At 40.4% G+C, this 72,089-nt stretch overlaps 3 protein-coding genes across 3 annotated transcripts; 2 read left to right on the top strand and 1 right to left on the bottom strand.

Annotated features, from left to right (window-relative positions):
- Positions 1 to 34,587: 34,587 nt before the first annotated feature.
- On the bottom strand, positions 34,588 to 51,371 carry cherp (calcium homeostasis endoplasmic reticulum protein). Its single transcript, XM_018701875.2, is given in 21 exon segments — positions 34,588 to 35,517; positions 35,697 to 35,882; positions 36,055 to 36,149; positions 36,241 to 36,354; positions 37,047 to 37,199; positions 37,349 to 37,435; positions 37,868 to 38,001; positions 38,329 to 38,570; positions 38,670 to 38,865; positions 39,049 to 39,102; positions 39,104 to 39,304; positions 41,120 to 41,283; positions 41,537 to 41,747; positions 42,786 to 42,875; positions 43,187 to 43,298; positions 44,021 to 44,172; positions 44,276 to 44,413; positions 44,866 to 45,035; positions 46,331 to 46,369; positions 50,430 to 50,603; positions 51,194 to 51,371. Coding segments are annotated over 21 exon segments (2,775 nt in total). The 5' UTR covers positions 51,219 to 51,371; the 3' UTR covers positions 34,588 to 35,479.
- A 3,387-nt stretch (positions 51,372 to 54,758) lies between these two features.
- dohh (deoxyhypusine hydroxylase/monooxygenase) lies at positions 54,759 to 61,735 on the top strand. The gene is given in 6 exon segments (XM_018701876.1): positions 54,759 to 54,782; positions 54,784 to 54,865; positions 55,329 to 55,496; positions 56,607 to 56,683; positions 59,613 to 59,868; positions 60,551 to 61,735. Coding segments are annotated over 6 exon segments (918 nt in total). The 3' UTR covers positions 60,862 to 61,735.
- Positions 61,736 to 63,326: 1,591 nt separating this feature from the next.
- Positions 63,327 to 70,398, top strand: rsph4a (radial spoke head component 4A). The gene is made up of 7 exons (XM_018701870.2): positions 63,327 to 63,658; positions 64,609 to 64,831; positions 66,241 to 66,531; positions 67,545 to 67,994; positions 68,078 to 68,222; positions 68,769 to 68,886; positions 68,977 to 70,398. Exons 1-7 carry the CDS (start codon positions 63,552 to 63,554, stop codon positions 69,203 to 69,205), a joined length of 1,563 nt encoding a protein of 520 aa, XP_018557386.1. The 5' UTR covers positions 63,327 to 63,551; the 3' UTR covers positions 69,206 to 70,398.
- Positions 70,399 to 72,089: the final 1,691 nt, after the last annotated feature.

Raw genomic sequence — 72,089 nt, 5'->3', positions numbered from 1 at the left:
AGCTTCCTGAAGTAGCCTAGTTGGGATGAGGTCTAAGAGACAGGTTGAAGGTTTAGATGCTGAAATAGCTCAAGTGAACTGGTGGAGGTTGATGGGAGAAAAACAGTCTAAGTTAGGTTTCGCAGTTGATTCTGTGGATCCTGTGTTTTGACATAAATCAGTGCTGATTGAAGGCAGGATGTGATGAATTTTGTCTCTAATAGTAGAAATTTTATCATTAAAGAAGTTTATAAAATCACCACTGAGAGATAAAGGGATGTGTGGATCTATAGGGCTCGCCTCATTTGCTTTATTGTTTTCATTTTTAGAGGGGCAATGGAGTCTGAAGATGTACATAGTGAGTCTGCAACACTGTCTACAAGATGATCAAGTTGGGAGGGAGTAGCTTCCATTAAATTGAGATAAGGCATTGGATTTAGGTTAGAGGGAATCTTTTCCTTGAATTTAGCTACTGAGCAGAAAGATTTCTAGCTAGCTGATGATACATAATCCAACAATATGAATTCAAAAGTGATTAAAAGGTGGTCTGATAGAAATGGATTCTGTGGAAAGACTGTTACATGTTCAATATTGATACCATAGGCCAAAACAAGATCAAGGGTGTGACTAAAACAGTGAGTTTATTAACATAGTGAGAGAAGCCAATGCAGTCTAATAATGAGGAAAATGCAGAGCGAAGGCTGTCATTATTGACATCAACTTGAATATCAAAGTCACCTACTATGGCTTTATCTGTTCTATGTACTAAACTCAACAGGAACTCTGAAAATTCAGATAAGAAGGAGGACGGTACACTACAACAGATAAAATTGGCTTTAGTGTTTTCCACCTTGGGTGTGACAGACTAAGAATGAGGCTTTCAAATGAGTTAAAACTGAGTTTAGGTTTAGGGTTAATTAGTATTTAATTAATTTAAACTGGAATCGAAGATGGCTGCAACTCCACGTCCATGGCCAGTGTCTCGGGGACAGAATAGATCAAGATGATAATCTGAAATCAAATCAATAACTAGTACAGCTTTGGATGAGAGAGATCTGATATTAAGCAATCCACATTTAATAATTTTATTTTGCTGTAAATTTGAATTGGCCGTGTTGATTTTTATTAGATTATTGTGGCTAACTCCTCTTCTGCTGACCTTTGATTTATTTGGATGCCATCTCTCCTAATCAGACCAGGTCTCCCCCAGAAGCTCTTCCAGTGATCTACAAAGCCCACATCGTTTTCTGGACACCACCTCGACAGCCAGCAGTTGAGTGAAGACATGTGGCTATACATGTCATCACTGGTCAGTTTGGGCAGGGGACCAGAGAAAACTACGGTGACTTTGCAAATTTACACACCGATTCCATATTAACTTTTGTGACCTCGAACTGGCGTAGTCAGGTGTCATTAGTGCAGACATGATGGAGTCACCAACCACCAGAGTTGGCTCTGTGTGTCGCTAAGCAGGGAGTATCTGTTAGAAACGTGAACTGGGTGGTGGTTGGCAGTGGGCTTTTGCTTATGACTACGCCTGTCCTTACGAACAGTCACCCAGCCAGCCTGCTTTCCCAGCTGCTCGGGAACTGCTGGGAACAGGAGTTACACTAGGCTGCTCCGCACTGGCTACTGGGGGATGTTTAGAAATTATCTAATCTGAAACAGACTGGTAAGAAACGATAATCTCAGGACACAGGTAACCGGAAGTGGCAAAACACGCTGCACATCAGCACGTCAGAATCCTATGCAGTCTATTATTCAAGTAATAATCTAGGTGATCATCTATGTGTAATGAGCTGTTTGGTTATGTGTTCTTCCCATAGACATTTCCATTTTTGCATATTTTTGCCTTATAAAGTTGTAATTTGTAACAGTATTATCAAGTTTTACTTATCCCAGAATCAACTGAACCTCAGCTAATCATGTATGTCACTCAATAAGGACCTCTGTACACCACAATAGAGGATATCGGGCCATTAAAAAAGCAAATAACAGATATTGAATTTTAGATTATTTTCTTCAAAAAAGAACTGCAAACTATGATACTGAAACAAAATCTCAACACAGAAACTTGCACTCACCTCTTAAGCATCCTTTAAATCCAATTTAAATTAAAGCTGCAAGCAGCATTGAACGGGCCCTCGTACACTGGCAGCCATGGGGTCATTGCAAGTTGTATGACATGGCTCTGAAATTACATGACCATTAGACATAGAGCAAATGAGTTAAAAATCACTTAGTGTGTCCAACAGTTGCATGTTTGTGCCATTCATGAAGGCAGGTACGTGCACAGAGAGACCCCAAGAGGAGTTTAATCCTCTGTCCCTTTGCCCTCAGACTTAACAAGTATAGTTTAGGGCAGATCAGACAATATACACTGGTGGAAAAAAGTTTTTAGACACCCTTAAAATTGTATACAATCTCAAAAATTATGAGATATTTGGGGAAACATCTTTTTTGTGTTTCAAAAGGTGTGGCTGCATTAGACAGACACCAACAAATACAAATGATATTCTTTTGTTTATTGTTGTTGTTGTTGTTTGAATAAAAAATAAATAAACCATCACATCATCAAATGAATATTTAGTAGTCCTGCCATTAGCACACAGTAGAGCTCTAATCCTGGCTGGCATGTTCCCCACGAGCCTTTCACACTGTTGAGGGGTAATCTTGTCCCATTCTTCTTGAATTACTGCTTTTAATTCTTCTACATTCTTTGGTTACGCTTTGAAACAGACCTTTTGATAATCCACCACAGATTTTCAATGGGGCTCATGTCCGGGGATTGAGCTGGCCACTCTAAGACCTGGATACAGTGCTCCTGCAGCCAAGTTCTCCTGGCCCTGGATGTGTGGTGAGGGGCTTTATCTTGTTGAAACATCCAGTTTTGACCTCAACGGAACAGTGCACGTGCAGAAGGGAGCATGTGGGTTTCGAGAATGACACAATACTTGGCAGAGTTCAATGTGCCATCACAGACAGTGAGATGACCAACACCAGCAGCACTCATGCATCCACAAACCATGATACTGCCTCCACCATGCTTGACATTAGGTACTGTACATGCTGCAGATAAAGCTTCACCTGGCCTTCTGCATACCCTCACATTATCAGGAGGAGGATAAAGCTGGAAGCTGGACTCATATGACCACAGAATCTTCTTCCAGTTCCACTGCTGCTGAAGCTCCTGTGGAGGTTAATCTGCGGTTTTCCCTGCAGTTCAGGATGTGGTCATTTCTTGCTGAAGAAACCCTTGGACACCCAGATCTTGGTTTGTCTTCCAAGCTGTTGGTTCGTCTGTATTTCTGCAGAGTGTATCCAACTGCTGAAGGACTGCATCTGCACTTCCTGGCTGTCTGGCAGCAGCTGTACCCTTCCTCACTGAGAATCTGTATCTTCAGGTGTGTTTCCTGCATTAGGTTCCTTGTTTTAGCCACTTTTGTCTCTGAAGAACTTTCAGATGTGCTGGCTTTATATAGACACGAAGCACGGCAACAGAAATTGTGTCTTTTAATAAAAAGCACGGCCTTCATTAGTGGATCACTGGTATTTTTATGGAACCAATCAATTTTAAGTTTTTAATGGCTTTTTTAGGATTTGTTTAGTAGCTGTGGTTTCATTGTGAATTTCTTCTTGTGAGACAAATAAAGGCTTAAAACAACAAAAAGTAGTGGTCTAGTCTGTCCACTCCCACATAGAGTCCTGTCCTCTTGAACATTGCAAGAGCATTGTTGTTGAGTATTTTTCTGATATAATTTGAACACATCACCATATAGTTTAAACATATCTGTTTACCTGAAGTGACCTGAACTGTCAGCTTTACCCAATGTAGCTATATAGCTAGAGCTATCTGCATGCTACAATACATTCCCCATCATTTCACAACCCTGCTGGAACAAAACACAATTATCTTAATCTCCTAAAAAATGTCCCATCTCTTTATTATGTACTTGAAGTGAATGGCATGTTTGTCAGACTGTGCAACACTGGAGATCTACAGCTTAATTGTCTTTTTTTTCCAGGCTCTCTTTGACTTTGCTGTGAGGACATGCCAAGACTCCTCCTCTCATGTGCAACCTGCAGCCATACATCATACAGCCTGCAGAGGTGACACTTAAATTGGTTAAATGATAAAATGTGCCTTTAACTCACCAGAAAAAAGCAGACAAGTCTTTCCTGTGGTTCTATTACTCAGGTACCTGATACACATTACCCAGCAACACACACACACACACACACACACACAGAGAGAGAGAGAGAGAGGGACAGACAGAGAGAGAGAGAGAGAGAGAGAGGAAGGGAAACCCTTTACTTATGAACAAAAGCTTTGATGTATTTCCATGTATACATAAGCGTGCGCACACACACACACACACATACACACCTGTACTTTGTGAGGACATTCATTGACATAACTATCACAACAAAATGCCCAATCCCAACCTGTACACCAGACATACAAGTGCACACATACACCACACACACACACACACACACACACACACACGTTAGCACGCAAGTAAAGAGACAGTGAATATCAGCAGTGTGAGTCATCAGACAGCTCCAAATTCCAGAAGATGTCCTCCTACACACACTTCTCTGCAAACACACAACACGTATAGACATGTTCACACACTCAAACAAGGCACACACACACACACACACACACACAGCTGACTGTAGTTGATACTGGAGTTGTTTTTATGTTTCTGCAGTGATACCTTGTTCTGACTTAGTTTTGTGAAGCTGACAAGTACGTTATGTGCCATTATACTGCAGCCTGTCACACTTCACACTGGTGGCCCAACTGGTAGAGTGGATACAACATGTTGGAATTTAGCCTGGGCCCACAATGAAGCAATGCTAAAAATAAATACATAAATTGATAAATAAATCCTACTTTACCCTTGAGCAACAAAATGAAAAAACAACTCTCTTGCAGTTCACCACAACAAGCATGTTATTCAAGTACTGAAGCGACTGAACACAATTTGCTTCCAGGACACCTGTCCTCAGATGACCTGTCCCAGTGTTAATGCAGACTTCACACTGTTAGGTGATAAAATCTGTTCTCTATATTTACAAATGCAGTACAGTAACTGGACAGTAAATTAGAATTCATATGAATGTACAGTGTGTTCTTGGCAGAGCAGAGAATGGGGAGCTGGGGAGATGGTGGAGGTTGGTCCAGGGATCTCAGGAGACAAACTGGTGAGTGGCCACAGTGGTAGAGGCAAGGACGTAATCTACATGTTTGCTCTGTATGAATGGATAAATGTATGTTTCCAGTGGAATGGATCATTTTAATTTCAACACATTTTTCCCTGGCTCCTCCCCTGTGTGTGTGTGTCATCATATGTGTCTGTGTTTCACTGACTGAGGCAGGGCGCACTTAGTGGAGCCTGGCACACACTCTTCATTCACCTCATCAGCCGCTGTGTAAGAACCCAGCTCTCCATTCTACACCAGATAGTTCCACTTACTCATGTGCTAACTGCTGTGGCCTACTTATTTCTATCTTCTAATGATAAATCCCAGTTCTCTGTACTTACCTTAGTTTTCCTGCCTCTTATTCTCACCTGCTCCGCAGCTGCTGCTCTGCCTCTGCCTCTCTGGACCAAGGCTATGGTCGAATAGTCCTTTTTACTTGGGAAGGAAATGCGGTTGGGAAAGGATTTTTTTTTTTTTTTTTTTTTGACTATTCGACTGCAGCTCAAGCCTCACCTGAGAGGATTCCAGCCAAGCCATCTTGCCCCTCTGGTTTCCCCCTCACCCAGATTCTACCATCATCCCAACTCCTATGCTCATCTATTAAAATCTCATTAAAGACTGTTCTGTACTGTTCAGCTGAGTGTGTGCACTCATCTTTGTGTCTGCTCTGGGGCTCAGGGTAAACAAACCTTGACAGTTTCTGCAATAAGCTAACATTGGCCAGTGGAAATGGAGAGAGAGACAGAATTAATTCTCCTGCAATCAGTTCAGTTTTCAAGCTGTGGTTACTGGCAAACAGTGCTAGTTCTTCCACAATGTCATGCCATGCTGTCTTGTTGAATGTGTGTGAAAGTTTTTGTTACATCACGAACCACTTATTGACTTCTGTGTCATTTCTTTGTGCTAGCATTGTTCCAGACCTGTGACCTTACAATTCATGTGGTATTTATATGGCATAGTATGAATTATGAATTCACCTGGAAGTGTTAATTCATAATTCACACATCTATAAAGTACTGCTATTCTGGGGACCATTAGTTAGTCTTTGGACTTTGTTTTATCAAATTCAAACAACGAATAACTAAAATACCATGTGGGACACTAAAGCATATTAGTGTGGATGACATCACCTGGATTTTTCAAGGCCAACATTGTTCCTATATCTACCTTGGTTAACTATAGAAACCATCAACAACATACAGAAATGCAGTATAACATAACTCTGCACCACAGACAGACATGTCATGAGGCCAGAATAAACACCATTACTGAAGCAATGCTATAAAAACCCAATTAACACAGTTCAATAGGTCTCCAAACACTGCAGCTACAGCTGCTCCACACACATCATCTCCAACAGAAGCATCAACATTAACTCATAAAATGACAAAAACATAAACAAGAAAATATCTGAAAATGCATTTTACTCACTGAAACTGCCCTGAATGGTTGGGGAGCGTACCACATGGGCCTTAGTGCCCTGAGCAGCTTTTACTGCAGGTCATTCCCCTGCTCTCTCTCTGTTTCCTGTCTCTCTCCACTGTCCTGTCAAAATAAAGGAAAAAAATAAAAAATAAAAAAAACTTAGGCAAGAAATACAACTGGGCAGACATGACTTTCAGCATTGAGAAAACAGCTGTTAAATCTATACTAACATGTTTTAGCTTGTAGCTATAGATGAGGTTTGCTAGCTCTGACCAGTCCGCTCTCTGACCATCCAATCAAATGACATGAAAATGCTGACATCATGGTAGGCCTGCTAGATGGGCCCTGGTCTCACCAGCTAGCCCTGACAGCCCACCGCTGCCAAAATTATCTGCATGTCCTGCTAAAGTGTCAAATTATGTTGGGTACCTGCTTTATGTATTTCGAGCTATACAGTAATGTCTGTAGGTTAATGTGTGACAGGTTCATCTGTGGGGTCTGAGACACCAGAGCCTGATGTAATGTGGTCAGAATAGGGAAAGCTTAAATGTCAGTTTTAAACACTGCCATTTAACCAAACAACTATAATCAGCCCGTTTGTGCTGACAATGAGTACAGACACTAACACACACACACACACACCTTAAAACTACCTATAACTCCAAAACACAATCCAAGAATATTTTTCTTAACCTGTTATGCAGGATTGCATGAAACTGAACAAATGAACAGCAGTGGAAAGTAAAAAAGTACATCTACTTAAGTAATAATTCTGAGGTACTTGTAGAAGCAAACAATAACATGTTCACCAAAGTGTCTATTGTGCTCTATACTATACTTGCTTACTTTGTGATTATTATCAAAATTTCAGATGTGCTCACAAATACCCAACATAGATATATGAAGGAAAGTATACAGTACAAAGTATACAAACTACAAACACACATGGATTGTATGTCAATAATCACAGTCTGTCTCTTTATTCCATCTTATCTTTGGAATCATCACTCTCCCTCTCTCTCCTCCTCCTACTCTTTATCTCTCCCTATACAGGAGCTGTCTGTTGATCTTCATCTCTCTCTCTCTTGTCAGGAGAGAATTAGAAGCATGTGTACTTGGGTTTCAGGATGGTGGTGGTGGTGTGTGTGGGGGGAATCTACCACCTCAGAGAGAAAGAGTCAATTTATTTACAATGAGTTGTTTTGATTAGGCACAAGCCAGCATGCAATTTACAGATGATTCCCCTTTTTTAAATAAGAGGGTAAGCCTGGTGCTGGAGACAAGCCTGGAGAGAGGGGCAGAAAAAAGCCTTTGGTGGAAAAGAGAAAGTAAAAATAGAACACATACACACACACACACCACATAATGACATCTACAAAATGGCAAAAATAGACTCATACACACAGAGTCTTAGAGAGAGGATAGGTGGGGGAGGGGGACCCCACATGTGGCACAGACAGAAAGAATCTTTTAGTCATTTCCTCAAGACTAGTCATTATGGTGTGTGTGTGTTTTTGAAACTTGAAATAGCAAATACAATCCACCACAAAAGCCCTGCTGGAATATGTAAAATGTCACAAATCTGAGATGATTACATTATCCATATGTGCATAGTCAATTTTGCTTGATAATAGCAGCTTCAGCCTGGTTATCATGCAAACCTGACTATAATAAAAGTCTGTGCAAAGCACAAACACACCTCTGTGACTGATGGACATAAATTACAGACACTGACGCTGCTCATATGCTCAATATATTCATATAAACAGAACCTGAAGCAGCCAGATGCTGTATCACTGTCAGAGGCTGAGGGAAGATGAGAAAATAGCAGTTCAAATCTTTTCACTTTTACCAGTGTTATTTTGTACAGTGCACAGTACAATCATTCACAGAAGTGTAAAGGATTATTTCAGGACACTTAGCTACCTTCATCAGTCACATCATAATGTGTGTCTCAGCTTTAATAGTCACAACCCAATTAGTCTTTATCCACAGTAACCATTTGTAATTATGGCTCACAAAAGGTTCCTTCTAATATTTCTCTAATATTTCTTTCTGTAGTCTTTCAGCCTCTATACAGGCAGTTTTCACTGCACACATTCCATGATGGTAAAACGTTAATCGGTTTAGTTTTGCTCAGTGTTGAGCCTTTTTTAAAGGATCCTCTTAATTTAGAAATTCTCACTCTATCTCCAACTTTATCCTTAAAATAGTCTTTAGTTTTATACAGACTAGGCATGGGCCAGTTACTGGTTTCAAGGTACACCGTGGTTTGAAAAAGTCAAGGTTCCAAAACTACTAATATTCCCAGTCAGATCATTCCTATGCTATAAACTGAAATGACAAAGTCACAAAGTGCAGCAGTCTTTCAGGTTGTGTGCAGCACAGATTAACATAACCGCTCCCCCTACACTTTGTGCGAGGATACAGGTAGCTGTTCAGGCTACCTGTATCCACGATAGCAGAAGGAGGTGACCCCTCCTCAGAACTTTCAAAAGAAAAATAAAACAAAACAAATTTGGCTGTGTGGGAATATTTTGGGTACAGAAAGACAGTCGTGGCTTACCACATTGCAAGACCTGCTTGCAAAGAGTGGCTGCAAGAGGAAGCAATATTTTAAACTAGAGCTGGGACTTTAATGTGTTAATTTTGATTAATTGATTACAGAAAAAAAAACACATTAAAAAAATGAACACATTTGATCATACTTTATTTTTACACTCCAGACAACACGGAAATGTTTCTGAGAAACCTGAGAGGTTCCTTTCAGTTCCTGGCATACCAGAGGGTAACGCTGTCTTGAAATGAACATGACATGTGCAACATTTATGAGACTTAACATTTCTAGCATCTGTGAAATACGTACCATAGGCTTGTTACTACAGCAGATAACAATTAACTAGCTAACATCAGCCAGTTGCTGGATGGAGAAAACAAAGAAATATATTCACAACACTGCCACAAAAAGGCACTGTAAAGTACTTGTTCTAACAGACTGAATAAATGAATATCGTCTACACAGAGCAAAAATACAAAACAGCAAACAAGGAATTATCATCAATTTTCTTCCTACCTCATGGATGAAAACCCGACAATTAAAAAATATGTGGATTTTTAATACATAAATCATACACCAAGGAACTATGGTTACACTGCGTATTCCAACAAAACATAGTATTATTTGTAGCTTTCTCACCATCAATAGCAGTGAGTATTCCCAGTAAAATGCAAAAGCAAAATTGGGAAGGACCCTGGCACCCAGCCAGACATAAAGTATCCCTTGCACTTGCAAGAATACCACAACCAGGAAAGGAGCTTAACTGAACTTCTTGCCCTGAGAAACATACATCTGACTGCTGGCTTATCTTCGGAGGAGTCTCTGAATTTGGTGTAAGGATTGGCTTGACATTTACACACACACACACACACACACACACACAGACAATTCTGTTTGCACATGCAGTCTTCTATTAAGATTCAAGATTTCTTATTGTCAAATTTTCTTTATGTGCAGGACATACAGAAAAATTCAAGAAGACATTTCTCTCTCTCTCTTAACAAACAACAATACAAAATATAATTAACAATAACAAAATAAAATTAATAAAGATGAAGAGTAATCGGTAATGAATAGTGATCTGTAATAATGTGATCTGTATCTTCTGAGTAGAATGTTGACAGCAGGGATTGGAAAGTGAATGATGGACAAAGTAAGCTCTTTGGAGGGATTCTATAGATCATGAGAAGAACATGGTTTAGTAGAGGGGCAGAGAATGAGTTGACCAATTAATTAATTTCCACTAATTTCCAGTGCTTCTACTGTTTTTTGTTTGTTTTTTAAGAAAATTGTGTAAGATTTAAAAAAAAATCCATATAACAACTATCACTTCAAATTAACTGAATTCAGAACTCCAGTTTTATTAAGAAATTATGAGGTCCACTTTTACACATGCACACCCACATTTCTGTTTTTAACATCTTCACTGGGAACAAAGTTACTGTTTGGACACACTGATGGTTTTGTTTGCTCGTCCTTTATTTTTGCCTTGCCAAATCAGTGAGCCCTTCCAGTCCCATTTTATGTTGATGTTATTCTCTCTTTCTCTCTCTCTATTTGAAAGAAAACATGCCATAAAATAAACTCTTTACAAGAAAATCTCTCTTCAATGAAAATGTATTTATCAGCAAATGGATAGTCAAACATTTCAAATTTCAGGTGTAAAAACCTGGTGTCCTGACCTTAACACATCCACAGCCCCGCAACAAAACAATTTAGTATTATTATTATTACTATTTTGCTTTTTTATTATCGAAAGCAAACTTAACAGGACAATGAAATTTCCAACATTAAATTGAAAACTGAACAAAACATTTGTGTGTGTGTGTACGTATCCACCTGCAGTGTGTGCAGGTGGATGAGAAAGAGAGAGTTCACAAGTTTTCTTCTCATGACAGAGATTCAGTTTTAGATGTTGTACTTCACTGCTCTCCAGTCTCTACTTCCCAGGGCGTGTACTTAAGCACCTCCCACAGTCCTCCATCCCTGAAACTTGGCTCCACATTAGACATTCAAATGTCACTGCTGCACATTCCTCTGGTATCCATTTGCTTTTGGCACTTTGTTTACCTTAATAGAAAAAAGAACATTTTGACAAAGCAATGCAGAGGTGCAGTGAATCATATTCAAATTGTCCCTTTTAACCCTGTGGCAGCTCAGCAACTGACAGGTGTTGCCCCAGTGATGTAAAATAACTTGCAGTTAGATCCAGACTGGAAGGCCTCATCAGAGCAAGACTAGAAACATGAATGTTTCAGGTCAACTGGCCCTGTCCTGTCAGATCAAGCCAAAAGCACCCAGTGAGTTATCCTAACCGAAAAGTTGTCAGCTCATGTAAAAAAGTTTCAGAGACAGCGTGCAACTTAAGACTAGCGTGGTCATCTATACAGAGCTAACTTGATTTTACATCACTGGGGCAAAACCTGTATACTGAGATTCATTCAAAAGGACCCCAAGAGGGCAAGACTAGAAATGCATGAGTGTGTGATGTTAACAAGCCCCAAATCCAATTCCCACTGAGTAATTCTAACTGAAAAGTTCATGTGAAAGTCAGGTCAGCTCACGAAAACAGTTTCTGAAAAAGCTTATAACTTAAAAATAAGTGAGTAGCATAGTTGTATTTAGAGGAATCAACAAGGCTCACAACACCATACAAGGTGTGTTCATTCAAAAATACCCCTTTTAAACATGCAACAGCTTGGTAAGTATAGAATAGTTTAGATAGTGACAGCTGCTCCCCCAATGATGTAAAATCACTTACAGTAAAAACCAGATGGGAGGGCCCCTATAAGAGCAAAACTAGAAACTTATTTGTGTGTGACATTAACTTTCTCCATGAGAGCAAAACTAGAAACATGAGTGTTTGAGGTGAACTGATTAGAATGAGTGTGTGATGTTAACAAGCCCCAAAAACATCACCCAATGAGTTATCCTAACTGAAAAGCTGTATCAAATCTTGTAAGTAGAACTGCTGTATCTAGTGTACAGAGCAACATAAACAGATTGTAACAAATATGTCTGTGTTTCTCCATTATCTGTGCATTGGCATCATCTCTCTCTGAATCATCATCAGAAGGAGGGAACTCCTTGGATGGTACTGCCACAGCAGGAGCCTTTATGAAGCTTAGCGAAAGTTCAATCAGGGAGACTGTCTATCAGTACTTGCCTACTGAATCACAACTGTTTCCTGCTATCTCTAAGCCCCACCCACTAATTCTGTTTTCATCCAATTACAACCTGACACACCCATTTAGAGCCAATCAGCTGTAAGCTGTATCAGTTTAAAATGTTTTCTCTCTCTGCTGTCATTCAGGTGTCATTTCAGCATCGCAACGTTGTACGACCCACCTCCTCCCCTTCACCACCTCAACTGTGGATGCCTGGCCATGTTCTATCTGCCCCTGATCAGAAGTTCCCTCACAGGAAGCTGTCCCAACCTCAGGCCCCATTCTCTCTTCCATGTCTTTCTCTCTGTGTCTTTCTTAACCCAACCGGTCGAGGCAGATGGCCGCCCACTCTGAGTCTGGTTCTGCTCGGGGTTTCTGCCTCTTAAAGGAAGTTCTTCCTTGCCACTGTTGCCTAGTGCTGCTCATGTTGGGAATTGTTGGGTCTCTCACACAATAACATAAGAGACAGTCTATGTGCTCTATACGAAAAGTGCCATGAGATAACCTTGATCATGCCATAAATACTTGGTCTCACTCACCATCACTGCCACCAGGTCTACGCTCCAGGGGGGTAGTTTCCTATATATCGGAAGCACCACTTAAAATCTGAATGCTTCCCATGGTGATCTACTTCCTGCTGGGATCTAAGCGCCAAAACTCTCCTCCTGTGCACAATAAAATTCTATTCTAATCCAGATTTATGCATGTTTTTCTTCTAAGTCTCTCCTGATTGAAATAAGTTCTGTTTCTTTATTTGAATTCCAGGTGACAGTCAGCACATTTTTACACACTTAAAATTCTAAAATCAGTATGCTTAATCTAACCAACTCGTCTTTTTACACCATGGCCATTTTTAATCACCGTAGTTGTAACTGATTGTGAATGTGGCCTGTTGTTGACTGTGATTTTTTTTTTTTTTTTTTTTTTTTTTTCAGAATGCAGTTTGGAGGTTTGTGGTTTCATTCACTAATCCATCCTTTTTTGATGCAATACAAAAAAAACCCACTTAAATTTTGTATTAATTAAATTTAAAATTTTATTAAGTGCATACATCTTAATAATATCACATTGATATCCGATATCATTTTTATCCTCCCGATAACAATTCTGATAGGTGAATTTCATGTATTCATCAATACCAAGTACCAATTCAATACCAGTGCATTAAAAAAAAACAACTTATATAATGTATTTTAACAGCTGTATACTACTAACGCTGCATGGAAGTGATGACTAAAATCAGTATGCTGACCAACTCATTATTGTTTGGCCTGACTCAAATGAAGTTTTCCATGATGATGCAACACTGAGCAGTATTACTGCAAGTCAGAATAGCTTCAAATTAAATTACCTTAGAATAATTGTAGATATGATTATTTGATGTCCATGTACTGGACAGGTAAGTGAGATGGTAATATCACTGCAGCTAAGTCTAGCAGGTTACACTGTGGAGACACTAGCTCTACTGCAATTACTAGCAGAGGATCTTTACACAGATAGGAGTGGCCAATATATTGTTTGTAGACATCAGCATTAAGTTGTCTTTGGTATTTTGCTCTCTCCCTATACTCACTCCTCACCCATCCAGAAAACAGAATGTTAGACGTAGGTGAGGAGGTGTGGTTCTGGAGCAGAGGAAACTGGAGAGAGGGAGAAAGGTTTATCTGTGTTTAGAAATGGTTACTGAAGATGGAGGCAGGCGAACTGGTTCAGAGAGAAAAGGCATCAGAACACAGTGTCTATCTCAAGTGTGTGCAGGAGCTGCACAACTATGTCACGAGTGAAAATCATTAGTAGCCTACTGATATTAACGATCATGTGAAATTTTAGTGGCAGTGGTCATAATCTAGCAGTGGTGGTGCACCACTACTGAATGAATGTAGGGGACACACTACTGGACATGACTTCTTCACCACTCAAAAAACAGTACATGGCGGTGGAAGTAAATACAACTGCTGTTTTGGAGCAGAAGAAAAAAGTAAACATCAATGGAGCTCCTATACTAGGATTCACCATGAAATCAGGTGAATAAATAGCAGGGTCTCTATTTTAATCCAGTGTAGCCTGACAGACAGGTGTGGTGATGCACATTTATTGCTAAAAAATAATAATAATAGTAATAGCAGCTGCAGCAATTAAAGAACCTAAGTTTACAACTAGTCTGACCCAGTAACACTGAATGATTTTGGTGACTTGCACTTGAAAAAGTGTTTAGATTAAAACTCTGTGTGAATTGTCTGATGTCTGCTGTGCATTTAAAAATCTTACTCAGTGGCAATTAATGACTTTATTTCAAATTTAAATACAGTAATTTAAATGCAGTTAAAACAGTTTAGGTTTTGAAATGTTTACGTTTTTTCACCTGCACTACTGTCATCCTCACTCAGAAATATCATATCATCTACAATATAACATGTTAACTAAAACAGGAACATCCCATCAGTGTGAACAGTTACAACATGAGAAATTCTTTATAGATCAGACATTTTTTTTAGGCAAATTAGGTAAATAACATAAATTACTTACTGAATAACTTACTCTTCTTTTTATGTCTTCTTCTTTATCTGTTGTATGTGTTCATGCCAAAGGAGTTTTAAGCTATCAGAACTGAGTCTTTAATTAACTGTCCCTTAGCCATATTCACTTTATGTCGTCTTGATTTTGGTCTTTACAGTGGTCATTTACATTAAAAAGGGTCGTAAATTTAGTTCAAGTTAACTGTAGCACAACAATCTCGCACAACAACTTTAATGAAATAAAACTAACTTCCCAACTACAAACATTTGGCTAATGAAAATGCTGAATGGCTAGTAACTTTGGAAAACCACTAGCCACAGCCAGGGGCTGTAGCACTAGCACTCTAGCACTGTATAGTTAACAAAAGTATTTAGCAAACTGTGTGAGCATTAGCACCTATCGGCTAGCACTGTGAAGCTAATGCTGCACTGCTCCATAGACAACATCAGCAGCTAGCGCTGTGCAGCCAGAATTGGCAGTGAGTATTATATATCAAATAATACAATTTTTTTACACTATAGCTGCAAGACATCAGGCACTGAGAGAGAAGTAATATCAAACTGACATGCAAACTCAAATCTAAGAAACCGGCCTGTTGCTCACATGAAGTCTTTGTCAATTCCTTTTAGATGTTGGTATCTGAAGTTCTACTATTGGCTCCCATCATGTGTTAGGGTCTAAGTTATTCAAGGACTGTTTCTCATTTGTTGAAATGCTACACACTTTGACAGTATCATGGACCCAGATACAGGTCCATGATACCAAAAGTGGCCCACAATTTTGGGCTCCACAAAGCTTCTGCACCACTCGCTGTTGGTGTTCTCCCTGTCACATGGCCTCAAAAAGTAACAAATGCAAGTCCACACACACATGTGCACACACACACAGTCTTGTCTCAATGACTTCAGGGGACATTACATTTACTTACTCTAAACTTAACCATAACTACAACTTGTCTAACCCTAATCCCTACCCAAACCTTAAACCTAAACCTAACCTTACACTAACATCAAAACATCTTCATCCTAAAATGTAATGATTGTATATAGCACAGTCTGTTAAAACAGGCATACCAGTGAGGAGATCAGTGTGGAGTGTTCATGGAAACAGTTCCAAAGCCACACTCAGCCGGGTAAAGAACACAAGCTGTGATTTCTGTAATGATAACAATAACACACACAGTCACACTAACACACACGTTTTTTGTTATGGAAACAAGTTCTATGTGCTCAAGGTTAGGCAGGGGAGTGGTGTAACTCGTTGCTCTGTAAGCCCAGCGTATCTGGATTTCATTTGCCTTAAATCAGATCTGCTTTAAGAGCAATTAGAGCCAGAGCCCATGGCAGCCCATGTTTCTGTGCGTTGCTAGTGGCAACCAGGGGCACTCTGGAAACAACAACACAGCTTTATAGTAAAATATGCTGGCATATCTCTAATTCAGCTAACATGCAAAAGTGAGTTTACAGAAATTTCCTGCCAAATTCTGTTAACTGTGCTGTTTCATGCCAGATGCCACAACTTATTGCTGCACACACACACACACACACACACACACACACACACACACACACATACATGCAGGCACGCACACCTACATTACTGTGCTTATGAATACTGACTGACTGCAGTATGTTCAGTCACTAACCTCTACTCTAACATTTACCATAACTAACTTAATGCTGATTCTTAATGTAATTTTAAACCCAAATTCTGACCATGTGGAGGCCAACTAACATGCAAAGGTGTATAGCTGGAGTAGTGCCTCCCCAAACCATTCCTTTTCACCCTGTAGATGAAAGTTAAATTGTGACACACTGCTTCATAAAACATATTTTATTGTTCATTTGTAATGAGTTGAAATCTTCCTGCTGTTTCAGGCTCTGTTCTGTTTCGTATCTTTGTCCTGATGTGGCGTTCCTCCAGCTGAAGAACAAGCCAAGGGAACTGACTTACCTGTATACCAGGGGTGTCAAACTCATTTTGGTTCAGGGGCCACATACAGCCTAATAAGATGTCAAGTTGGCTGGACCAGTACAATCATAACATAATTACCTATAAATAAAATTTAAATTTAATGAAATATCCTTTTACAGAACATATCGTGAACAACCTCAGATTTCTTCACTCTGACTCTGTCCAGCTCTCCAACTGCAGAGCTGAAAATGTCCTCAGCTGTTGTGGTGTCCATCAGGCACCAACTCAAGGAACTCCTCAGTGACAGTCAATGTCTCATCAACTCCACGAATAAATATGGCCAGTTGAGCAACGTCTGTAATGTCAGTGCTCACATCAATTGCAACAGAAAATACAAGAAATGACTTGACTTTGTGTAATCAGGTGATGACATCAAAATCATTGGTCCCACTACTAAAAGCACTGGACCAGGAACATTACTTTTGCTTTGACAAATAACAGCAAAAAAATTAAATGATCTCATACAACAGTGATTTCACTAACAAAGATCACACCAATAAAGATATGGGTTAACATGATATGGATGGAGGTGAGCCGCAATAATGTTTGGCATAGAGGTGTCATGGAGCTGGCATGGAGTCTCACTTTCTTTCACTTTTATTGTCATACTCCCTGTCACTGTCAACTCGTCCAGTGGCTTTCTTTTCTTTATGTGTGTTTTTGCCAGGCTTTTGTCTGGGAACCAGAGGTTTTAGCATTTTATCAAATATGACAGAAAAGAAGAGGAATTGCCAGCACAATCTGATGACACAGCAGAGTGCAGTTAACATGCTGAAGCTTGCGTTTGCGACAGGCCGTGGCTGCCTTTCAACTATAATGCACAGGTGCTTTTGAAATCTTGATGTTGCGGTGGTAAATAACGGCGATGGTTACACAAAAGTCACTGGCAAAACAACAATGTCACAAGAAATTTGTGTGAAATTCAGCTCTAGTTTGTTTTCATGTCAGTAGTTTAAGTAGCCTGAGCGGGCCAGTGGAACGTGCAATCAACTGGGCCAAAGTCCTTAAATAGTGCATCTTGGCCAGTGGACCAGTTATAATGTTGAGCCCTGTTAATGTATAGTGTTTCTTCATGTGTTCATTGTCTGGCCAGAGAGGTATATATGCTCCCCTTTTGTGTCTTTCTGAGTCATTCTGCAGTTTAGTGATTTTGGTGTGGCTAGAAAGACCTGCGTTATTTTGCCCAGCTAAATGTGTTCACATCTCTGACATAGAAATTTGTGTGAATAAAACCCTTACATTGCTCTGTGCCTCTTGTGCAAGACTTTCTACAAGTTAAGGCCTACACAGATAAATGCCCAGATACTCAGGCACTCATGCATGCACACAAACACACAAAAATAAATTCATCACGATATTATCTCTTTTTTAAATGATGGATCTACAATAGAATCAATGCTATGAGAGGATGAATCTATTAAAATGTGCAGTAGTACTAATGACAGTACAACACAGATTAATAAGCACACAAATTAAGCACCTAAAGACATGATCACACATTAGAGTAGTATAACCATGTGCAATCATATATCATCATAATCACACACAGAAACTGAGAACTGAGAACCAAGGGAAAAAAGTGTCTTACAATTTCTGTTTTTGTGTGATTTCCTATCTATTTGGGCCAAAAAAAAAAACACCTTACAATTTTATTTTTTTTAAATATATTTTTTATTTTAATTTCACAGCATGTCCATTGTAGAGGACAACAGGACGATATCTGTGTGAAAATAGAACTAAATTTAGAAAACGAGAAAAAAGGAGCAGATTATATCTTTAGAGTGATATTCACCCAAGAACCCATTCAATTTGAACAAAAACAATAAAATTCTGTTATGATGGATGATAAAAAACACAAAAAAATTCAAGTTAATAAAAGGAGTAACAGTTAATTTTTTTCACATCAATTTGGATTGCAGTAATTTCAGTGTCATGGATGTGATATGACTTCCTATTGACCAACTTTATAAGCATATTTTTAGGTAACTTGCATATATTTAACAGCATTTAGTACAAATACTACAATAATCTAACATGATCATAAAATGTAATACATTAGCCTGAAACTAAATAAGACATACAAGTTAGTCCTGGCCCACAGAGCTCGACGACTTTGCTGCTCCCTCTCTGCCTCTGACTCTGTCTCATCAGATTCTCCTGCATCTTCTTCCTCTCCTTCTTCATCACTATCTTCACCTATCACAGGCTGATACTCATCCTCCTCATTCTTTTCCTCATCTGAAAGCTCCAAATCTGAATCTCCCTCTACTATCCCGTATAGAATCCTTTCTGCTTCACTTCTTTCTCCTACAACAATGTGCAGTCATTAAATACATTAAAATGGTCCTGGTGTCCACTACAGTTGACATTCATTAAATGCCTCTTATTTCAAAACAGAAATAATGAAACTGTTTTCAGATGTAAAAATATTGTTCTTAACATGTTTATGAACAAGATTATATATAATTATCATGGTAAAAATAGCAATAGATAAAGAATATTTGACTTAACTCTCCTCTTTCCATAAAATGTGGTTGTTGGTATGGCAGCCATCTTGAAAGAGGAAAAAAGTAAAGTTCCCAGCATGCAAACCTGTCACATGACACATCACTGGAAAGCCCAGGATGTCCCCTACAGAATACTATAGGGCTTGGAAGGGTAACTCCAAATACTTAAGAAAGATAAAGGTGAACAAAATGTCCATTATAAAGGGCATAAATGAATGGGCCAGGTCTCAGGAGGATATACATCATTTACCATCTGCCATCAGCAGCAATATGGCCAATTATGTAGTCTGACCACATCAGAGTCAGAGAGCTCCATATTACAATGCTGTTCAATCAGCCAGAGCACATCTGTAGTGGAGCAGTCAAAGGTTAGGACACACCTCCTCATTCAATGGTTTTTCTCTGTTTTTATTAGGTTCTACATTGTGGATTAAACTAAAGACATCAAAACTATGAAGGAATGCATATGGAATTATGCTCTGTTGAAAAACAAATGATGGTCACACCAAGCTCAAACCAGATGGGAGGCGTGTCGCTGCAGAATGCTGTGGTAGCCATGCTGGTTAAGTGTGCCTTAAATTTAGAATAAATCACCCACAGTGACCAGCAAAGCCCCCCTACACCATCACACCTCCTCCATGCTTCACAGTGAGAACCACACATGTAGAGTCCATCCACTCACCTTTTCTGTCTCTCACAAAGACATGGCAGGTGGAACCAGAAATCTCAAATTTGGTCTCATCAGTCTCATTTTCCTTTGCTTAGTTGACTGGTTGTTGCCATAATAATAAGGCAAGAAATTCCACAGATTAACTTTGATAGACACACCTGTTAACTGAAAACCATTCCAGGTGACTACCTCATGAATCTGACTGAGAGAATGCCAAGAGTGTGTAAAGCTGTCATTAAAGCAAAAGGAGGCTAGAATCTAAAATATAAAACACACTGGTTTGTTCACTACATACTATGATGCCATATGTGTTCCTTCATAGTTCTGATGTCTTCAGTTTTAATCTACAATGTAGAAAATAACAAAAACAGAGAAAAACCATTGAATTATAAGGTGTGTCCAAACTTTTGACTGGTACTGTACCTGCTGTGTAGCACAGTATAGCCAACTGGTATAGCTGCTGCCTGTAGTCTGTTAGTGTATTTGTAATTGTAGCATAGCAGTGTGCCAGGCAATAAATGGAGTGCAGCTCGCCCCCTCTCCCCCAAGCGTGGCTTTGACTGCCTATCCTGTAACCATCAAACACTGCCACTAGTTTCCTGCAAGACTTTGCAGTGAGGGAACATGAAAGGGAGGAGAGGAAGACAGCTGAGGTCCCCACTTACTTCTCTGGATGTGGTAATAGATGGGTAGGGCTAGAGGCTGCTGGTAATTGGTAGCTTGGTGTTTAAAGAGGGGTACTTCAACTGAAAAACCTCATGGGAGGTCTTTAATTTAAGTAACTAAATATGCCCCTCTCCCCCTCGCTCCAAGTGAGGACGTTTCTATTTTTTTTGCGTGTGTTCTGCACATACACTGTGTAAACATACACACACACACACAGTGTAGTACATGGATGTGGTTCCACATTCAGCATTTTTATGCCTGCTGCTGACTCAGTCTTCTAGGTTTAGTATTGTCTCAAAACATCACACACAACTGCGCTTGGTTCTGTGCACACAGACACAAAGCTGTCATAGGCGGTGCACAAAAAGGTCTTGACAGTTGAGGGGTGAAACCAAAGGTTTATTAGAGTGATCAAGTTACACCACACATATACGCACACACACAAACTCATACATACATCATTTACCATCTGCCATCAGCAGAAATATGGCCAATTATGTAGTCTGACCACATCAAAGTCAGAGAGCTCCATATTACAATGCTGTTCAATCAGCCAGAGCACATCTGTAGTGTCTGTCTTAAAGGAGCAGTACAGGCAGACAGGGAGAGCTTACCTCTTCAGTCTGTCTGACTACATATAAATTTAGCACAAAAAGTAAGGAAATTTGTGTTTGGTAGATTATTTCTTTGTTGTAACAATGCTTCTTGGCAATAAATCTTATACCAGTGGAAAGCCTGTTTATTACCCTTTTAAATGGTGCCACATTTGTAAGGAACATGCATTTGTGGGATGAGCAGCAGAGCTGAGTATGTGGGTTGCACTGCATTTGGCATTTGCCAAATCTTCTATGTCTTGCACCCTCTGGTGCCCAGCCCATATGGACTTACAAGACACATACAAATTGAAGCAGCCCCGGTTCACCTGTATGGAGTTTGCATGTTCTCTTTGTGCCTGTGTTCATATAGCACTTTACTTATAGATAAAGTTATTTTTTGCTTGTGCTTGTGAGCCATAATTATTCCATAAGTACTTTTCAGTTGTAAAAGATATAAGTCAACACAAATATCAAATTAAGTTCTGCTCAATATTTCCTCATCATTCTTAGATTCTTCACCCTACCATCAGGAACACCGGGCTGACTCTGTTAGTCTCTTTACCAACCTTGTGTTGAAGTCTGTTCCCCCTTCAGTGCTGGCCAGTCCAACTTTGTACAGCGCACATCAAAATCCACAGTGCCTGGAGAGCACATTGGACAGTACCAAAATATCTCTGGGGAAATTATTTGGAGCAAAGTCTGCGCAGTAGCAATGAAAACAAAAGATGGCAACAATGGGTTTTGCATCTAAAGAATTTTTTTTTTTTTTTAATGATGGCTCTTTGCTCAATAGATATCATTAGAAATATCATTTTGGTGTGTTTTTCATCAAACATCTTGCTTAAGCAGAGTGATCCAAGACAAAAATTGGAGGCAATCAAGGGGACGTGATGGTCAAGGAGATGGACGAGATAATATTTTCAGCAGCAGTCCTGCAGACAGAAAGACCTTGCTGATGGGAGAGGTCAAAGGGTTACATTAACTGCCTACCAGCAGAGTCTGGTTCTGCTCGAGGTTTCTGCCTCTTAAAAGAAGTTTTTCCTTGTCACTGTCGCCTAGTGCTGCTCATGGTGGGATTTGTTGGGTCTCTCTCTGTAATTACCTATTTTAAAGAGTACGGTCTAGACCTGTTCTGTATGAAAAGTGCCTTGACATGACTTTTGTTATGATATGGCGCTATATAAATAAAATTCAATTGGACTGAATTGAATTGAGGCAGCAGATGGTAGGGCCAGAATTTGGCATCAACAGCATGAATTCTTGGACCTGACCCACATTGGGTCAACAACCTAGGCTGGTGGTGGTGGTGATGTAATAGAGTGGGCAATGTTGTCTTGGCACACTTTGGCCCTGTTAATACCAATCAATAATCATTTGAATGTCACAGTCTATCTGACTATTGTTGCTGACCATGTTCATGGCCCTTTATTGCCACAGTTCACCATTCATTTCAAACTGGGTTCAATGAACTTAAGTGGCCTCCCCAGTCACCAGATGTGAATCAAGTTCTTTGGAATGTGGTAGGAGATTGGCAGCATGAATGTGTAGCTGACAAATCTGTAGAGAATATGTCATAAAATCATGTGAATATGGAGCAGAATCTGAATGTTTCCGTTGTGGAATACATGTCATGAAGAATTGAGGCTGTTTAGAGAGGAAAGGGAGTATGTAGCTCCTAATAAAGTGCTTTATGAGTACAGCAATAGGAGACACAGACAGAAATAGTCTGAACTTCTCTGATCTTTTGATCTCAGAAGAAGCTAAAACTCTGGGGTCCAGATTTACTAAGGTTTTGTGCCTGTTTTGGCCCAGACATGTGGTGTATTCAGAAACAGACAAACCAGGTGGTAGTCACAATCCACATGTGAGTGTGTGCAATGTCTGTCTCAGCTGTGTCTTCATTGCATATGCATTATGGGGAGGATCTCACTAATAACAAGATTAAGCAAGTTAACAGAATATGATTATGTATATGACTGAATTCACTCAGGTCGTGCAATGTGCAACTGTCAGTTTTGTGGGAAGAATTCTCCACCTCTGAAGACCAGGCATAAATACAGCACAGCTGGGATTGACAAGAGCCACAAAGAGGAGAAATATTCAATTTTCTATTAAAGGTAATGTTTAGCAATCATAGACCACTACATAACCCCACCACTGAACTGTGCCTATGAGCTCTCCTTCACTCGTGGTGTGTTATATCATCTAAATTTATATTATAGTGCATCTTTATTAGTCTGTCTAAAAAGGTACACAATGGGTTAATCTACATGAACGTATTCTGATATCATCAACTTTACAACAAATGTAATTGTTCTAGTCATGACTTTTAACATTTTTCTGAGATATTCATTAATTCTTCAGAAAAGTGAGAGAACATACTTAAACTGTCATCAGCTAAAGAAACTGTTGAACATAACATAGAGAAGTTAGAATAAAGAGGTATTATATCAAAACAAATCTACAAAGTTTGGAAAAGTTTGGAAATTAATATTATAATGAATGATATATGGAATACATTACCACTGCAATTACTTACTGTTTTTCTGTAAACTCACTGGTCTACCTGTAATTCAATTTTAAGGACTTATTATTATTATTCTTCAGTTCAATTTCCACTTGAAGAGCTGCTTATCCTTAAATTAGGTCAGTGTGAAATTTGAGCTGAAAAAGTGAAATCAAACATACCAATACCAAAAAATAAAGGTCAATTTGGGAACCAATACAATTACAAAAAAAAAAATGTTTACATTTTGGAAAATTGGCACTATTAAAGTATGCTGAGTCAGCTATAGAAGTTCCTGTTTGCAGTATACCAATGGATCAGCTATCACTGTTACACCAAAAGAAAACTTCAACACATGATGATTTTCAGACAAGCTCTGAAGTGTCTTTTTTCTCTGATTTCCAATTTATGGATGTTTATTTTCAAAGGACATCTGAGATAATTATATCTGGGGCAAGTGCCCATAGAATATGGGACTGTAATCGCTCCTTCAGCATTGACACTGATTCAGGGCTAATTGACGAGTCCAACACTTTCTGTTTTTGGCTTTCTACCTGCGGAAATATTTTGGAAAAGATTACAGCAAAGCATATACAGAAAACAGATTATATCATTAGTTCTGTAATGTACTGTAGTAATGGTAGCCACTCTTCTCAGGGATCCTCAGGTAGCGTACCTGTGCAGAGGCAGTGGCACAGAACAGGGTCAGGGCCAACCGTTCAACCACAGCTCAATCTGCCTCATGTTTCTGTTCACTACATTAAACTGGAGACATATGAACCTCTATAGACTCAGCTGAAGTTGTCAGTGGTCCATCTTAGCAAGTTGTAATTCCTTAAAGATGGCTCAGGAATGCTTGTGTTTTATGAAGTGATTGTGTGTTTTGATAGAAAAGTTACACCACTCTGTGCAGGTGTTGGACAGATGTGGTGAAGCAGAGAGTAGGATTTGAAATGTGGTAAATTTTCAGCTACCTTGAAAATGTTATCAAATACAGTACTTTAGTGACAGTGCTCAGTTGGATGACTTTCCCATGATGTGTTTTTCTGGATTACACATTAAAAGGAATAACTGTCTACAACTGATAAAACAGTCATGGATGAATTCAGTGTTAAACAGCAAATGAAGTCAGTCTGTTTGCGATCAAAAGACAAACTGATGAGTTAGCAGGATCAGAAACAGACTGAATATTTTCTGCCTGTTGTTCTATGTTCAAATTCAGAATTCACAGTGCACACATGCTTTGACCTCCAGCAAGGAGCGTTCCTAAATTGCGCTGTCCGTCCATCAGCTGCTAGGTCTATTGTTTTTCTATTCACTAATGCAAAATGGAGAAATGTAGAGAGTTTTGGATTTGACACCACAGATGGAAAAATGGTGGATGAGGATAAAGCTACTTGCTTGTGACAGTTTAACTGTATCATTATTATTATTATATTTCTATGGCACCAGCCAGATATTGTCTTAACAAAAGTTATGAAGTTATTTAAGTCAGATAATCATCAATCAATAAGCACAGTGGATGCATGCATTACACTGCTCATATACTCCAAAATATCCACACAAGATCTGTTTTAGAATAGGAAACACTGAGTACGTCAGTGAAGTAATAAACACAGAACACCTCAGTTCCTTCAATTCAAACCTCAGTTTAGAAAAATATACAACTTTCTTACAGTAACATAAGCTCAAGTGAGGGAGCAGAGGTAATGTGAGTAAATGGAACAACTTTAATTCTACATTGTTTTTCAGGGTACCGGTAAAGATGACTCTTACATTTCTCTTACTGGCCTCTCCTTATAGACAGAAGATTAGAAAATGGAAGGGGTTTTATTGTTTGACTTATTGTCTATAAGACTATATGTTTGTAAGTTTGACTAACTGGGAGACCGTCTGACTGTCTGGCTACTGTCTGACTTCTTTATAGCAATGTCACCTTTTCTTGGCTCTTAGAAATTATCATGGTGAATAGAATGTTAGTATTACTGAGAGGAATTATGTATAAAAATATGAAAATAAAATCCTAGTATTGTCCAACACTTATTATTATTTATCATTGCTTGGGGCTCTGTTCAAATTTAAATGGGTATCCTGTGAAGCCAGCAGGACCCAACAGAAACTGTAGTGTTTTCCCTCAGTGTAAGTCAGGCTGGTGGGAAGAATTACTGAAGAAACCTGCAAAAATGAATAAATCTTTAAATGGAAGTGGCAATATTTCAGTGATTTTGGGCAACATCATGGAGCATACTCAAAAGTATTGCACTGTGTATTTAGGGGACACAACAACTATTGATTGCACAATGATGCATAACTGATTTCTGTTCACCAAACTGCACCAAACCACCCACTAAAACTGTTGGAGTAAATAGCCCTGAGCTTGTTGGTGATTATTGAAACCTCAGTTTGATTCCAGGCTTCTGTGCCAAACGCAAATGTCATGAAAACATCAACAAGAAGAACATGAATGACGTGGTGACAGAGAGGAAAAGAATGATAATGAGGGAGCAACACAGAGCCAAATGCAAAGCAGGGATCAAGAAATAGGCCTTAGGGATAGAGAGATAGGGGATAGAGGGATAGAGTTTACACACAATGGAATCATCAGTTACACCAAAGACTCTAAAGTTTACTCAGATAGATGCTCATGTCCATACAACAGACTGAGACTGAAAAAAAGGAAAAATCAGTCTCAGTAATCTTTGCCAAAGATTAAAAGCTGTAACCAGTTTGTCAGGAAGTCACAGAGAGATGTGACACTGAATAAATGTCCACCCACCACACAACTTACATCACATAAATATAGCTGATATTTTTATCTATTCCATAAGGAGGCTGATGATTTTCAGCACTGGGAAATATGGTTACTTATCAGCAGTGGAACATCCATCTAATCAGTCAATGTAAAAAGAACCTCACAGGCCAAGACAAAATCTGTTACAGAGTGGATGAATTAAGATTTCAAAAAACTGTACTTTTCAAAAAACTTTGTACTGGCCTCTCCTGGATTTCATTCTTACTGGTGGAATCAACTTTTACCATGCAACATACAAACTGCATGCACTGACAAAAGCCAAAGTTTTCTTTGTTACAACTGCTCAACACGCACTGAGGAACAAGGAAGTATATAAGTATAAAAGTAAAAACTACTGTAAAATAACAATAATAAAAATAAATATGAGGGGTGATTGATACGTTTTTGGCCTGAGGTAGGAGATAAGTTGAACTTTTGTGGTATTTCTATTTTGGGTCATTGAAAATTGACAGTCAGCACTGTCTGAGAAAGCCTATTAATCACCCCTTGGCAAATTAACCAGAATGTATCTCAATATTTTTACATAAACAAAGGATCACATCACTTTGTGAATTGTTAACAACTCTACAGTTTTCTCTGTAGAGCATTTTAACTCATTGTGCTGGTTGTATTGGTCCTACCTGTCATGCTCTCAGTCCCTTTCCCCTTTAAAAACGTGACATTGCCACCCACAGCTTTACTGTTGGGTTCAGTGTCAGCACCCTGATCAGCCTTGTTTCCAGCAGTAGCAGCTGGTTTTAGTGAAAAGACTCTGAAACTGAGGAATTACCATGATCAACAAAAGCTATGTTGGCACAGACACAGTAACACCTGCAGAAAGTTCAAACTCAATCAAAAAAATCAAAAGAAAGATGTTACTTTACTGACCACAAAATAGTTCCAGCGCTTAACTCCTCCTAAAACCACATTTTTAGATTTCTGTTGCTGTATGAATTCAGCAAATGAGATATGTGTTAACCAGTCAACTTTAGAGGTGTTAGGCTGTTTCCCTCACTTCCAGTCTTTATATTATTTATATTTTTATTATTATTTATATATTTATATCTAGAGTAAGCAGAGTAAGCAGGTAAAGACCATGAGGTGAATGAATTATTATTGTGTGTATATGAGTGATAATCTTTTTGACATGTGCACTACTGTATACTGTAAGACAGAAACACACACAGTAAATATGGAACACACAAACATTTGTTCACCACAGCACCATCAACATTCAACCCAACCCTCCCACCACCCCACTGCCAGACCCCACCTCTCTCCAGTCTGACACACACACAGTTGAAGACCCCTGCTTACACTTTAACAATGTGCACCACCCTTTAATAACAGCTGCCTTCAGAAGTGCTCCCCTCATTCATCAGCTACCATGTCTCTGTGGCATCTTCTGCGTGTGTGTGTGTGTGTGTGTGTGTGTGTGTGTGTGTGTGTGTGTGTGTGTGTGTGTGTGTGTGTGTGTGCGCGCGCATGTGTTGTGAGACTTTGGAACTAGGAGGGACCTTGGGGGTCTTGCCTCAGGCCACATAATAGCTCCTCATCATAAGTGATCTCTCAGTAATAGCAGGCCTTATAGCAGCTAATAGCAGCATCTCTCTAATGATGTCTCCAATGATCCAAGTCCACGCAGCTATTTTGAGAAAACTGTGGCTTCCCCGCTTCCCGCCTCTGCTCTTGTCTCTGTCTTTACAAGGTGCCATTAGTTGAGGCTGAGCCTGTGAGGTGAGTGTGGCTGGGTTAGAAGTGGATCTGGGTTCAGAGCTAATTGAAGGCAGTGTCTTTGCCTTGGGGTTCACAATGAGAGCTGATGAAGGTCTGTGGTTCAGCTCTAAACAACTGACTCTCTAAAGTTTATTATAACACTCTTACAACACCAGCAGCAAGACAATGGCTGCCTCATTATCCAGAACAAAACCTACTGACCAAATTATGTCAGCATTCTAACAGCAGGGCAGCACATCAACAGCACATCTACAGAGTTTCAGTTGAGTTTATTACAACCTCTTCTATTAATAGCTTTGTCCAATATTTCAGTTATGACAAAATAGTTGTGAGTAATAATTAACTTGTACTTAAATAGTGCTTTTCTAGTCATATTGACCATTCAACGCGCTTTTACACTACGCATCACATTCACCCATTCACACACACATTCATACAGCGCTTGTTGCAGTATCTTGCTCAAGGATACTTCGGCAAGTTTGACTAATCTGGGGGTTTATTTCCAACCTCTGGCAGCTCACTCATCCATCCATCCATTATCTATACTGCTTATCATTTAAGGGTTGGGGGGGGGCATTGGGTGAGAAGTGGGGTACACCCTGGAGAGATCACCAGTCTCTGACAGCTCATGTTTCTAAAAAATTAATGGACCTGTTTAAAGAGCAAGTCATATGAACATGAATTTTTCTAGTGGCATTATGGTGAATGGACTGCACTTATACAAGCGCTTCACACAACAGGTCACATTCACCCATTAACACACACATTCATACAGCACTTGTTCTACATTAAAAATGGCCAAGACATGTCATTTGGGTCATGAAAGATGCCTTCATCAAAATTAATTTGGCATTTCAATATCTTACTGAGATGAATTATAATACAAATAAATATAAATGTAATGTAATACTAGACTTACTAACAGGTATAATTGGTTAGAGTAAGATGTCTGGCAACCCAAGCTGGTAAGCTGAGAGTATCATCAAATGGGGCTTTACCAGGTGAAGTGAACACACCGTGCAGATATAAATCTTTTGGTACATGTGTGTGTTAAACACAGCCTGGGTATATAAAACTGCTAAATGCTTTAAAACCACTGAAGCTGCTGTCTGGCCAGCAGCGTATGCATGCTTTATAAGGGGCTACCACCAGTTACAAAAGTTAGTGACTTGTTTCTCCCACCAGTATAGAAAGCAACATTTGAACAATAACTGCCTACATTACAAATGAATCACATCTTTAATACAGATGATTGTCTTTAAATGTCTTTGGAGTAAATAAAATGATCTCAATTTCATGAAACTGAAAGGAACAGATACTTCTCCCCTCCTACTCCAACAATACTACTCCAGTAATAACATCATAACACTTTAAAAGAATAAACCTCCTGAGAATTGTGCACTATATAGACCAATACACTTAAAGGACCAGTGTGTAGGATTTAGTGGTGAGGTTCCAGATTGCTACCAGTTGGATACCCCTGCCCTTCATCTCTCCCTTTCCTAGCCTGTAGGAGAACCTACAACCTTCTTTTAACACAATGAATGAAAAAAGAAGTCAGTGGATTTTTATCTTGTGTAGTTGGGATGGGTATTTATTCTTAGTAGATATTCTCATATTATAGCAGCTTAATATTGTGCAGAATTCCCAGAACACCAGAGGTAAAATTCTTGCCCATTCTTGCCAAATGCAGAAGATAGGGAAGAATGGAATACCTGCTCCATAAGTTGCAGCAAATTACCTCTAAAATTCTTTGGATAATGGTATGTAAATCCTCCATGGTTATTTCCACTCCATACAGGGTGCCCTTTGGCAGTAAAAATTCAGTTTTTCTGGAGCTGATCTTATGAACCTTCTTAAGCTAAGTTAAGCTAAGTTAAGTGTTCGCTAAATGTCTTTCTCCTGCCCACTCATAGAAGGCTAAGAGCATCTTAAGAAGCACCAGAACCTGCAGGATGAAAGAAACAATTTATTTGACTTGACTTGATCACGTCCTCCAACCCATAACCCCCACAACCATATAAGATGTTTGCTCCCTACCCTCTGATTCTACCCATAAGAGTGTCCCCTGAATTAGCACCCTGACAGTAGCAGGCATACCAGACCTTCATCATTACAATACAATAATAATCACAATTACACTTGAGGAATGTCATGGTTTGGTTAGGTTTAGACACAAAAACTTTAGAAAGATTGTTATGGTTAAGACAAACAACAATGACTGTATGTCTAAATCCCATCACTTTAACAGGTAACTGAAGTCATCAATGTTGTATATTCCATGTCTGAAAAAGCTCCAAGAGACGGAGGGAAAATTCCCAGTCTTTATTCTGAGTGCTAAAATGCACTCGGACATTAATAGTCTTTGTCAGAGTTCTGCAGGTTAATACCCCTCCACTGTCCCAGGAGGCACAGAGAGGAATTTTCACACTAAAAAGACAGTAACTTTGGATATTGCCCACATGATTTAAAAACCTGGACTCTGTAGAGCCCCTGAACATGACAACAGGGACTTTTTAAAAACCGATTTGCTCTCAATTGCATCATCACATTACAACCACGTAACTTGACAGTAAGAATAATACAAAACATATGCTGAAAGGCAACATTAAAAGAGTCTATACAAATGGTCTTTGCAATTTATACATTAAGAGCTAAAACATTTACCCGGCTAATAAAGAACAGTTTCATTGGTCTGTCAGATCAGAGTCTGCGATTCAGAATCAGAATCAGACTTTATTTCCAAGTAAGTTTGCACATACAAGCAATATGTCTGATAGTAAACAAAGACAGATAGAAAAGTAGAAGTAAGAGTAAGAGAAAAAAGCAAATACTATATTTATAAGGAACATAAATATACTCATAATGTAAATGTAAAGTGTAGAGTGCAAATGACGGTGGCAGTGATTGTCTGGAGAGATGAGCGTTAAACTGCATGAATGTGTGTTTAACATTAATGTAATGGGTGGTGAAGGGGGGGGCAGGATTATAGTCTGTGACCGTCTGTGTGTGTGTGTTGGGGGGGGGGCCTAGATCTTGTTGAGGAGCCCAGTTGCAGACAGGGAAGAAACTGTTCTTGTGGCATGAGGTCTTGGTTTTGGGGAACCGCAACCTCCTGCCAGAAGGGAGTGTCCTGAAGAGTTTGTGACCAGGGTGAGAGGGATCGGCCATGATCTTTCCTGCCCGCCTCAGGGTCCTGGAGGTGTACAGGTCCTGGAGAGAAGGCAGGTTACAGTCGATCACCTTCTCAGCAGACCGGATGACACACTGCAGTCTGCCTCTGTCCTTGGCAGTGGCAGCAGTGTACCAGGTGGTGATGGAGGAGGTGAGGATGGACTCAATGATGGAGGTGTAGAAGTGCACCATCATTGTCCTTGGCAGGTTGAACTTCTTCAACTGCCGCAGGAAGTACATCCTCTGCTGGGCCTTCTTGATCAGGGAGCTGATGTTTAGCTCCCACTTGAGGTCCTGGGTGATGATGGTCCCCAGGAAACGGAAGGACTCCACAGTTCTGACTGGGGAGTCACACAGGATGATGGGGGAGGGTGAAGCTGTGTTCTTCCTGAAGTCTACAACTATCTCCACTGTCTTCACAGCGTTGAGCTCCAGGTTGTTCTCACTGCACCATGTGACCAGCTGATCAATCTCCCTCCTGTAGGCAGACTCATCCCCACCAGAGATGAGCCCAGTGAGGGTGGTGTCATCTGCAAACTTCAGGAGTTTGACAGACTGGTGACTGGAGGTGCAGCAGTTGGTGTACAGGGAGTTTGTGTGTCCACATGGAATTCATATTATGCTATGTTGCTATTCTGAACGTGTCAATTAGTGGACACAGGTTCTGGTTGCTGGGGCTATAAAATATTATAACCCGAACATTGCAGAGCTCTACTCCATTCCAAACTCTCAGTGCAGCTCTCTCCTGAGGTTTAAGGGTTCCAGCACTCCTGTGCCCCGATGAAGCTCAAATATGTGTAGCCCCTGAGCATGACTGCTTTAAGTCTTCTCAACTCCTTGGCCACCCACAAGTGCTTTTGAAGCACTTCAATCAAGAAGTGAATACATCTGTAGCTGTACTAAAACATCACGTATATCTACAACTTTCAGGAAATAAAATAGTCTTAATGTCATCCAGTGGACTTTGTGTCATAAACTTCAGGTTTTGAAGTATCAGAGGGCCAGACAATTCAGACAATTCAGACTGTTCACTTTAAAAAACAAAACAAAAACACTGTTACATCAAGTAATGTTTCCATGTTTTGATTCAACAAATCTCTGTTGGTTGTCACTTTGTAGAAATACTAAATTACAAGCTACATATGATAGAAGAGGGACCTGCATGTATCAGGTGCCGATCACTTTCTAAATGTTGTCTTAATCTTTCCTCTCACCTCCCCTCTGAATGTTTCTACACGATTACTGAACCTGATTTTTTTTAAACCATCTTTTTGGGTCTGTCTGTCGTCAGATGGAACAGATATGCCTCTGTCTTAATCAGTACAGCTGACTACACAACAGCTCAGGGTTCACTCATGTTATATGTCCACAAATGAAACCTGAGGTGTATTTTTAGGCGTCAAGGCCTCAACAACCTTTTTCTTCTACAGGGATTGTGTGTTAACCCCTGAGTACTGTCCAGTCATTGGCAACCTACACTAAAACTGGATCTAAATATCTTATGCTTGCCGTGTTAAATGTGCCTCTTATGGTGTGTGTTCTATGGATGTAATTGTGGTATTTGAATCTAAGCATCAGTCTTTAATTAGGCTATTACTGTTTTTTCTGAGGCCTTAATTCTACCAGCGGAACACTGGCTGTTTCTATCACCTGCACTCTATCTCTTTCTCTCTTCCTTTTACAATGGTGCCCAACAGTGGCTGCATCTGTCACTGCACATGAATTTGAACAAATAGCAGAGTGACACCTGCAGCATTAAAGAGGAACTATGAGACTTCTGAACATTTGGATTCAACCTCTTACATGAACTACTGACATAATGAAAATCCCCTTTAATAGAATTGCATCTTACTTGGATGTCAGAGGCAGTGAAGTAGGGGATCTCAAACCTGACACTGACAGGAGGCTTGCCTTCTTTGTCTTCTGCTTCCACACTGGCAGGCCAAAGTGGGCCTCATGAGATACAGTGTTCGCAACCACCCTGACATTCTTCAGACCACAGTGGAGTGGTTTAAACAATGCATTTGCTGAGTTTATATTGCTCTTAACATTCAGTACAGACAGCAAAAATAAACGGATGATACACCATCTTTCAATAGCTGGATTACCATACTTCTATCATGGTGCAGATTTATATTGATTGAAAATGAAAAGTAAAATGTGTTGTTGACATACAGGAGAGGATTTGATGGACCAAACCATCTCACTGTTCTCTGGATCCACACACTGCCCATAGTGGTCTTAAATCTACAGTATCAGGCAAAAGTTTGAAGATGCCTTCTCTCAATGGTTTTTCTTTGTTTTTATTACTTTCTACATTGTAGATTAAAACTTAAGACATCATATGTTTCATGTTTTATATGAAGTAGCCTCCTTTTGCTTTAATGACAGCTTTACACACTCTTGGCATTCTCTCAGTCAGATTCATGAGGTAGTCACCTGGAATGGTTTTCAGTTAACAGGTGTGTCTATCAAAGTTAATCTGTGGAATTTCTTGCCTTCTTAATGTGAGACCATCAGTTGTGTTGTGCAGAGGTAGTGTTGGTAAACAGCTCTATACAGTGAATAGCCCTATTCAGCTACTGTTCCAATCCATATTATGGCAACAACCAGTCAACTAAGCAAAGAGAAACGACTGTCCATCATTACTTTAAGACATGAAGGTCAGTCAGTGCAGAAAATTTCAGGAACTTTGAATGTATCCTCAAGTACAGTCGCCATCAAACACTGTGATGAAGCTGGCTCATATGAGGACCGGCCCAGGAGAGACCAAGAGTTAGCTCTGCTACAGAGGATCAGTTCATTAGAGTTACCTTTGCTGGTGATTTATTAGCTCAGCACCTCTGGGAACGCCTTGAAAGAATGCCAAGAGTGTGCAAAGCTGTCGTCAAAGCAAAAGGAGGCTACTTTAAAGAATCTAAAATATCAAACATATGCTGGTTTGTTTAACACTTTTTTGTTCACTACATAATTCCATATGTGTTCCTTCATAGCTTTGATGTTTTCAGTATCAATCCACAATGTAGAAAATAATAGAAATAAAAAAAAAAAACACTGAATGAGAAGGTTTTGACTGGTACTGTATATGTAATGAAAGAAAAAGCACATTTGTGAGTCGGAGTTCTGTTTATTTAGGTTATGTCTCTAAGGTGTATTTGTGGAGAAAAATACAATTGATTGGATTTAATACTACAACTTAACGACAGACTTGCATATCTCTATAGAAGAAGTCATTATATGAAAAAGTATTACAATAATCTGCAGTTAAAAACCAACAACAGCAGCCACCATACCTTCTTATTCAATTCTTTGTCCTAAAAAGGTTGGTTCGCACAAATGACAAAAAAATGTTTCCACATACTCCTAGTGATATCTAGACTATATACATCTTCAGTTTTGTTTGCAGAAGTTAAGAGATATCCACCAATAAGATCTCTGACACCACCCACAGTGAGCAGTTTTCATCAGGACTTCACACAGATTGGTCAGCTAATCTAGATCTGGGAGCAGGAGTCATTTCTGGTTGAAAAACACTGCTGTTAAGTTTTTTTTCCCCCAGAAAATAAAATTATTTTCAAAATGGTCTGCAAATAAAACTGAGTGCATTTTACAGACAACATGAAGGGCAAATGAGAATTTCTGTCTTGGGGGAACTAATCATTTAACTAAGCAACTTGAGAAGAATGAAAACTGTAAAACCCAAATTAAAATAATTTAGCATACAGGATCCACTCACTTTTTTCTAAAAAAAAAAAAAACAACAACAAAAAACTGTCAGATTGAGTCAGATTGAGCAGAGCAAAAAGGCTTTTCGTTTCTTCAGCAGCATATGCTAAGTGTGATGATATTGGATTGTACTGTCACTCTGGTTTGTGCAGAAAAAGCAGGGTTTGGGGCTGCTGACTAGAATCCTGGATGGAAAACTGATCTGAATTTCAGGTGCTTGGTGGAGGTGGCGACAGAGAATACGAGGAGGTTGTCTGATGTTATCTGATGACATCAGTCAGTAGAAGGGGCCTCCGGAGGTTCCCGATTCACTGAATCAAGACAGAAGAGAACAGTTAGATTTTGTTTATAATTATAATAATGTAAGTAGCATGGCAATCTAATTGTGTTTCCTAAAAATCAAATAAAGTCCAGGTATAAAGATAAGGTGCAATCCAATACATTTTTGTGCGTCTGTTGTCAAACCCAACATAAAAGTCTATGTATGTACCTTCCTCTCGTGCTTTCATGCGGGCGACAAAATTGTAGCTCTTGTTCCTTCGATAGTTCTCGTAAGGGTCATCCAGTGACACACCCACACCTTTGTACTGGTCCCATTTATCCCTCACATCTCCTCCTTTGATGGGGTCCTGGATGCCCTGTTCTTTTGCCCCCAAACCACCTGAACCACTCCAGCCTACAGCAGAAAGGAAAACACAAGAAGAAATAAGGAAAGAATAAGGAAAGCAAGAAGTATGAAGTCAGTTTCCCAGTCGGTCAAACCATCACATTAAAAACATGAAATATTCTTACTGGAAAATGTATGTTATTTAAATTATGAAATAAAGAGGAAAAAAAAAAACGCGTACCCATCTTCATCAGCAGCTGATGGCCCTTGTTCTCCTCCCCTAGCCTGGTATCTGCAGATAGTTTGGAGGGAGGACCACCCAACACTGATGTGGAACTGTAAAGAGCAAGAGAGGTGGTTATCTATACTGCAGTTAAGAGTAAAACAAGTTTATCAAAAACCCCTAGGATCAGTGAGGGGGACTTACAGAGGGGAGGTGCTACGAGACTTGGCGCCACGGCGTCTCTTGGTGGGTGAACGTGATCGGGATCTGGATCTGGAGTGAGAGCGACTCCGAGATGACCTGGATCTACTCCTGGACCTAAAGAGAGGCAGGTTAAAGCATGTGTCTGTGGTTTGAAACACCTGTAATGATGATAGGCTGCAGCACACTGACACAGCAGCATGAAGGATAACTAAAATAACCGTCTTGCAGTTGCACACCGTGGCCAACCACTCAAGTTACAGGAAATACGGTCACAGTCTACCCCCATGTTCCTGAGTTATGGTGTTGAATAACTTCCAGAAAAGTACTTTTGCATACAATTATGATTTGATTATGATTATGACCTTTTTGGACGAAAAAATTGTCATCACTTCATTTAATGTATCCTATTAGACATTTGTGTGAAATTTTGTGACAATTAGTGTTGGTCCCTCCTTGTGTACAAGAGGAGCTCATTAATGTACTGACAACATGTTCCTGAATATGATTCCACAAGATTTAACAAACCACATTCCAATATATTTACAAAACTGTGAAAACGTTTTCTGTTGTCTGTCTTGGATTACATAAAGGGACAGAGAACACTGAGACAATGTAAGTCCACAGCACCAAGTGTTTTAAAGGCTTTTTTTTATTTAATTTTTTTTTTTTAATCATTCTGTGTGAAGTTAACAGATTAGAAAACTATTCATGTGATTAGTTTTAAAAGCATCCTCACCTGACTTTTAGTGCCTAATACTTTTGTACAGTATGTGGATATCAGATGTCTGTGTCATAAGTGTGCAGACCTGGATCGTGAGTAGGAGCGGGAGCGGCTGCGGGAGCGGGAACGAGATGAGCGGGACCGTGACCTGGAGGACTTCGAAGAGCGAGAGCTGGAGCGAGACGAAGACCTCCCTCTGCTGCGAGAGTGACTCCTGGAACGGCTGCCTCCACGACCACTGGAAAGAGTCAATCATACAGAGAGGGGGGAGGTTGAAAGGTACAGTAGCGGGGGTAATGACATGGTATGTTTCTCCGTCCCTGTACATAGCAGCAACATGCTTCCCCACAAAGAATAAGGAAGCTCTCTGGACAGGAGGGGGCTCACCTGTTGCGTTTCTCCTGCCCCTTTTTCCTCCTGGCTCTCATCTTGGCCCTGAAGAACTCATACAAGCCATTCTGCTCCCAGCCTTCACTGTTGGAGGGACAAAACACAGAACTAATGAGGACAACCTCATGGTGCTTCTCCACTAGCCACTGATAACTTTTCAAACTATTTTATAATTAAATCCTTACATACAAACAAGTAGTGTTCATTCTGTAGTACTAAAACTGCCAAAGTGGAGAACTTGACATGCTGTAGGATTGGGACCCGATAGTCAGTTTCATTTTGGATCCAATTCAAAGTTGATAAAATCCCTCACTAACAAACTTCGTGTGAAATCTTTTTCTCTTGGCAATATCTAAAACATTCTGGTAAAGTTAGTTGGCATCTCATTTTTGATCTACCAATGAGTTTAAATGACAAATGTTGCCTGCTGCAGATAATATCTGCTGTGGAGAACATTAATTTGCTAAAGAACTTGCAAAATATAAGTTACACTCGCCAGTTTAGGTGTGTGTGTACCTGTTCCTCGGCCGATCGTGAGATGGAGGGCTGTAGAAAGCCTCCACCGCAGCAAGCAGTCGATCACTAGGTGGCATGGGAGGGGGCAGTCGGATGTCTTTAGGGTCCAGAGGTTTATAATCACAGTCCTCAAGCTGTGCAATAGATAGTACAAGAAGAATCACGAGACATGGAGGTGTGACTGCTGTGGGTCAATGAATCTATGAGCCCATTTGAAAACTGTTCTGATTGTGATAATTCTGTTCTATTTTAAAACTACAGTACTGCGCAGATTTGATTATATACCTACATTTCTAGTTTCAGCAATATTAATTAAACATGTATTCAAATGTGTTTTTCAATTCTCTACATAACTTATACAGTCTTGGATCTTACCCATGCTGTAAGCTGTTTTACTGGATAAAGGACCTTCTAAATAATTTTGCATGCTCTTGTCCTCAAATCAGAAGGAGATGACTTACTTTGACCAGTGGAGCCATAAGTCCAGCTGGCAAGTCAAAGTAGGGTACGTTTGGCACCAGACTCGGGTCATCTTGGACCGGATGCTGCCGATGACGCATGTGGGGTGAATGGCCATTGAAGCCATGTGGGTGCGGGCCAAAGTCCGGGTGCTGACCTCCACCCCATGGAGGATGATCAGCCCCCATACCTGGGGGAGGGAGCCTCTGATTGGGATGGTGGTGGGGAGGAGGACCTGGCATGTCTGGCAAACAGAGGCGTGTATTGTTAAAATACACGAGAAAAGTAAATAAATTAAATTCTAAGTGCAAAAGCAGGTAGCTTTAAACAGCTTTAAACTCACCTCCGGGAAATTCTCCTTGAGCATAGTCAAAGCGGTGTGGGGTGTACGGCGGCCTGTCATAGTGGTGTCTGGGGGGAAAGTCATCCTGCATAAACCGTGGCGGGAAGCGTCCAAAACTGTGCGGTGGTGGAGGGGGCTGGTTGAAAGGAGGTGGCTGCTGGTGGGGAGGGAAGGGCCCTCTGAAATGGGGAGGTCTCTGTAAAAATTCAAGGTAAACAGTAGTTATTTATGTAAAAGAGGAAAACGTTCAAAATAAAATTTAAACCAGGATGTACTATAATTACTGATGATTAATGAAGAGTACACAGTGCAGTACAATAAAACTGCTGAAAGAAAACAAGACAAAGGAAGGAAACCATAATAGTCATCTTCCACATGCCTGCATACGTGGAGGAAATGGTGGCTCTCTCTGGCCCCAGGGAGGTTGGTCAGGCTTGGTTGCCCCATGGTGGCTGCTGGTCATAAGAATTCCAAGATGGAGGGCCTGGTTCAGACCCACCTGGACCGCTCCAGGGGCCTCCTTCTCTGGGTGGGCCCCCGCTCCAGTTCCCTGGGTCCCGTTGGTCATTCCACATCCCCTCATGACTGTTCCACGGAGGGCAAGGAGGGGGAGGCTGGTTTGGGTCAAAAGGAGGCTAGGGAAGGACAAAGGTCAGAAAGGGCATGAGCACTGTCTGGGTCAGGAGTCCCAGCAGGACTGAGTCTAGCTAAGGGGGTGGAGAATGCTCGACACTAAGCAAATATTTTACACTTTCAAAATCCTTCTCTTACAAAAGCAAGAGCAAGCACTGGTCTTAACCATTGCTCTATTCAGCACCTGCTTTGTATTCCTACCACACTTGTACCACTCCTCATCACATGTTACAATAAAGGTTTGTCATTCTTTGCTTTCAGCACAACAAGCCTCCTCATGTTTCTTTCTACTGGGGTGCAATAATGATCGAAGTTTCTCTTTTCAATATACACCACTTCATGGCTTCTAGTATCGTTACCATGCCACCATGCTAACCAGCTTTATCTGTCCTTCCCACCAGATAATCCTACTGTCTCGGTGTGGATCACAGCCTGCCTCAGTTACATCTCAAAATGGATGATGGAACACTCCCATTGACTCAGTCTCTCCAAGACTTCTTCCTTCTACTGATCTCAGTCAGGCCTTCTGTGCCCTTCATGTCCAGCTCAGCTGAGCCTCACTCTCTCCAGCAAAGTCTAGCAAGAAATCTGGGCATCATGACTGATGTACAACTAACTTTCACTAAGTATGTTGTATCTGTCACTTGGCTGTGTCACTTTACATTAAATTTAAAAGATCAGGTTTTATATTTGATTGAGTATGACACTCAACTGCTTGTACGGGCACGAACACATCTGCAAATGGTCCAAAACGCAGCAGCACATCTGGTCTTCAACTAGGCAAAAGAAAAAAGCTCATGCAGGGTTTTCCTTACCATTATAAGGCTTGGATGCAGCATCCACGCCATTTGGGGAACCATCAAAACTGAATTCATGCAAAATCATTGTGGAGAGCATCAAACTGGCCTAAATCGCTTTCACCATATCTAATGGTTGTAGTTGGTCCCTAGTGGAAGTCTTAAGCAAATTTTGTCTTTCAGCTTTTTGAGTTTTATTCTTCTCAGAAATTTAGCTCAGGTTCCTCCCATTTCTCTGGATCATCTTTGACTTGATTGGAGTCCACCTGGCACATACCTGTCTACAGAAGGTCTCACACCTGTCTATATAAGGTCTCACAGCTGACGATGCATATCAGAGCAAAAACCAAGCCATGAGTTTGAAGGAACTGTCTGCAGAGCTCAGAGACAGGATTGTCGAGGCACAGATCTGGGGAAGGCTGCAAAAATTTTGGTGCTGCATTGAAGGTTTGCAAGAGCACAAAATTCTTACATGGAAGAACAAAGACTCTTCTTAGAGCTGGCTACCTGGCCAAACTGAGAAATCAGGAGAGATGAGCCTTGATATCAGAGGTGACCAAGAACCTGATGGTCACACCTACTTCTTCCCAGAGTACATACCCCACCTAATATTACCTAGTGTTTTCTTTCTTTCTTTCTCTTTCTCTCTCTCATTCTCCCTCTCTCAGTATTCTTGGTCTCAAGCACTTTTCTACCTTAACAGACAAGGAGCTTTACAAATTTGCCTCTCACTCACCCATTCACACTCACACACCCATGGCATCTAAGCAGCAGCAACTTGGGTTCAGTGTCTTGCTCATATCGAACCACCAACCTTGTGGTTAGTGGATGAGCCGCTCTACCTCCTAAGCCACAGTCCCCTGTACCTGATTTGTACTTACACTTATGACAAAAGATCATGCAGTGAAGAAGAAGTGAAGAAATGTTATGTTTCTGACACAACTACTACTTACTTACTTCAAAGTGTCTGCAAACAAGGACTATGCATGCACACACACACACAGAAACACAGGTCTTTACCGGCTGGTTGGGATTCCAGGGGCCCATGTGCTGGGGGTCATACCACGCTGGCTTGTTGGAGGGGATATCTGAGGGTCCACTGGGGTTGCTAGGGTCTTGTGGTCTGGAGGGGGTGCCATCAAAATCCCCTGGAGGAGGACCTGACATGGCAGGCTTGGCATCCCCTGTACACCACAAACACCAACACATCAGAGCACAAATATACATGTACTCACCCAAAGTAGGACAGGTTATTAACCGATACAGAAAAACTTCACATGGCAAAATGAAATTTCCCCAAAACTGTTTACTGCAACTTAAATTTCAAGAGTATGACAGTACTGAAGTAAAGTACAGCACCATATCATTTTGTTTTTGTTGTCATGTAAATAAGTCTGGTTCCATGTATGTGTCTGTTTTAAGTCTGTGTCTGCTCACCAGGTTGGCTAGGTGGGGCCTTTTCAGGTTCAGTGGGAGTAGCCAGCTGTGCTACAGGGGCAGGCTGCGGTTGCGGTTGCTGTTGCTGCTGCTGCTGCTGCTTCAGGCTGGCAACAAACTCTTCGTGCTGGGTTTTCAAAGCCTGGATCTGCTGCTGGAAGGCCAGCTGAATCGGTTGCACTACTGCAGCATACTCTGTTATCAGAGACGCCTGAGAGAGAGGACAAAGGTGTATAAAAACAGACAATCAGTGTCTTCAATTTCTTAAAATGTGTGTTCCTGTCTTCTCTGCTCTGTTAAACAGGAGAGAAATGTGATAGACTCACACTGAGCTGAAATGACACAAGTGCACATAAATTAGCTAAATAATAATAAAAAGAAAAAATTAAGTTCTCTCATTTTTTTCCTTTGGTTTCTTGGGAGGGTGGAAGGTCTTGTTCAAGTCTTCTTCACTTGACTAGTTGATGTGCTATTCTGTCATCTGACGGCCATCACAGACTCTCCAAAATGCTTAGAAAGGGAGGGGTGAGGGGATGGGTACTCGGTTGGTTGCAATCTGCGTTCTCACAGCTAGATGCCACTAAATCCTACACAACAGTGCTTTAAAATGTTTTCACTAGCATATGTTAGGAGCATATAGGAGGATAATTTTGTGGTATTAGTCGTTAGATGGATATACTTCCATTCACAGAAGAATATGACTGCAAAAGCTTAAAACTAAAAACACTTTGTGATAATTCTCTTAACATGACAGTGAAAATATCTTAATATTATTTTACTGTTTAACTTGGAATCTGTGAGTGACAGATTTCCAGTCTGATGTTCAGATAAATACAGACCATTAATTATCATTAGATCCTGACTGACCTGTTTTGGCATCAGAGGATTTTAATAATTAATGATGTTGCTGCTGCTGTAATATCTGTGTGATGACCACAGGTATCCCATCACCTGGATGGTAAAGGTCCAACACTCTACAGGTTTCCACAGCTTCCACATTTATGTGGAACTCCAAATCACTGGATTACACTCATTGATATTATTGGTAGGAATCTTCTTCAGTTACATTAAAAACTGTACTTTTGATGCACATATCAATCTTGACACAATCAGAATGTCCCCCATTGTCTGGTGGTGTTTCTCTGGAAATCACCACAACCCAGATGCCTGAGGATAACTGTATAAAAAAAACAATGCACCATTCCAGTGACCAGCAGGAAAACAGAGCCACAAGTTTAATTCTACTCACCTGGTACTGGCCAAGCCCCAGTGCTGGATTCTGGAGCTGTTGAATGGTCTCATCATCAAAGTACCCATTCTTCTCCCAAAGCTGCAACAACTAGGAAGGAGGAAGTTGATGGGGATAATCAGAGATAAATAACATTACTGATAAACAAAATGTGGTTGACAGTGTCCTAAGGAAGAAGATACACCTCAGTGTAACAGCATGAAAATATTTATTATATTATATACCATTACCCCTTCAATTGACAATAATGTTTATGTTACTGCCAAGATTAAAATACTTGTATAATCTGTTAAGGATGTTGAAAATGGATAACATATTCTGTTGGCAGCTTCAATCTACATCCACACTGGTTTGATCCTCCTACAGTAAGTGTGCACTTTAAGAAATGAGCAAATGTTTACCCTAGTGATCTTCTGCTGCTTTTCTTCCTCTACAGCCAGGAAGCTGGTGCAGTAGATGGGAACCACAACTTTCTGCAGTGCTGCCAACAAATCCTTCTGCTGCTTCCGTTGGCTGGGAGAACACAACAGGTTTTTTCTCATTAAATCTTCTCACATGATCCTTTGTTAATGCCCAAACAACCATTGGTACACAACATTTGTTTCATAATCAGATCAAGGCTACAACAAATGGTTATTTTGACTATTGGTCAATGTTAGATTTTCAATTAATCAGTTGATCATGTAGTCTATAAAATGTGAATGAAGCTGACATCTTCAACTGTCAGTCTAAAACCCAAAGATATTCAGTTTACAGTGAAATTTACAAAAAAACTGTGAGAAAAGCAGTAAATAAGCTGCAACAATACAATGTTTGTCCATGACGTCTGATTTTAAAAATTCATCAATTATCAAAATTGGTGTTGTCTCATTTTTTTCATTATAGACTGCTCCATTACACACTGAAATATTTAGAAGAGTTATTCTGTCAATGCTTACATCTTAAACTCCACAAGTTTCATTGTACCTCATACACAGTTAATATATACGTTTCATTTGGTGGAATAAAATTTTAAAAAACACCTAATAATACATAATACCAAAAACCTATGCTTGTTCAAGGTTTAACACTACTGTTGAGTGGTTTTTATACCTGTAAATGTATGTGTTCTTGCATTTAGAAATCATGTAATAAGGGCACTAACACTCCCTAGCAGGCTAGTTACACTATTATTATGATGAATAAAGTGTACCCGTGATCCACATGTTTTTGTATATGAATTTAGGTTTGTGTACCAGTGATGGAGAACGTCATTGGTCAAATAGATGAGATGCAGGCGCAGCTCAAAATGTGCTCCATCAGCAGTGATGCGGTTGCGAAGATGTGATGTCATCAGTTCACAGTGCTGTGGAGTCTTGGCATTGTTGAACATCCAGTTCTTACCAGCCTGAGAAAAGCACAAGTATGACTGAGATATAAGGGTTTTTCATCAATTACTTAAGGAATCTACATGCATGAGCATCCCTAACAAAAAATTATGGTGGGCTTACAGAGATAGCGTCTTTTGTGCAGGTGTCTATGATTGGCTGCAGCAGGTTGTCAAACTCTGTGATGTCCAACTGAGTTTCCAGCAGCAGTTTCTGGGTCTGCTGCTCCATAGCCAGAGCTATGGCTGCAGTCACCTGCTCCTATATTGTGAAAGGCAGAGCAAAATATCATCAGAAAATGCTGTCAACCATTGTTGTTGTTCTTGTTTTCATGATATTCCCACTAAGTGTGGGTGTTAGGAGACAAAACAAGAGGAGATGCCAAAGCAACGCTGGTTTTCATCAGGGATCAGAAAATTAACGCTATCACACAAGCCACTTGTTTACAGGAAAAATTACAAACCTTTTAAAGCTGACGATTGTCACGGAGAACACAAACTACATTTCACATGGTTGTTCCTCTCTATTACTGTGGAATTTTAATCATTTAACTGCATACCTACAGGTATTTATATCCTCTGCATGTACAAAACTTCTTATCCATGCTTTATTTGATGAAATATGGCTGCTCCTCTAGAGATTTAAATTCATCAGGATTTGGACTGACTTATCTATTAATACATAGATGTATTCATTTCTTCCTTGCTCTGTACCTGTCGGAGCGTGTGCAGATGCTGCTCTTGTTGCTGCAGATTCCACTGGCTCTGTTGGATGAGCTCATCAATAGAGGGTGCAGCAGGTGGAGGAATGGGAGGTGGAGCAATCATCGGCATTGATGGAGGCGGGATATCAACCACCTCTTTGGCACCCGGGTTATACATATCTGCGAAGACAGCAGCAGGAAAACAACAGGCAACATGAAAATCTAAAAGTCTGAAGTAAAGCTCTGATATCAGAGCTGAGGTTAGGAGGACTGATGCTGTGTGTGACTCCCAAAGAGAAAGATGTATTTGATAAATTAAATACAAGGCAGATGTTGTGTTGTTTGTTTACACTAAACTATTTTAACCAAAATGACCTTTAAAGGTCAAATTGGATGTAATAGTTTTCATACAGCAAGCAGATGAAACGCTCCAGAAACAAAGCAAAAGAGTGAACAAAATTTAAAAGACATGCAAACAGCATTAACATAACCACTTTTATTATTCCTAACCCTGTGACTACTGCAGAAACAACTGCTGCTAAAAGGAAAAATGTTGGCATCTCCGAAAAAGGAAGAATCAGAAGCACAAAGGTTTGCAAACAGAACTCCTGGCCTACAAACCAAGCTGTAAGTCAAAAAATACTTGTCAATTTTCAATCATGTGTTAAATGTGATCCGTTAAGTTCAGGGTATGTGAGCTGTGAACAACAGCCCATTGCCCTCAGTTCAACACTGTATGGATATTTCAGGCCTTTAGTTTGACAGCCATGTGGCATAGCAGTAACTAGAGTGAAAAGGTGGAGTTGATTACAAATAATGAGCTATCATACATACTGTATGATAATGATCTGTGACTTCCAGGGTTATAACAACAAGACCGAAACCACAATAGAAATGTCCACAATCTTGTGTATACCGGAAGACAGAACCGATTGCATGTGTCAAGTGACTATTTGGATCCAATCATGACTGAGTGGTCATTCCTGCGGTTAAAGTTAGTTATGGTTAAGTTTAAAGGTGGATAATAACCCTGACACTCAGCAGTGTAGGAACCCCCACTGGTGTCATGAGCCCAGCACCTGGTGAAACTGTTAAGCCCTTACAACACAGCTGCCCTGAATCATAAGCTGAAGCTTCTGAGAGACAAACAGATCAAACAACAAGACCTTGCTCAAAGTCAACAAGCTCCTCCTTCTGTTTGTCTGATCAAACCTGACAGCTTCAGATGGAGGTTTAAGCACATTTTGATCGGCACCATCATGAAGATATGCTTGAGATATCTTCAGTCAAACTTCAAAACAACAGCACAGCACAAACTCAAAAAGAATAACATACCAACATGGAAAATGCAACTCAAAACAAACCAAAAAGCTATCAAGCACAGGAGTGATAATGTCCAGCAAAAATATGCAAAAACAAAATATGACTTTCCAACTGGAATTTTAAATTAATCTGACAAATCTGGTTCCAAATACCTTCAGATTTATACTCCTCCCCATCGTGGGTAGAGGGATCTAAGTGGAGAAAAGCAAACTTTAATGCATTTTAGTGGTATTACATAACTGACAGAACTCCATACAGAGCTGCACAATACTGTGCTTTTATTACCAAGCTGTTGATCACTGACCATCATTCATTTACCAAAACCTAACTGTGGTTGCTGTAAGAAGCTCTGACAACCTCTACATAAACAACAAGTGGCACTGATGGTCTGCTGAGTCTATGAGCGAATACAGTTAAATCACTTCACTGAATTGTAAGGGGAAAAAAGAAAGAAAGAAAGCATTATATCAGTTCCTTTCCTTAAAATGACAATGTAGTCATTTACCCCCCACCCACCTTCACCTCTATATACTAATATGTGTAGTAGTTTATCTGCATCTCTTTTTGCCCAGGAAGCATTCTTATATTTCTCACATAGCTGTTTTTAGATGATATTAGATGATAATCAAACAGCAGCAGACTGTAGAGATGCTATGTTAAACCTTTTACTTTATTTTTAATCTTTCATTTATTTTAGCATAAAGCTACAAGATAACAAAATGTTGAAAAAGTGAAGGAATCTGAATGTAACACTGTGCTGCTCAGGTTTAGAGCTCATCCAGTGTCTTCAGTCTCCATAAAATTCACCGTAACATCATCATGACCCGCCCTAAGCCTGACCAAGGCCAAATCTAATGGCCTGTGACAACCTAGTCATGCAGTCTTCATCACCCGTAAATTCAAAACTTTCCAGGTTCATCACCACAAGCTGCCCTCAAACACCCAACAAATTGGCAAACAACAGCAGTAAACTATGCTCTGCAGTGCACTAAGGCAAGCCGAATGATATGAAGCTTGTCTTCAATGCATAATGAACAAGTGGCAACCACTGTGCCAGACTGTCTATATAACTTTAATGAATCTATTACACCCAGTGATTAACAACATGTCTAGGCTGCTAATGAGATTTACAGGTCAGGCTTTAATTATTTACACCTTTCAGTAGCTTTTCATTGGCTCAGGTCATGTGATATATCAGTTCTTTCTCCATGCTATTTAAATCATTTAACGAACTATAATATTTATTTACATGATATTTGATATGATTGATACGAAAGAGCTGCTGGATAGACATTAATATTTTACGTCTCTGGGCACCCTCTCTTTCTTTCAGCTGGAAAAATGTGATCATGAAAAAAGTAAGGTGTGTGTGTTTATATAAATATTCATCATTTATGTGTACATTAAGTTTAAACCAGTGTATTCTTCTAACATTGGTTTAAGATAGCTATTCTTATAAATAAAAGTTGTTGTAAAAGATTTGAATTAGAATTGACCCTTGCATTTTGCATATGGCTTCTAGCGTACACACTATTCCTCTGGCATTATTCAGTGGCTGAACACGTGGTTGAGCTCATTAATACAGCATTACATCCGATGTGGATGTTGCACAGACTTTACGTTTTTAATTCATTTCCTGCTTTTGCACTTCCAGCAAACACTATTTAGTTCACAGATGTTTGCTTCTGACATGCACACAAGAATACATTCAGCACTGGTCTGTTTTTATCTATTGTGAAAGGTGCATGCAGACACATCTCATTCAGTGCAGCAGAAAGAGGATACAACTAAGAGGTTTTCAGATATCAATTTGGGAAACAGTGGTCCTCTGTGTCAGCAAGATGGGCAATCCCACTGAAATTAAGTGCAGGAGGCATAAAGGTGGCACGTGAGGAACTTCTATTAGCTGGTAATCAAGTAGGTGAAGGAGATGCTGAAGTAAAACTAAAATTTTACATTATCTTTTCATAACTTTAAGTGTTGACAGATAGTCAACCTTTTCCATTTGGATCTAGTCACAATATGCAATATGAAATGCTCATTATCTAGTCTGTTTTGTTCACAATGTTGTTAATACATGTGTTAGTACATTATTGTTTATGTGCCTCACAGTGCTGATGATTTGAGTTTGGAGTAAACCCACTGCCCACAATGGTCTAATACACTGAGAGACAAGGACACTGAGATATCAAATAGTATGGTACGTATTAAGGAAAATCACTGAGAGCTGACAAATTTATGTCCTGCTGCGGTGTATACAGTAACACTGCCCATCACTAATAACAAAGCCTAAATACAATTAACTATGAAACTGACAACATTCTGATTTGAATAATGATAAGAAATACCAGCTGGTATTGGATGCCAACTATAGCTACTTGATTATTTAGTGCTATGGACACAATTTAATGATTTGTCAGTCTTGTTTCAAACACTGTGAATTCCAAGTTCAAACCAGTTTAGCACTTTTCAGCTCTATAATGTGGCTTTCGTTTGAAAGCATGGCCAAGAAGATGGAGGCAGCTTGTGGTTCTACTGTTACTCTACTAAAAACATAGCTGACATTGCCAACAGACTAACAAGAACCCCCTGCTGTAAGTAAGCACAATGAGATAGGTAAGTGTGAGCTGGTACAGCATTTGATGCTACTAAGGCAGGCTCTGGATGCATATAAACAAAAAACTCCACTCCAAAACAGAATACACATTATTAATATGATATGTGAGAGTTCAAGCAAGTTTCTCCCAAAACAGTAAATAATTCAGATGCATTCTACTTTTGCATTAGTCTCGAATGATGACTGCATTAACTAACTTGGTTGTGACTGAACCAGTGAGTCCTGAAATATACTGTGCACTCTCCTATGTACCCAGAATATCTGGCACACAGAGAGGGCTTGTAAAGAGACAGACAGGGTTGGGTTTTTTTTAAATTGAAGAAGACGTGGTTGCTGCAGTGTTGTTGCAGAGCACCCACTTTTTTCCACCGTGCAGTCACTTTTCTATTGTGTTTTGACCTTCAGGGCCACCATACACCACATACGGTTTTCGTGTTTAAAAGGCAGAAAAAGTAGACAGTGTGTACACATCCTTAACCTACATGAATACTTGTGTTTCGATCACTGACTGTCTCTGTTTATCTTTCAAACAGCCTACAGTCTACATCTCACAATTTCATACAGCTGCCAGGCTCATGGTGTCATACACCCCTACCCCCTCGTCTCTTTGTCCCTTCAGATCTACATTGATCCCATGGAGTGCTGCAGGAATTACATATTTTGGTAGGTCAACCCAAAAGTTAGTATCACTCTGGTTCAATCGACAAAAAGCCAATGACATTTTTCAACTGGCTTTTGGATTACTGCAGAAAATAAGCTCTGTGACCAACAAAAGTTCATGATATTTAAACGTTTTGTTCTACAAGATAATCTTCACAAATAAACACCACTTGAGCTACAACACCATCGCACCAATACTTCAATGTCACCACCACTAAGCCTCCAACTTACATCTTCTACAGAAGCCTTCCTTCTTAGAGGGTTACTAGTTTCAAAGAGATGGAGAACCGACACAAGGCTTTAAAGGTAGATCGGTTTTGATGTACAGAATTATAACATGTAATGTCCCTGACAACCTCTGTGGTCTCATTTTGTCACTTGTTAGCAACCACTTTTATTAAGACATGTGAACTCATAAAAGATCACAAGTGGGGTGTTTAGCTGACATATTTTATGTTTTAGAACATAATGTGAAAATGTCTTGAACTAGTGTTAACTGCAGTCCTTATTTCAGACATCAAACCATGAGGGGAATGGTTTGGATGAGGGATCTGTGTAAGAATGTTCCCTTATTTATGGATTTTAGGGCTCATTCCTGCTGCACTCTATACATGGCTTCTCTGGACTGCAACTGATGGAAATTCATTGTGGCAAAGGAAAACATTAACTGCAGTGTACATGGATGCACAAGGTGCTCTAACATGGTTATATCCCTTAGATACAACTTGTTACATGGCAAGAATTACTAAGATCAGGTGAATTACATCACTTATTGGCCTATATTTTATTATTCTGTTGTACAAACTGCATTTCAACTGATATTCTTTCACTACTTTCATTCATGTCTTCAAGGCCTCTATAGTTCTGGGACTATCCTATTGATCCTGAAAATCAAATGAGCTGAACATTCCACCATCACACAAATATCTATGGCAAATGCTAGTTTTATGGTGGAATGTCCTTTAACTACATACGCTGCTGTTGCTCCATAGCAAGCTTGCACTTGTAGTAGCTGAAGTATTCTCCCCCAAAAAGGAAGGAGAACTTAGGGTTGTCCTTCTGTTTCTCCATTGTCATCTTTTCAAATTCTGGTCCATTCCGAGCGACAAACTGGGCCAGCTTGTCAATGACATTCCTCAGCTCTTGATCTGCACCAGGACAAGGGAAAAAGAGGAGAAAATATAGTCAGAGCTGAGACAGCTAGTGATCTGTTTACAAGTGATGACAAACAAAGAACAAAAAAGGAAAAATGATTTATATTTAAATTGACAGATACATAGATACAGTGAAGTAGACTGCGGAAAGGCGATCCTAATCCATAGTCTGCATTAGACATATTTACACACAACACTGGCTGTAGGTTATAAATAACAGGCCCGTTTCTATATTAGCTATTACCGTCCAATCAGGTTTATCAAGAATTATAATCGTCCCAAATTAGCAAAACAAAAAGGAAGTGAAGAAAATCTCGAAAATAACTTCGGCCGTCAAAGTTTACTAATTTAAAAATACGTCGACACAAAAACAAGATAGCTAGCCATACTATCTTCACAATATTGTTACTAGGTACTGTGCTAGGGTATACACAAAAACCTGTTAGATACATATATACCTATTAACATTACTAGCGTTAGCCGAAATGCTAAATGTTAGCTGTGTTGTGAAGCGGCGGCTCCAAGTAGCATGGGCACTAGCTAAGGTTCAATAAAGTCACATATCGCTGCATCGTCCTGCTCACCTTCGGGGGGACTGGGGATATCCATATTTGACTTAAGTTACAGCGAACCCGCTGAACATAAATGTATAGATTGGAGATCAGTCAATTCGTTTTGTATTTCACTAAATGATTTATAAAAGTGTGGAAAAAACACAGCAGCATTCCCACTGTGACATACACCGGAAGAATAAATATACAGAAACAGCGCCACGAAAATAGCCGTCTGGCCACCACAGCGCCACGTGAGGTTAGGTGGAGAATTGCCGTTTGATAGGTTTTCTTATTTCCTGCTGGAAATCCTCCGGTAGGGTGGGTGACGGTATGCACCCGAATCGCAGTCAGCTAAAAATCACACAGAAGAAGAAGAAGAAGCACCATTGCGAAACATGTCGTCAGCGGAAGTTGCACGGCTCATGCGCGTGTTCAAGTTTCTCAGCCGTGTCTGAGGGCTGGAGACCTGTCGTTGTGAAGTTCTGCACTCTTCAGCCTTGTGTCTTGGTAATTGTGAAATGTCTGATTATTGTATAAATGTGGGGAGTGTTTAGCTGGAATTATGTGACACTTTAACAGAAGAAGTTAACGACTAGGTTCAGCCAGGTCAGCCTTTTGTAACCACGGCTGGTAGCGTAACGATATCCTGTAGCTTAAAACGTGGCTGGTTGTCCTGTTATGAGATCTCGAGCTGTGGATGAGTGACAGGAAGAAACGATAAATTAAACCTTACACCTTGTCAGTGGCAGCCACACTTGGCAGCCTGAAGAGGACGCTTAGAGTTTTTTAGGTAGAATTTAATTTCAGCTATGAACTGCATCTCAGCAAGCTGTAATTAAAATCAACAGAATTCACTGTATACATAAAGTGTTTTGTCTGATGTAACGCTAACCGTGATAAGGAGTTACTTACAGCAGTACTTGATTGCTTTATATGCTTTTAAAATACATTTGTCATCAAGACCACATTGAAATATGAAAATGTGCTCTTTAATGTTGTAATGGCTACAATAGAATAGAATAGAATGCCCTTTATTGTCATTATACTAAAAGCACAACGAGATTGGAGAGCTTCTCCTTTACAGTGCAAACATACAAAATATACAGAAACAAAAAAATATATAGGAAATATAAAAAACAGGTGCAGCTCTATATACAATGAGATATAGGTGTGAATGTGAATGTATTGCACAGGACGGTTGTACAGTTAAATAGTTAAATATTAAAGTGCACAGAGTGAGGCATATTGCACAGTCTATGTTATGTTGATGGTGGGGGTCGTTGTGTGTGAGAGTTTCAGGGTGGTGATGGCTCTTAGGAAGAAACTGTTTTTCAGTCTGTTTGTCCTGGCTTTGATGCACCTGTAGCGCCTGCCAGAGGGCAACAGGTCAAACAGCTGGGAACCAGGATGTGTGCTGTCTGTGACTATGTTCTGAGCGCTGCTGAGGCACCGGGTGGTGTAGATGTCCGTCAGGGAGGGGAGAGGGCAGCCAACTGATCCTCTGTGCTGCTTTGACCGTCCTCTGAAGCCTTGCTCTGTCTGCCTCAGTGCAACTTCCGTACCAGATGGAAACACAGTATGTCAGCAGGCTCTCGATGGATGAGCGGTAGAAGGCCAGCAGCAGCTTCCTGTCTAGGTTGTTCTTTTTGAGGACTCTTAGCCTTCTTTATGACCGCTGAGATGTTGTGTGTCCAGGAGAGGTCATCAGAGATCTGGACTCCCAGGAACCTGAATGTGTGGACCCTCTCCACACACTCACCGTTGATGTAGAGCGGGGGCAGGTCAGTCCTGTTCCTCCTGAAGTCTACAATGATCTCCTTTGTTTTTGTGGTGTTCAGTGCCAGGTTGTTGTCTGTTGTTAGTTTCTGGCCCTCCTCTCTGTAGGTTGTCTCGTCTCCCTTTGAGATCAGTCCTACCACTGTGGTGTCATCAGCCTATTTCACGATGATATTGTTCCTGTGGGCTGGACTACAATCGTAGGTGTAGAGACAGTACAGGAGGGGCTCAGCACGCAGCCCTGTGGTGAACCGGTGCTCAGTGTGCGGGTGGAGGAAAGGTGGGGGGCAAGTCTCACAGTCTGTGGTCTGTTGATCAGAAAGTCCTTGATCCAGGTACATGTGAGAGAGGGGAGGCCCAAGGTGACCAGTTTGGTGGTCAGGATATCCAGGATGATTGTGTTGAATGCCGAGCTGTAATCCACAAAGAGCATCCTGGCATAGCTCTGCTGTTGCTCCAGGTGGCTCAGCACAGCATGCAGAGCAATGGTGATGGCGTCTTCTGTGGATCTGTTTGCCCGGTGTGCGAACTGGTGGGGGTCTCTCGAAGCACTTCATAATTACAGGGGTGAGGGCAACAGGTCGGTAGTCACTGAGGCTGGTTATGGGTGACTTTTTTGGTACTGGAATTATTGTGGCGGATTTCAGGCAAGCGGGTGATGACTGCTTGGGCCAAGGAGACACTGAAGATCCTGCAGAAGACGTGGGACAGCTTGGTGGGCACATGCTCTGAGCACCTTGCCGGGTACTCCTGTCTGGGCCAGCAGGCTTCCTGGGGTTCACTGCAAGGAGCACACGCCTCACATCGTGCTCCTCTACAGTGGGTGGGGGGTTGCTGGAGCCTTGGTGGGGGTGGGGACAGGGCTGAAGCAGATGAGTGTCGTTGCAATGATTCAAAACGAGCAAAGAAGCAGTTGAGCTCCTCTGCCAGCGACACACTCAGGTCTCCTGTTGTTACATCACAGCCTCTGTAGTTGGTGATGCTCTGGAGACCCTGCCACACCTCTGGTGGTCTGTTGCTGGTGAGGTGGGACTCTATCCTCCCCTTATAGTCCACTTTGGCTTTTTAATTCCTTTTTTCAGGTCAGCTCGAGACGCACTGTCGGGCTCTGTCGCCTGACCTGAAGGCAGTGTTGCGGGCCTTGAGGGGTGAGCGGACCTGGCTGGTCATCCAGGGTTTCTGGTTTGGAAAAACCCGGATGGTTTTTTCCACAGACGCAGTTCCCATACAGAACTTGATGTAGTCCAATACAGTCCCTGTGAATGTTTCCCGGTCCTGATGCTCAAAGAGGTCCCAGTCTGTGTGTGGAAAAGCAGTCCTGTAGTTCACTGAGTGCAGTCTCAGGCCAAAGTTGTAACAGTTTTTGTGGTAGGCCTGGATCTGCGTCTGAGGGGGGTGTATGCAGGTGCTGCTCTTCATTTATGGCGTTCAGCAGGAGAGAAGCGCGCCGTGTTAGTGTTAGCGTCCGGTGGGATGTAAACAGCAGTGACAATCACTACAGTTAGCTCTCTTGGGAGAAAATAGGGCCGGCATCTCGCAGACATGTACTCAGTGTCAGTGGAACAGTGCTTCTCATGCACAAAAATAATAGCTAATATCTATGATGGCTATATGAGGCAGGGGAAAGCAGAAAATGTCTTCTTATAAGGTATGGCATGTTTTATTTGATGAACTCAAAAGGATGAATCCTTGTGTCCAATGATTGTGACCATATGCCCCAAGAAGCATGTTTGTTCATGTCCACAATCCACGTTCATCTGAGGGCAAGTAGAAACCCTGAACTGGCCTTAATACATACCACTGTCTTCTCTGTAGCACTATGGCCAATGTCAAGCAGGTGGCAGGCGATAGGAGAGGTTCTGGTGGACCCAAAAATGAACCTGACCCGACGATTCAGAGCCTTATTCACCCTGAAGAACCTGGGAGGTAAAACATGTCCAAAACACATCTGCATATCCATCAGAGCTTTAATTAACACAAGTCACAGCAAGCCAAATGTCCAGTTTGCTCAGCCAGGGCTCAATATTGGCAAAATCTAAGAAGCGCTAGATTGACAAAAACCTATTAAATGTTTTTTGTTCCCCTTCTCTAAAAAGCTGACATTCAGTCTGTCAGAAGGAGCCTATAGCTGGAGGAGGAACTATTTAAAGGCCACATATTTTTAAATCATTCATGGAAAAATGTAATGGTTGAATTTGGTTTGATGATTTGTTGTTAAGAAATCAACACAAATCTCACCCTAAGTAAAACTGAATGTTCAATATTAGTGCCTGTGTTGGCAAGTTGAGGTCCTGAGGCAGATATACAGTAACTATATCTTAACTCTGCTCATCTATTAGGAATACAGTTATGATGTGTGAGCTGACTTAAGCTGTAACCTGTATGTCAGGTGCCGAAGCTATCGAATGGATCAGTAAGGCCTTCACGGATGAGTCTGCCCTGCTGAAGCATGAGCTGGCCTACTGCTTGGGACAGATGCAGGACAGACAGGCCATCCCCAGTTTGACTGCTGTTCTCAAAGACACACAGCAGGAACCGATGGTTAGGCATGAAGCAGGTAAACATGCACACGCACATTATGGGGGGTGAAAAGAGTCTGTCCATCATCATACACACTTATATTCATGTGTGTATTAAAGGAATACATGCATGTACATGCTCATTGTTTGCCCCTACCACACATACGATTCAGAGCTCTATGCGATCTCATTTCTAAATGACAACGATTCTGCTGCATTTTCATCAGGGACACCCACTGCATCAAAACGAACGCTCCCATCTCCCTCAAGCCAATGACAATGTGCCATTACACCACATGATTTTTTGAGTTTCAGCAGAAACTCAAATCAACTCGGTGAGAGCGAGTGAGTGACAGCGGCTAATAACAGTGTGAGGCCAGATGTTGTGTTAGGACAAATAAAAACGGCTAAATGAATCCAGAAGAAAACCCCGCTGATGGCACTGTGCTCGTGACGTTCTTTCTCTCTCTCCCTCTCAGCTCAACCAGGTATTCAGAGACTTTATAATATTTCAGCAGCGGCAGTAATATTCCCACAGCGAGCCGCCGCTACAAAATGTATAAAGTGAAAACACTGCAGACAGACACTGTCAGCCAGTCTTATCACTGCATGCAGCTGTCAGCAGGCAGGTACATCTCACACTCACACTGGAGCGAATCAGAGCGAGTCACACTGCCTGCATCGCACTGTCCCTCTGTTTTCATTAAATATCTAACTGTAAGTTAGTTTTGTGGTTCGGTCATTTTAAGACAAGATGTGGTTGTAGAGTTTACAGCCTGTTGCTCTGTGTGTGTGAATTCTGAGGCAGCTAAAAAAAAGAGTAACGACTCGTCCTCTGACATTCTGTGAGTCAGGTCAGCATACTCCTGACTAATGTATCCAATAGTCGATATTTAGGGGGCAGCTTTAGAACCTTATACAGTTTATTACCGTACCTGGCGAGCTCCCATAGACTCGGTCTAGACCCATAGAGCAGGTCTAGACCGTACTCTTTAAGATATGGCCTGTCCTATATCAGGCGCCATTATATTTTCCGTTCCGTGTCCTCGTGTATCGGGTAAATGAGTGCAAAAAAAATCGTGATATGATCTCAATTCTCAGCAAAAAAATCCAGAATCGTGCAGCCATAACTCTGACTCTGTTTGTAGGGGAGGCTCTGGGAGCAATTGGTGATCCTGTGGTTCTGGACCTACTGAAAGAGTACAGTCAGGATCCTGTCATTGAGGTAAGAACGTGACACTAAACCAGTAACTACCAAGGCAGTGGTATCAGGTGAATAAATACACAGAATGCTGGATCAGATTCTCATTTCAACTGCATTAAGTAAATATGCAAAGACTGTAATCAGGAGAGTAATTTTAAACAACACAGTTTCATTTTGAGCCAGCTAAACTTGTGTTCCTTTTATATACTGTGACAGCACTGTGGAAAGAAAGTTGAAGGAAATAAAAACATGGCTGAGGCAGATGTATGGGACCAAACAGTTGGTTAGTGCTAAAGGCTGAGGGAGAGTAGTGTTCCTGAAACCTTTGACAGGGCCTGACTGTTACAGACACCAACATGCAGAAAGTATACCCAGAATTAAAATTAAAGGCAGAGGAAGGCACCCTGGAGACAGACTATTGATATTTGAAGTCAGTGGCAAAACAAACACACCCCTTCTTCAATGCTCCTCCACATTTTGTTGTCCTCGTGTCTGTCTGTACATCCCTACTAAGGTTGCAAAAGGCTGGGGAATTTTGGAAATAGCTGAAAAGTTTAAAATATCTTATGATTGATGCTGGATAAATGAATAGACACAGGCTAGATGAATAGATGAACACTAATCAATCAGCTGCTGAAACTTTAAACTACAGTCTTGTATGAACAGAACTCTGTCTAAAGAAACAGCATCACAGTTGAGCTAGCACCATGATATCTAGCCTCTTAAATTCAAGTCTGGTAGATTTTTATTCATGTAGTGCCAAATCACAACAGAAGTTATCAAGGCATTTTCCATATAGAGCAGGTCTGGACCGTACTCTTTATATTATAGTTTTTACAAAGAGAGACCCAACAATTCCCACCATGAGCAGCACTAGACAACAGTGGTAGGAAGAACTTTGTTTTAAGAGGCAGAAACCTCGAGCAGAAACAGACTCAAATTGTCAATGAAATGGTATTAGCCAGCTTACATTTAGCATCTCTGATTTACTGGTTAGGTAGCTACACATTTTGATTTCTTTTTTGCTAGTTAAACTTTAGTAGCACAGATCAAATATATGATATGATGAACTGACTTGACTGGATGTAGTCTGTGGGCTCAGATGCAGTACTGTGGCCTCAATAGTCCTGCTGTAGTGAGCAGGATTCTAGAAATGATCTGTGCATGTGATGGAGGAATACACAGAGCAGGACAGAAATTCAACTGAATTTGCATTAAATCTGGTTGTTTTACCCAAGATTATGCTTCAAGATACATCTACATTTAAGTCCCCTGTCACAGGCTAACCTGCAATTCTGCAAATTTCCAGTTTATTTCCGTTAATTCCCATATATTCCCATTAATTCCCATGGAAAGTTTCCAACTCTGAAAAATCCTGGAATTTTGCAACCCTACCCATCCATTCTCTTGAACACAAAAGCATCTTTTTGGCCTCTTGAATGAGATATCTCAAGACCACCTTGAAGGAATTTCTTAAGATTTTTCACAAATGTTCATGTTGACTAAAAGATGAACTAATTAGGTTTTGGTGGTCAAAGGTTAAAGGTCACAATCATGGTGACCTCATGTTTTTGTGAATGCAATATATCAGGAATGCCCACAGGGAATTTCATTAAATCTGGCACAAACATCCATGTGGACTCAAAGATGAACTGATTAGAATTTGTTGGTCAAAGGTCCATTCTTGGCCCTGTGAACATGATATCTCAGGAGTGCTTTGAGGGACATTCTTCAAATTTGACATTCACTCTGACTCAAGGGTGAACTGATGTAGAATTTGGTGGTCAAAGGTCAAGATCACTGAATTCTCATGGTAATTCTCTGCAGCTGGACTGGTCATACAACCAGACTGTTCGGATTGTCTTTTTCAGCTCATCGTCTGTGACAGATGTTATTCTTAGCTGGTTGACAGATACTTCTCTGTTTCCGCAATAAAGATGTTGGGAGAACTCGATTTTGCTTGTCACGGATTTGTTTCCTTTGTGGCAGCAGAACACAAGCCAACTGGACTAATGAAAGCCTTTCATAGCCGGCTAACTATGAAAAAGTCACCATAAACAAACTGACAACACTCACTAACCAGCCAACATAATAACAAGACAATACAAAGACTGTAGTTACATCCTCCATTAAAAAATAATATCTAATATATATTATATAAACACATGATGTAATTGTCAAGTCTTGAAATCTAAGACAACCTCCATTTTTTTAAACCTATAATTTCGGAAAAACAAATTGTCTTATATTAGTTAATACGGTATCTTTTCTCTCAGTTTAAACAATGCATAAAAAATGTGTAGGTGCTGTGCCTAATGCTTATAATGGTATCTATGTGATACATGGTCATGTTCTCTCCACAGGTCCAGTATCAACCCGAAGACTGTGACTTTCTTAATCATTATTTCTTAATTTTGGGTTTCAGTTATTCTCAGTCTTTCTCACACAACACTGTACACTTTTTATTATTATTGTGCTCCCTGGTTGTCCATCCATCTGTCCCAGTCCTGTGCGTGTGGTATATCAGTAACATCTTGAGGGTCACTGTGACTGCACAAACCATGTTTTTGCCATAACTTGAAGAATTTACACACTAATAAACTGCAACTGGACAGACTGGTGGAGGCATGCAACCCTGAGGCAGTAATTCTAGTTTCTCTTGCTTCACCTGAAAACTTAACATTCCTGAAAGTATGCCTGTGAAATATCTTATCAAACTGATGTTAACCTAACAAAGAAGATATTTTTGTTTCATATAAAGCTATTTTGATATAAACACAATTCAGTGTGTTGTTGTATCGGCATATAGCCAAAAGCATATCATCACATGCCCCATCCTCACACCATATCCTCCTTCACTGGGTTGTATTGTGACTCTGCCTCAGTCTTGGAACATTGCACATGCAGCATGAGCCTGTAGTAAATGTCATGTCCCTGTCCCTCCCTGCAGGTTGCAGAAACGTGTCAGTTGGCTGTTCGTCGGCTGGAGTGGCTTCAGGGTGGAGATAGGAAACAGCTGGAAGATGGAAGTACAGATAAGAATCCCTACTCTTCTGTAGACCCGGCCCCTCCAGCAGTAAGCAAGAGTGTGTCAGAGCTGCGCTCCATCCTGCTGGATGAGAGTCTGCCACTCTTTGAGCGATACCGTGCTATGTTTGCTCTGCGTAACCTGGGCGATGAGGAGGCCGTCCTGGCATTGGGAGATGGTAGGATACAACACTGTGGCTTACTGTTTTATCTGTGTATCACTGCTGTCATTACAAAACTGCACAACTGTAACTTTAGACCTGGTCGTTCTCATGTTCTGATCTCAGTTTTAAACCTAGAGTTCTCTGTGAATTTAGAAACGTTACACAGAGGTTTTTGGTTTTTGTAATCACTGACATCACAGACTGAGCCTGATGAATCAATCAGTGATATAACATCAACAACACAGTCTGATTTAGTCAAGCTAATGAGCAAACGTTGCCCGCATATAGGCTGAAGGTACCCACTGCTTTTTTAGTTTCCTCTTAATTGTTTTGATCATTTTGATCTATGCATCCATTTACATGAATGTCAGTAGCTTTTCACAGTTATAAGTCTTACCATAGTTTGAGTCATTTTGTGGGAGTTGATGTTTATATTTCCCATATGTGACCTGGTCATACATTCACATTAAATGCATACTGGCTAGTTTGCTTCTGCCTAAAAACCATCCTGAGTGTTCTCTGAACATCTTCCAGGGAGCTGAACTTTGAGTGCGCTGAATGATGACAAGGAAATCCTACATCATCCTACGTCATATCTACAGCCTGCTCTCTCAGTGTCTCAGCAAAGGATCCCTGTAATGACAAGGCCATGTTGGACCACTAAATAATCCTCTCTTTGTGATATCTTTGTCTCCAGGGCTGCAGTGCTCCAGCGCTCTGTTCCGTCATGAGATCGGGTATGTCCTGGGTCAGATGCAGCACCCGGCAGCGATCCCAGCTCTGTGCACCGCTCTGGAGCGTTCTGGTGAGAATCCCATGGTCCGGCATGAGGCGGCAGAGGCTCTTGGGTCCATCGGCAAAGAGGACTGTTTGGCTGTGCTGCAACGTTATCGTGGAGACGGAGAACGTGTTGTCAAGGAAAGTTGTGAGGTCGCGCTGGATATGCTGGAGTATGAAAACAGTGACCAGTTCCAGTATGCAGATGAACTGGTCAGATTACAGGGTTAAAGGTCAATGTCACAGCTGAGGGGGTTTGTCACACAAATCTCTTTTACTCTCTACCATTGCCTTATACAGTAGAGACACCGCTACTTTGCACATAAAATCTAAATAAAAGTGTAAAAGCTCCAACAAACCAGACAAGAGTTGGTGAGCTCCAAGAGTGACCTCTTAGGTGTGTGGGTGTTGCTGTTTAGGGGGGGCAAGGAAGAGCAGAGTCCTTTGTGTTCTTTCCACCTCCAATATACCACTGCATCCAGATGCAGCAAACTTTCTGCAAGTGTTTTTTCCTATAGTTTTTTCCCCCCAACACACAGCCTATGACAGTAGACAGTAATACATGCCATATATGCACTGTACATTAGCTAACTTCACAACTCAACTAGAGCTGTTTTCTACTGTTTTCCTCCAGATAATAGACTTCTTTTCTTTCTGCTATCATTTGTAGTTTTGTAGAAACTACAAAACTGCTGAAGGTTGAAGGGCTGACAGACTGATGTGATGATTTAAACTAATGGTTTGAGAGCTGTATGCGATCATACCTTCATGTAGAATGGAGATGAAACAGTACTCTATACACTGGGTCTTATTTTAAACATTGGTTCTGATCCAGGCTGTATAATAGTGTGATCAGGCCTGATGCCAGTTCATTCTGCTTTAACTAATTAAGACAAGTCAAAGATCTATCTGCCCCTCTGTTGTGGATTTACAGTACTGTTGGAAAGTACACACTCACTATTGTACAAGAAGTGTTGGACCTCAGTCTCTCACGCTCCTCTTGTTGCTTTGTGACTTGTGGAACACAGGTTGTAATTTTAATTTATATCTTTTATCCTCTACCGTCAGGTGTGTGCTGTATGTAAATTAAAATTATGCTATAAATTATGTGGTTGTTTGTGATTTCAGTTTCACAGTAAGTCTTCAGTAGCAGTATGATTTGGAGATTTGCAGAATACCATAACACGGCTTCCAAGTAAAAAATGTAAAGTGATACCAGTAATACAGTAGTAGTAATGATAGTAGTGATAATTAAAGTATTAATTGCAAAAGTAGAAATAAAACTAGTAGCAGTACAAGTAATTTCCAATTATAGCAGCAGGTTATTTGAAAAAACAAACCAAAAAAAGGCAAAAATTGAAGAGTCTCCAATCCACTTTGTTTTTGCACCATTGAATCCTCTAGATGAGAGGGTGGTAGGGTTGAAATTTAAGGTGCAGTACCATGAGTGGTCTTGGAGAGATGAGCTCCTAAATTTTGCATGCAATGGTATTGCCAGCGGACAGATGTGTCCAATGGCAATGGAAAGACCAGGGAAATAAACAGACACTGAGAGAACTTCAGGTCACAGCAGGGGCTGTGACACAGTTGGCCTGAAACATGCTCCTTAAACAGCCTCTACAGGGACAGTTTTGGACATGACTCCAGTTTTTCACCCAAAACACCAACCCTAACCTCTATACAATGTCTGGTCCTTCTGTTAAGTGGGAAATATCCGGTGTCCTGGGGAATGTCCTCCCAGACCTGGATCAGGCTATCAGAGAGCTCCTGGACAGTCTGTGACGGTACTTAGCGGTGTCAGATGCACTGATACATAATGTCCCATAGGTGCTCAATTGGATTTAGGTCACAGGAATGTGATAAATCCAGGACCTGACAACACACTCTGACTACATCAGGCCGGGGATTGTCCAGCACCAGGAGGAACCCAGAGCGCACTGCACCAGTGTAAGCTGGGTTGTTGCCCTTCTATGGCCTTGTCCAGTTCTCCTCGTGTAATGGCCGGTCTCCTGGTGTGTCCTCCATGCTCTTGGGACTGTGCTGCGAGACACAGCAAACCTTCTTGCAACCGCACATATGGATGTGCCATCCTGAAGGAGTTGGACTACCTGTGCAACCTGATTGGGCTGCAGCTACCACCTCATGCTGCCAGCAGTGACAAGGATGCTAGCAGAATACAAAACTAGAGAAGAATCAGTCAGGAAGGATAAGGAGAGAGCAACTGTCTGTAGCCACCACATTCAATACCATTCCCTTTTCAGAGGTTGTCTTGATTCTGCCTCTCCATTGTACCTGTTTCCACTTTCATTTGCTCTGAAGCATTAGAAATCGATTCACAATCACTCAGTCTTCCTAAATGGAGACTGATATCCACGAAGTTTAACTTTACTGTGTTATACTGTGATGATTAAGTGTTCCCTTAATTTTTTTTTTTTTTTTTTTTTTTTTTTTTTTTTTTGGATCAGTTTGTATCAACGGGGACATCATGTATCAGCAAATACACTGATGGTGTGATCATTCCGCAACCACATAGCCTGGATGAACTGAGCGGTAATGGCTCTATTCGGTTTAATTGTCTTTGAGCAGTTAGTCAGGTGACAGGGAACATACAACAAGGATGCTGGCTTTCAGTTTTGTGGTGGGATTTTTAAAATATATATATTTATTTATTTATTGTGTGTGTGTGTGTGTGTGTGTGTGTGTGTGTGTAGGGAACTCGCTGTACCCTCGCGAGCCTAGCAACTGTTCTGTTACAGTAACCATAGCAACCGTTAAAGTTTGGGACTGCGCTGCTGCGGTGTCTCTGTTAATACATACGTTTTGAACGTCTTTGTACGTCTTGTAGCAACCATTAGTCACACTGACAGTGTGGTAAAAGATAGAAGTTTAGAAACAAATGAAGTAAACGGAGTATAGCAACGATGGAAACTGCGGATGAAAACCAAGACAGCAGTCAACTGAAAGTGCAGTCAGCTGCCTCGCTCAAAGCTTTTATGTTGAAAAACAGTACGAAAAGCAACCTGAACCTGTAAGTACCGTGTGTTATTGTGTTATTGCTGCTACGTCATGTTTGCTAGCTTGCCCGGTGGATTAAAGCACATGCTGTAACCCTCATGTAAAAACAGAGTTGCCCAGTAGCAACATTCAAAACACAAGATTGGAGGCTGGTGTCCCTCCAAATAAGATAATAACTACAAATAAATAATAATAAATACCTCACACTAAGTAACGATCATCTATGCTTTTTAAATTATGCCATGTAATTAAAAGTTGTTGGCTTAGCTACATTAAACAGCCTGTTCTAAGGTGGTGGTTTACTCCCTCCTCTGTTATGTTATCTGGATAGCTTTGCTAGGTAAATTAACTTAAAAACTGAGCTTCCTCAACACTTAAAACAGAGATTCTCACTTAAGAAACAACAGCAAATATTTGTTATTAAACTATACAAACATTTACAACATTGTTGGTTTTCTGAAAATTGACTAATCAGTTAATCAAGTAACCCATTAAACATTTCAGCACTACACTCAGTCAGCAAATATCTTGATAAATTAGAAAACCTGCTTCCATTCCCAATTTCGCATTATAAGGTCAGTAAGTTAGTTAAAACTTTATTTATATAGCACCTTTTTAAACAAAGGAGCAAAGTGCTTTACATCAACATCACATTCAAAAATACATGTAATAATTACTATATAAGTGGGAAATGAAAATGATAATGTAATTCAGTGACAACCTGTGTACCTCTGCAGACACTGGACATTATTTCAATTGGCATACAGACATGTTATTACTCTCTTAATAGTTTAATTAAAGTTGGGATATAACTATCAATCAGAGAGAGAAAGTAGTTGTGATTATCAATGTGCAGTCATTACACAAAATACCTGTCACTAAGGAAAAATGTTCTGTACAATGGTAGAATTATATTATATTATACTATATGTTGTATGTGTGTGTTTTTCTCTAATGTTCCAGCTATGACCACCTTACCCAGCTGCTAATAAAGGTGATGGATGAGCAGCTACAGAATGTGGTGGATGTGATTGAGGATATAAGCCATGATGTGAAGCGGGGTTTAGTTGAAGACAAGCAAAGCACTCTGCGAGACCTTCCACAGACCACAGCTGCTGAGCTTCTGGCTGAACAGCAACGACTGCTGTTTTCTCGGCCAGAGGACGCTGACCAGGAGGATGAACTGGTATTGGCTACATACACACTTAAATTGTACATTTATCTTGGTGATTTGAAGGGGAGAGTGAATTTGGTTGAAAAGTGAAATGTTTTTTAGACATCCAAAGATGGCAGGTTACATGTGACTTTTATTTCAACAGCATTTTACTGAGCAATTTAATGTGTGGTGTGTGTCAAAAAATTCTGAACATAAGGGAAAAATCCTGCAAACTGTCCATCACATGTACTGATATTATTAAGGATGTTTTTGGTCCTGAAACCTTATCAGGCAAAATTCATCAAATCGGCCCCACATGGATGGAGTCATACTGGCAATGAGATTATTAGACTGTTTATTTAATCTGGCCTGGGAACGCCAGGTATTATTACAAGAGTCATGCATGAAAAATCCTACTAAAGTAAAAGTACATAAATATTTGCAGCAAAATTTGGTTGAAGTATCAAAGTAAAAGTATTGGTTTGGTCTCTCTAATATTATAATATAACATTATTAAATTATTAATCCAGAAACATCAATCCTGAAACATCATCTGATGTTGATCAGCATGTTTTTGTTGTAGCTGCTGGAGATGGAGTTAGTTTGAACAACTTTATATACAGTTTTATTTAGAGGTACACCAGATAAATCTGAGGGGTCGTCAGATGATTAATGGGAGAGGATGCAAGAAAAAACTGTTCTGGTATGCAAAATCTGTTTTTAGTTTTCAGACTTTTTCTCTTATCCTTTAGGTTCTTTAGATCTGAGAAGTTTAGAGGAAAAATCACTCTTTGGAAAAGCTCTTAACAATTTACAGAAATCTTAAATATGACTCAGACGCACACTGCTGCTTGTATGATATAACAAGCTAAAAAGCTTGGAAACCACCAGTTTTATCTTTAACAATGTGTTGTGTAAATTGCTTTACTGTCTGTAGTGTAGGTTTAATATAGCCTAAATGTGCTTTATGAAAATTTAACAAGCATAAATGTCAGATCAGACACAGGCGTTGGTATTTTTGACCACAATTTATTACTTTTCAGTAAGAAATGTTAGTAACAGTCACTTCATACAGAGTATCACACTGCTGACTCCTTGAGCTTGTGCCCATAAAACAGTAATCCAACCATGGCTGCTTCTGTTTAAACAACAGTTAACATTTATGATGTTTGACTTCTTTTGATAAGAACATAGATTTTTATAAAGTTGTTTTGTACCATGTATCTTATTGAAAAATATCACCAAAACTTTTTATTATAAGCTACTATGTTTTTGCCTTTTGTCCAGAGATCTTGTACAACCTGCCAAACATGGACAGAAACAATACAATGTTGTCTACATGACTTTTCACTTGAAAAAGAAAACAATATTTTTTGGGAATAACAAATATTCATTAAGTAACACGTTTACAAGTTAACAAGTTTATTGGTCTTTTTCAGGTGGAAACACCTCTTCCTAATGTGAGTGAGATTGGCTTCTACCTAGAGCAAGCTGGAGTGGGTCTGGGCAGAGAAGAGATGCAGAGGATCTTTCTCGCACTCAAGCAGCTTGTTGAATCACAGGCGCTCCTGCGCTGCCGACTGTGGGGCAAGATTCTGGGAACAGAGAGCAGCTATATTGTTGCTGAAGCTGAGTACAGAGAGGGGGAGGAAGAGGAAGAGCAAATCACTGATGAAGCAGCTGAGGAAGAGGAGAGAGAGACCGAGGCTCAGGACAGTGAGGAGAATGAGGTGAGAAACTGAAACCATTTAGTTGCATTTGCGTGACTATTTTTGGAGACAATGCAACTAAATTTTATAAGAGGGAGCATCAGTGTGACTTGTAAATACCCCTGGATTCACACACACACACACACACACACACACACACACACACACACACACACACTATATAAAGAGTCCTGTTTCTGTAGTCTTTTCAGTCATTTGTGAAAAGACTACAGATATTTTTATCTTTTATAAACTCTGACATTTCATAAAATGTCATATTTTTTCCCTATTTATTGTCCGTGTCCTTTCTATTTCCTTTCATAATATTTCATTACCTTCTATTTACAAAATCACTTTGTGATTGTCATGGTTTAGTTCAAATGACCCCTGTGCAGAAACAGAATGATAATGAGAACCAGGGGTACATAGGAAAGAGAGTAAGATGGCCAGGGCAATAGGGTGCTGGTCCAGAGTGTGAGCAGGCTTGGAGACTATCCTGGCAGTTTGAGAAGGGCACAGATGACAGAGTCCAGGGAGGCAGAGGCAGGGCAGCAGCTCGTGGACGCAGGCAGGGAAACTAGTGAAAACAGAGAAAGAAGTGAGTCCTCAAAAAAAGAAGGCTCCAGATAAATACACTAGAAGAGTCACTAGAGACTGCCATAGTTTTTACCATAGTAGTTGAACAGACAATCTGGCGAAGGGTGGAGGTGGAGCCAAGGCTTACATACTGGGACTGATGAGGTGATGAGAAGCAGGTGTGCCACCATGACCATGAGCTACGCCTGCCTCTGCCAAGAGAAAACACACAGGGAGGAGACAGGGGAACACACACACAACAGGGAAACACTAGGAAAACACTATGAAAACAGCCATACTGTGACAGTGATGTTGATAAAATGGAATTTATTTTGATGAATTAAGTATTTTGAAATTTAAAAAAAATGTTCCTAAGAATCCCTTCATCTTTTCAAGGTAAACAAGTGAAATGAATTGTCTGAGTTGTTTTTCTGGTCTTGTGGTGGTTTTATTTTCAGATGGATCCACTTCCTCAGTCGACCTATAAACCTGCACCAGTGGTGCCAAAGGAGGCCATAGGGACAGGTGCTAACAAGTGTGTTTACTATGTGTGCAAAGAGCCTGGTCTTCCTTGGGTAAAGCTTCCTCCAGTCAGTCCTGTACAGATCACTGTTGCTCGTCATATCCGCAAATTCTTCACTGGAAGGCTGGACACACCAGTTAACAGCTACCCGCCTTTTCCTGGGAATGAAGCCAACTATCTGAGAGCACAGATTGCTCGGATCTCTGCTGGCACACAGGTCAGCCCCCAGGGCTTCTTCCAGGCTGGGGAAGAGGAAGGTGATGAGGAAGACGAGGCACCACGAGACAGCTATGAGGTGAATCCTGATTTTGAGGGCATTCCAGTTGCTGAGATGGCCGAGTCTTTGTCCACCTGGGTGCATCATGTTCAACACATCCTGCAACAGGTACAAGTTTAATCAAAGCAGGTACATAGAGCATTTTCTCAATTGATGTATAATATTTAATGTGTGAGTATGGACCTCTTTAGGGCCGTTGTACCTGGGTGAATCTGGCTGTGAAACCAGGAGAAGATTCTAATGAGGAAGGAGAGGCTGAGGAGAAAGAAGAGGAGCCTGATGAGCCTGAACCAGAAGTTGGACCCCCTCTACTCACTCCCCTTTCCCAAGATGCAGGTCAGTCTTTGCTTTTAGACATTTTCCTGCCCAATCAAGACGCAAAAGGTAACCATGGATTTAATTTCCACCGCAGATAGGGGGTCATGTTGCCTTTTCAAATCCAAATCCCACCCAGTTTTAGTTTGATTTACAGTTTAGTATTTGTGACTGTCAAACAGTTCCCCTGATTGTCCAGCTGCCAAAATCCAGATGAGAGATGTCAGGAGGGTGTAAAATGTTGATAAATAAATGTTGATACACTTATTAAGATTTGAGAATAGAACAACAATCAAACAAACAAATAAAAAACAGTTAGGAGGCAGCATGCAGTTACCGACTGCTGCCCAATAAAAATAAGTGCCTCTGGTACTTTAAACAACCTGTTTAAACCATGACCCTAAAGGATAAGCAGGGATAACTACTGGATAGGTGGATAGCTGGATAAAAAAACTAACCAAAATAGCTTGTCTTTTTTGTGTTGATGAACCCATTGTGTCTCCAATTCTGAAACAAAATCTATGTACTTGACGGAAGCTAAGTCTTTTTAATATTTGTGTTTCTCAGAAATGTTCAACACTCCTCCCTGGAGCTCCAAGATGTCTTCCACTCTCACCTCTCAGCATGCAGCAGCTGTGCTACGTTCTAACCTCTGGCCAGGGGCATATGCATATGCTTGTGGAAAGTAAGGCTGACTTCCTGTGTCTTACTTCTCACAATATAGTGAAGGCAATGCTGCAATTTACATACAACCATGTGCTGTCTATTAATTTAGGAAATTTGAGAACATATATGTTGGATGGGGTCTGAAGTATGCAGGGGAAGGGTACAGCCCCCCTGTCCCCCCACCACCACAGAAAGAATATCCCAGTGGACCAGAAATCACAGAGGCCTTGGACCCATCACTGGAGGAGGAGCAGGCACTGAAAGAAGCTTTAGAAGAGCAGCAAGCTGCCCAGGAGGAAATGGAGGACACGGATGAGGAGGAGGAAGATGATGACTGAGAGAACCGTTACACCTTTTAAAATTCTAAGTTTGATCTTTCAAGCATTTATTCGTAAATCAATTGCCAAATAAATTTGGTAACTCAGCAACATGCCTTGATATTGTAAATTCAGGTAAACACAGCTCAGTACATGAAGAGGGCAGTAGTAGTACAGTAGTAGAAAAGATGAGCTGGAGCTTGCAGTGACAATGAACCCAACTTCTGTTAAAGGTAGTTTTTGACCACTAGTAGCACTATGGAACAGTGTTTTACATCTGGGTCTCTATGATGCACATGTCTATGCATATGCATGTGGGTGACGTGAAACACATCCGCCAGCAGAGGAAGTGAAGAAGAAGACTGCAGACTGAATGATGCAGAGAAACTCTTTGCAAATGTTTTATGGGGAGGCAAATGTATCCAGCACATTTGTTGTGTGTCAAGGTGTCAAGGATACACACAGTATATTTTGGAGGAAAACAAAGTCTATAGACCGTTTAACTGTTAGCAATAGCTTAAGAAAAATGTGAGTTTATCTGAACATGTATGGTCACTCACTTTCCATGACCGCTAGTGTTACTTGGAAAAAGAGAGAACAGAACAGACATTTACACTTACCTGGTTGAGAAACTAAGCATGTATATTAAAGGTTAACTGAAGCCATATAACTGTGCATCTTTAGATGCCTACAGTTATATCCTGAATGGTCATGTACAAGAAGAAACTTTGTTGGTTTACAAGAAGGTACTTGTAATATTACAGAAAGAGATGAACATGCTGTCTTAATTTTACCTCAGAAACACAAAGAAAAGTTCATTAACCTCCAGCATTTAAGAACAAGGACCGTGAGGGTTAACATGTTCCTCTTTTGTAAAGAAAAATGAAACACCGAATACCTTCCAGAACCCACAAATGAGGCCAATGCATGCATTATATGACATTTGATATTTATGAAAATGAAATTGGTAGTAGCAGACAGAGAGAGGTTCAGATCACATAGAAATAAAATAATAATACAAATACAGCAGATACAGCTTCATAGGTACAGGTTATTACAGTGTATAAGTATGGTTTTAACTTAAAAGGGTTTTTGTTTTGTTTTTTAGTCAGCACATCAACCTTTGACATCAGTGTAATATGTAGACTGAAACTGTTTAAAGTCGGAAAGAAAGAGAAGTAAATTAATCAACTGCAACCTTTTCACAAGATGAATTTGTGTATGGGCCATAACTGATTTGTCCAACTCAGAGAAGAAACAGCAAGGGTACTGCAAAGAGATACACACACATTATGTCTTATTTTATTTGTTTCCAAATGTTTTGTGAATTTGTGTGTCATGTTTTTGAATGGGGGAGTGACACAGACAATTCCTTGTCAACACAGATTAGATGGTTTTCATATTATGAGAAAGAAATGGCACTTGTATATAGATCTTCTGGCTGCATTAAGATAAGAGAGATAAGATAATCCTTTATTAGTCCCACAGTGGGGAACTTTACATTGTTGCAGCAGAATAAGTGATTGAAAATATAAAAAAAGACTTAAGACATAAGAAAAAAACAATATACACAACAGTATAAACATGACAATGTAATAAAAATATTAACAGAAGAGCAATATACACATGACTTTATACATAAAGACAGAAAATGAACTAAATACAGATATTGCACACTTGAAAATATAATTGCACACAGTGAGTGACTGATAGCAGCAGTTTTGGATTAATTAAAGTGCAGAACCTAGTGAAATGATCCATGTGTGTATGTGGTGAACTAGGAGCAGTGCTGGTTGTAGAGTCTGGCAGCAGCAGGAAAGAAGGACCTGCGATACCTCTCCTTCACACACTTTGGGATGAAGCAGCCTATCACTGAAGGAGCTGCTCAGTGCTGTCAGACTGTCCTGCATGGGGTGGAGCTCATTGTCCATCAGGGATGATAGTTTTGCTATCATCCTCCTCTCTCCCACCACCTCCACAGGGTCAAGGGGGCACCCCAGGACAGAGCTGGCTTTCTTGATCAGCTTGTCCAGTCTCTTCCTGTCTGCTGTTGAAATGCTGCTGCCCCAGCAGACCACTCCATAGAAGATGGCTGATGCCATAACAGTGTCATAAAAAGTCCTGAGGAGTGTCCCCTGCACTCCAAAGGACCTGAGTCTCCTCAGCAGGTAGAGCCTACTCTGAGCCTTCTTATAAAGTGCAGTGGTGTTGTCTGTCCAGTCCAGTCTATTGTTCAGCTGAACACCCAGGTACTTATAAGATGTTAAGAAAAATAAATATAATATAATAAAATATGTGAAATGTATTCAGAAAAACATTCATGTTCTTCTCAACACAGCCTCCACGGTCCTCTGCTGCTTGTGCTGGATCAGGGAAACTCCAACCATCATCTTTGTTCACCTTTCTCTGAATATTTCAATCCACGTGCAATAAACTGCTGTACTTTCCATCTGAGTAGATGTTTGTAATGTGGGTCCAGCTATGCGATTTTAAACATAACTGAGAGGTACAAGTGATTTCATGGGGTTTCTATCCTATAAAGTGTAGCCTATAGTTAGTATAACATTAGTGGAGAGCGCGATATGTATTTTTCTAGATGTATTTGTGGAGACTTGAGTGTACTGGCTTTATAGGTATAAACATAGTGTGAGATATTAAAAACAAACAGGATAAGAATTTGATGGTCATTCCAGAATTGGAGGACATTTGGCTTCAAATTCTTGAAAAATAAACCTTCACTTTTCTGATTTTCTGCTACATATTCATCAATAATAGGTAATAAACTATCAAAGGCTTGATTAGCTCAGCTTACAGATCAATGGTACAATTTTTATTACATGATTTATTTGGTGTCTACAATACTTGGTGCAGCCCTGTTACCAACACTGAGTAACCTGAAAAAAGT

This window comes from Lates calcarifer, linkage group LG17, assembly GCF_001640805.2.
Source record: "Lates calcarifer isolate ASB-BC8 linkage group LG17, TLL_Latcal_v3, whole genome shotgun sequence".
Lineage (NCBI taxonomy): Eukaryota > Metazoa > Chordata > Actinopteri > Centropomidae > Lates > Lates calcarifer.
Note: the sequence above shows the minus strand (reverse complement) of the source record. Positions and strands in the feature narration are given on the sequence as shown.

Coding starts and splice junctions, on each gene's coding strand:
- rsph4a (XM_018701870.2), top strand. CDS start 63,552: ATGGAAACTGCGGATGAAAACCAAGACAGCAGTCAACTGAAAGTGCAG. Junction 64,832..66,240: donor CTGACCAGGAGGATGAACTG/GTATTGGCTACA, acceptor GGTCTTTTTCAG/GTGGAAACACCTCTTCCTAA. Junction 67,995..68,077: donor TTCAACACATCCTGCAACAG/GTACAAGTTTAA, acceptor GGACCTCTTTAG/GGCCGTTGTACCTGGGTGAA.